General features: G+C 37.4%; 4 protein-coding genes and 1 long non-coding RNA gene across 11 annotated transcripts; 2 read left to right on the top strand and 3 right to left on the bottom strand.

The window, feature by feature from the left end:
• Positions 1 to 18,834: 18,834 nt before the first annotated feature.
• LOC120461723 (uncharacterized) lies at positions 18,835 to 23,072 on the bottom strand. Its single transcript, XR_016168312.1, has 3 exons — positions 22,773 to 23,072; positions 20,666 to 20,815; positions 18,835 to 18,897 (listed from the first exon to the last, which is right to left on the bottom strand). It is a non-coding gene; the product is annotated as an uncharacterized LOC120461723 (long non-coding RNA).
• Positions 21,735 to 33,769, top strand: nos2a (nitric oxide synthase 2a, inducible). Of its 3 annotated transcripts, none has more exons than XM_039649924.2 (26): positions 21,735 to 21,828; positions 22,024 to 22,087; positions 22,169 to 22,270; positions 22,466 to 22,599; positions 23,144 to 23,306; positions 23,396 to 23,487; positions 24,875 to 25,016; positions 25,170 to 25,309; positions 25,454 to 25,628; positions 25,718 to 25,819; positions 25,985 to 26,179; positions 26,454 to 26,536; positions 26,641 to 26,785; positions 26,904 to 27,008; positions 28,282 to 28,331; positions 28,420 to 28,594; positions 28,707 to 28,827; positions 28,907 to 28,985; positions 29,322 to 29,512; positions 29,614 to 29,780; positions 30,143 to 30,353; positions 30,465 to 30,552; positions 31,528 to 31,649; positions 32,264 to 32,412; positions 32,629 to 32,823; positions 32,912 to 33,769. In XM_039649924.2, the coding sequence occupies exons 2-26, from the start codon at positions 22,028 to 22,030 to the stop codon at positions 32,948 to 32,950; spliced, it is 3,225 nt and encodes a 1,074-aa protein (XP_039505858.2). In that variant the 5' UTR covers positions 21,735 to 21,828; positions 22,024 to 22,027; the 3' UTR covers positions 32,951 to 33,769. The 3 variants fall into 3 exon arrangements, with proteins under 3 accessions (XP_039505858.2, XP_039505855.2, XP_039505856.2); XM_039649921.2 differs by having other exon boundaries at positions 22,166 to 22,270; XM_039649922.2 differs by having other exon boundaries at positions 21,808 to 21,828; positions 22,027 to 22,087; positions 22,166 to 22,270.
• smn1 (survival of motor neuron 1, telomeric) lies at positions 29,415 to 43,236 on the bottom strand. 5 transcript variants are annotated; one of them, XR_016168310.1, is made up of 10 exons: positions 43,073 to 43,236; positions 42,723 to 42,794; positions 42,494 to 42,613; positions 42,214 to 42,423; positions 41,965 to 42,126; positions 40,377 to 40,451; positions 40,153 to 40,263; positions 39,980 to 40,043; positions 37,545 to 37,668; positions 29,415 to 30,361 (listed from the first exon to the last, which is right to left on the bottom strand). XR_016168310.1 is itself a non-coding variant. In XM_089130156.1 (9 exons), exons 1-8 carry the CDS (start codon positions 43,118 to 43,120, stop codon positions 39,990 to 39,992), a joined length of 852 nt encoding a protein of 283 aa, XP_088986282.1. In that variant the 5' UTR covers positions 43,121 to 43,236; the 3' UTR covers positions 29,415 to 30,361; positions 39,980 to 39,989. The 5 variants fall into 5 exon arrangements, 3 of the variants coding, with proteins under 3 accessions (XP_088986282.1, XP_039505894.1, XP_039505893.1); XR_016168311.1 differs by having other exon boundaries at positions 37,565 to 37,668; XM_089130156.1 differs by lacking the exon at positions 37,545 to 37,668.
• Positions 43,237 to 43,325: 89 nt separating this feature from the next.
• hspb11 (heat shock protein, alpha-crystallin-related, b11) lies at positions 43,326 to 44,573 on the top strand. Its single transcript, XM_039649965.2, has 5 exons — positions 43,326 to 43,731; positions 43,843 to 43,949; positions 44,070 to 44,138; positions 44,218 to 44,261; positions 44,352 to 44,573. The coding sequence occupies exons 1-5, from the start codon at positions 43,535 to 43,537 to the stop codon at positions 44,442 to 44,444; spliced, it is 510 nt and encodes a 169-aa protein (XP_039505899.2). The 5' UTR covers positions 43,326 to 43,534; the 3' UTR covers positions 44,445 to 44,573.
• A 1,779-nt stretch (positions 44,574 to 46,352) lies between these two features.
• mccc2 (methylcrotonyl-CoA carboxylase subunit 2) lies at positions 46,353 to 53,734 on the bottom strand. Its single transcript, XM_039649942.2, has 17 exons — positions 53,506 to 53,734; positions 53,032 to 53,098; positions 52,830 to 52,914; positions 52,583 to 52,684; positions 51,765 to 51,892; positions 51,543 to 51,655; positions 50,564 to 50,677; positions 50,416 to 50,480; positions 50,231 to 50,330; positions 50,042 to 50,137; positions 49,885 to 49,957; positions 49,713 to 49,789; positions 49,309 to 49,375; positions 48,107 to 48,263; positions 47,856 to 47,970; positions 47,607 to 47,692; positions 46,353 to 46,598 (listed from the first exon to the last, which is right to left on the bottom strand). Exons 1-17 carry the CDS (start codon positions 53,641 to 53,643, stop codon positions 46,481 to 46,483), a joined length of 1,701 nt encoding a protein of 566 aa, XP_039505876.2. The 5' UTR covers positions 53,644 to 53,734; the 3' UTR covers positions 46,353 to 46,480.
• Positions 53,735 to 53,987: the final 253 nt, after the last annotated feature.

The raw sequence follows: 53,987 nt of genomic DNA, 5'->3' as shown, positions 1-53,987 counted from the left end.
ACTGAAAAAAATGATTTTTGCTGCTTGTTCAAATCGCTTAATTAAAATTAGCTTAAGCAACATAATTGCTTTACATTTTGTCCAAACTTAATTTGATTGTGTCCAATCTGCTTAAATATATGTACAATTTAAGTTTACTTAATCCGTTTGTGTTGGATAACATGAATGATTTGTGTTGCATTAACTGAAATTGGGCGGTGCATGTTAATTCCCAGCATGCTTTGCATATGTCTGAATTACGAGAGAATAAATGTTGAAATGAAGTGTTATTTTATATGTTTTTGAGAAAATAAGAAAAGGTTAGTGTGTAATTGTGTTTAATGTTCAATTACATTGGAATTATTAGAACCATTTAAATTACAGTTGGTTACCATTGTGGAGAAGAGTGGATGATTTGGTTAGGCTGTGGACCGATTCAACTATGTTTATAGCAACTGCTGTTTGCTGATGGTGTATGTATACCTTAACATACAGTGTGCCACCAAGTACTATTGGTAGGTAACTGCATGCTATAGACTAGATATTAAGATGTGTGACAAATACATTCAATCTTAATTGGATAAGTGAATATATGAATTTGAATACCTGAAACAATCAATCAGGGAGCCTTTTAAAATTACTTTGAGACTACTTAATTGGTTAACTTAAAATGACTTAATTCCATGACATTGAAGATACATGTTTAAAGTATGTTTGTGTAACTTAATTGGTTCATGTGGGACCGATGTACACACTATCAAATCATGTAAATCCAACAGACTTTTTTTTTCAGTGTAGTGGATTTTCCCCAAGATATATTCTGAGATGATAAACAAGATTTTATAGAATAAAAATTTATTGAAAACACAAATTTGACAATAAACTGACATTCAATCTATTTTTAGACTTTACTGAAAATGTACAGGCGCGACATCCGACGGTTTTTCCCAGATCGTATCACAAATGGAGTATTTCCCTTTTTCAACTGTAAGGTTTCTGTCTCAGTACCTAAACAGCAGTAGTAATCTGTTTCACATTCTGGTCTTCTGTTTTAACATTCTATTATTACAGTCAAGTTAAGGATGCCACACTGGGCAGAGCCTTGCCTCCCATGACTATAGGGATCTTCGCCCGTGACGTCACGACGCGGTTACATGCGCTCTGGTTGGCAGAAAAGTAATGGCCGTTTGCCGCATTTAGTATTATAAAGACAAAAGTTAACCCAAAGATTGGGTACTGTACGGTGTATCATCTGTTTACACATACCCTTATAGATTAAGGGCAAATTATTGTATTTTCTTTGATACATTTTTACGTATATGTTGACCAATGTTAAGATAAATCAGAGGTAAGATAAATTTGATTCAAAATATAGCCCATGGACAAATTACATCTCTATTTTACTCTAGTTGTAACAAATTGACCAGTTATCCTTAGTTAACACAAGTAATATTCGTAATTATGACTTATAGGCATCTAAAGATCTGTACGCCTTCATTGACTCTCTGGTAAACATAGATGGCATGTCGATGAGATACAGGTAGATGTCGCCGAATGTCAAATCTGGCCATGTGTTTGGGCTTTTGCTCCATTTCTCACTCAGGTGATATGGACCAGGCAGAGAACATGAACACTGGTTGCATAAAAGCTTATATATCATTGTAGCTTCTTCGTACAAAGAATTATCATTTTGCTGGCAGAACACATAGACTGCTGCGTATGTTTTGGTTCTTTCTGCCAACCAGTTCGCGCCCACAAACCATTTCATGACGTCACATATGACGCCGTCGAACATCCCTATAGGGTGTGAGCTGTGATGGTGAACATAATGTCACCAAGTACAACATGTTCCTGGATCAACATCTTTGTTGATCCTACAACAATATATCCGATTTGTAGCTCCTGTTTACAATTTATGTCAAGTTTAGGCTTGTTAACTGTCAGATTTGTGTGACAAGTTTACAGCTCAAGTTTAGGCTTACAACCAGGGTCAGGTGGTTCTGCACCATTTTTATTCACCTACCATTTCTACCATGGAACAAGGCAGAAACGAAAATAGTATGATGTGACTGACAATAACAGGACATTGTGGAATTGTCTAATTGTAGGTAATATGTATGTAATGTTCGGTATGTTCAGTTTTGTAGTGCCATTCCCAGTTCCTTCTCATTAGTCAACTTCCATCTGACAAAGATTTCTGATGTTTCAATCACATTGTCTTGAAGCTCCCTCCCTAACTTCAAATTGGAACACAAAGTTCAATTTCACACCCGCAGACTGCTTGACAATAATTCGTGAAATAGGCATGCCCCATTTCATGCTCATGAGTTGTGTAACTAATTACAAGTATTATTTTTATTTTATTCTGCCTGGCAAAATAAATGTTAATTCTGGATTTTCTGGATTTTTATGAAGTTGTTATTTCTAGTAGATTAAAGTGAAGTCTGGTATTGCCACAAACATTGTGTCCAGGATGAACTGAAGGCTCATAATTGAATGGAGAATGGGGCACATCATCTGGGAAATTATCAAATTATACTTTTTGTTATGGGAAAGCATGTGGCGGTCGACTTTAAGGTAAAAAGTTAACCCTGCATCCTCTGTCTAGATCAAGTTAACCCTGCATCCTCTTGTCTAAGATCATGAATGGGGATTTTGTGTGATGGATGTCTGAGGCTGGGATCGAACCCTGGTCTTCTAGACAACTGAGCTGCTTCATTACCTCTGAGCTATTGTGGATAATAAAAAAAAAAAATAAATAAAAAAAAACAGCAGATGAACCCAAGGGCAGAAGAACAACTTGAATACTTAAATGATTGAACAAAATGTGTCTTTACTGAAGAATCCAAGTTTAAAAGGTACAACAAAAAGGAATCCGAGCTTCCAGAGAATAAATCAAAGAAACAAAAATGTTAGGCAAATACTACAGACTTAGCTTTCTTGCCAAGGAAAATACAGGTATGGTAGGCTCAAGACTGAACACAACGAGACATGCTTAAATAGGCCAATGCAAACAATCTAATAAACCCCACAGGTGGGATAAATAAAATAGTAATAATTTACAGAAGCTGGGCCACCTAGTGGCTGGGAGAGTCATTACAGCTCAGCACCAACTAGAGGCAGGGAGAGTCATTACAAGCTGGAGCCCACATTTTGTGTATGTGAGGTCACAGCAATTTCTGAGCTCGGAGCCCTCCATTCAGACAGTACACCAAATACGCATTGTCTTTTCTATATCTGATTATTTGTAAGTGTGAACTTGCGAATCTAAACAAAAGCTTTTGAAATGGCTTGACATATAAACCAAAAATCCATGTAGCTCTGGCACATTTCTGCTTGCAACATGCCAGTAACTCTATAAGGGTCTGAAATCAATCTTATGTCACTGAAAATTGTCATTAAAGATAACTAAAACATGAAGGTCACTGCTGAAAGCAATTTAATCTTAGTAAAAAATAACTAAAAACCATGGACCCATGTCGAGTATTTCATGTGTGTATTTATTTTTCATTTGTCATTACAGTCCCTTCCGGCAGTCTCTCAGCCCTCTGCTCATATAGATCGATTTCTGTTATAAAGCTCCTTTTGAGGAAAAATTTGGTTGTAGCTCGTTGTCTATATTCTGATTGTAAATGGGTGTCGTTTGTGTTTTAATGATGTTTATCTCACCAGTTATTGAACCAGGAAGTTTAAATCTGATTATATTGCCAACTTTACTGAACTCCTTGAAATTAAGCACTTACTGACCACATTTCTTTATATTCCAAGTTCAAACTATTATTCACTTCACTGTTCCGAAGCAGCCTGAAACACTGCCAGCGAGACATTAAACAGGAAATGTTTGTCCGAGCAGTGTAAAAGTCAATGATAGTTATCAAAGGGTCCCAGATAATGTGCCCCATTCTCCATTCAATTATGAGCCTTCAGTTCATCCTGGACACGATGTCTGTGGTAATACCAGACTTCACTTTAATCTACTAGAAATAACAACTTCAAAAAATCCAGAAAATCCAGAATTAACATTGGAAACATTTTAGAATACTGTATCTTGTAACTAATAAGGTCACTAGTGCTAACTACTAAGGGAGATGTGTTAGCTAATCAGTATGTAATGTAATTTTGTGATTGTGTTAAGTATCAGTTAGTTAGTCATACCTCCTGAAGATACTACTAATTATCTTTAAGGTTCAAGAAAAATAACTATGAAGTAACTACTAATTAAGAGTCATACACAGTAGTCAGTTTGTCAGTCTTCAGCAATAATAAGAAAGATAATTGCAGACATTTACCTATGATCTGCAAATAAGCAAAAACATACCATGTATATTACACCTTATTTTTATACTTCTTATACATTTTAAACTTCTTTTCTTTTGCACCATTCAAGTTCTGGCAATATCGCGGTAGCCACATACACTGAGCCTGGGTTCTCCCAAGGTTTTTTTCTCCATTCTGTCACCTGATGGAGTTTTGGTTCCTTGCCACTGTTGCCTTTTTCACCTCTCTTCGCCTTTGTCGCCATTGGCTTTTGGCTTGTTTAGTTGGGGACATTTAACATTTAATTTTGAATTTAACAATACTATTACAACATTGTTTTCCTGTTATCTATGTGAAGCTGCTTTGAAACAATTTGTATTGTAAAAAGCGCTATATAAATAAAGGTGACTTGACTTGACTTGACAGTGATTTGGTGACGCAAGAGCGCGGGCATTTGCATCCTCCTCTGGAGAGTTCTCAGCACCACCGATTTGGTGCATTTCTTTAGCGAAAAACAGATTTATTTAATCCATAAAATCATTACTGTGCTGTAAATCATTTTGTTTTATGCAAGGCAATATACAAGGACACGATGTCAGTTACCCTATAGCTAGCTAAATTTATATCAGATGTTAAAATCTGTTCTCAGAGCTGTGCACTGGGCAGGTTATGAAGTCAAGTATTTTTTTTATTCTAAAATGTTTGTTAAATGAGTTTAAATGTGAACAGTATTATACATGTTAAAACTAAATACATTTTTTTGCTGTATTAAAAAATGTTCTCATCTGAAATAAAGGAAGATATCATGTAAACAAGTAATTGTCGTGTATTTTACAAAGGTTTAGATGATTATGTTAATACATATAGGCTATATATATATATATATATATATATATATATTTTTTTTACAGTAAGTTTGATTTGAGTCAGAAGTATGTGGTAATTCTTTATTAATTACTAATGGGTTCCCTATATTGTCACTTTGGAATACTGTTTCAGGTTCTAAGTAATTCCTGAAGGACTATCTAATAATTATTTATTAATTACTAATAAGTTCCTTATATTTTTACTTTAGAAGACTGTTTCAGGTTATAAGTAGCCTAATTCCTAGAATAATTATTTGATAATTATTTATTAATTACTAATGTGTTCCATATATTGTCACTTTAGAATACTGTTTCAGGTTCTAAGTAATTCCTGAATAACTATTTAAAAGTTATTTATTAATTACTAATAGGTTCCTTATATTTTCACTTTAGAAGACTGTTTCAGCTTATAATTAGCCCAATTCCTGATAATTCTTTATTAATTACTAATGGGTTCCCTATATTTTCACTATAGAATACTGTTCCAGCTTCTAAGTAATTCCTGCAGAATTATTTTATACTTATTAATTACTAATAAGTTCTCTATATTTCCCTCAGTCATTGCCTCAAATACATGAATTTACTCATTGGCATTCTATGCTGAGGAAAACAGACACACACAGTACTGTATATAAAATATACAAATAGCCTAATCTGAGGTTAGTTTTGTATGAGTGTTCAGTAGTTACTTCTTAGTTATTTTTCTTGAACCTTAATTAGTAGATAATTAGTAGTAGTTCTTCAGGAGGTATGACAGAATTCATTAGTTATTGAATGACAATATTGTATGACAGAATTCATTAGTTAATTCATTAGTTATCTAACTGATACTTAACACAATCATAAAATTATATTACATACTGATTAGTTAACACATCTTCCTTAGTAGTTAACAGTAGTGAAGAAGTAGATAATGAAGAATTACCTATTGGTTTGTCAATAATTCCTTATTAATTTTATTCTAAAGTGTTACCTTAACATTTATTTTGCAAGGGAGAATAAAAAAAAAATAATACTTGTAAATTAGTTACACAAATCATGAGCATGAATTGGGGCATGCCTATTTCACGAATTGTTGTCTATCAGTCTGCGGGTGTGAAATGGAACTTTGTGTTCCAATTTGAAGTTAGATCCCCAAACTGGGAATGGCACTGCAAAACTGAACATACCGAACATTACACACTTATTACATACAATTACATAATTCCACAATGTTATTGTCATTGCCTGTTATTGTCATAGTCACATCATAATATTTTCGTTTTTGCCTCGTTTCATTTAGTTCCTGTTAGAATTAAAGTCTTCCAAACACAAAGTTCCTTTTCTCTTTTATTGAGCATAATGAATGAATAAAACAAAAAGAAGAAAGATCAGCACTGAGGAGATAAAGAGCAAACATATTAAAGAGCATTATTTACAAACCAGTTATTCAAAAATGAATGGCACGATATCTCTGAAGATATGGAAAGCATTCTATGAAGGCTAGAATGCTTTCCAGACACGAGAAGTAATTTGGGTACCATGGCCAGAGACCATGTGCTCAGGAAGGCTGTAGAAACGAAACACAGAATACAGTAGGTGTTCGGCAGTCTCTAAGGCTGTGGGAAGCTTTGGTAATGGGATCAGTCGACATAGCTTAGAGAAGCGATCAACCCTATAGCCCTGTGATATTGGGAAGTCAGTAATAAGTTCAATGTGAGACCATGGTTATCGGGGATTAGATAATGGTTGAAAGAGGCCAACGGTAAGTTGTCTAGAAGGCTTGGTTAAGGCGCAGGTGTGACGATTATTGGTATAGGTGATGGTGTCTGCCTGCATAGTTCTCCACTAGCATCTATTTTGTAGAAGTTGCAGAGTGGCCGTAATACGTGGGTGACCCGAACTGAGGGAGGAATGAAACCAATGAAGAGCCTTCTTCTGCATTGTCTGTGGTGTGCAGATCTTATCTGGCAGGCAGTCTGGGAGATACGGTTCTTGTGTGATTTCAGTGAGGGTGTCCCACTGAACAGGAGCCTGAATTAGGGATAGGAATAATGGAGTGGAGTTAGATGGAGTTATTTTGGAGAGGAATTGCAGATCAAAAAGGATTCAGGGAGTGAATTTGCACACTCAGCTCAGCTTATCGTATCGTCAGTGAAAATCGCTTGGGTATGAACACAAAGACACTGCGAAAAATGTCTAGAAAAATGCTGCCAATAAGTCTGCGCTATAATCGCCCTGGTGTGCTCGGACCTTAATTTGTTCAGTGAGGAAGTTGGAATAAATTATAATTCCATAAATGTTAACAATTACCCATCGATTTAGCATGTTTTTGAATAGGTCATTGATGAAGGATTGGAAGACCAATCTGAATGGACCAAATATTCATTATGCCCACTGCTGGTGGAGAACACCGTCTTCCATTCGGCCCCCTCTCGGATTCGAATGAGATAATAGGCAGAGCAAAGTTTGAGTTTGGTCAAATATTTTGTGGTTTTTAGTTGTTCCAGGGCTGCAGGAACCAAAGGCCTCTACAAGGTCTGAATATTCGATGGGCAGGTTGGGTACTGTGGTTGATTTGACTTGAACTTTGGTGGCTCCATTGGCAATCGGTGAGATTTACTGTAAGTAGAGGGAAGGGCTGGGGTTGTCCCAACATGAAATCTGTTGCTCCCTCCATGATATCAGTGGGTTGGGTTGTAGCACCGGCAGACCAAGAATGACAGGATTGTGAGGTGAATGGGTGAGGTCAGTATGCAGGGCTCCCAATTGAAGAGTGATGTCCATAGTGGTGTCATGGATGTGTCCAGTCCATAGGGTGTATCAAAAAAAAAGTTCAATATAATTGCCTGCTACTCCTGAATCTAACATTACTGTGGTGGTTGAACGGGGCAGTTGGCTTGTACTGTCGATGCCCGGCTTGGCTGCAGTACAAGAATAAGCGCTGTCTCCAGTCTGGATTGCAGTTCAGTTCATATCAAGGTTTAAGCACTTGTAAAATAACAGCGTTAAAGTGTCATCTACCCACACAATCTGAGGGGATAGCTTGTGGAAGGAGAGAGCATTCTCAGCTGCCATGTTTCTTCCCTGCCGAACAGACAACAGTTGATCCCCAGCATCTTTACTCCCTTCAGGAATTCCAAAAACTTCACAAAAGCACTGAAGGAAATCATTAAACATGGAAAAGGCTGAACCATTGTTATTCCAAATAGCAGTTGCCCAGTCTAAAGCCTTTCCAGTGAGCAATGAACAAACAAAATAAATTCGACTCACATCAGTCGGATGGAGCTGTGATTGGTGAATTTCAAACATAGAGCACTGCGTGCTCATCGAATATCACTGGAATATCACTGAATGCCAGTCGAGGGTTAGCGGACACAGTGCTAGTGGATGTAAAGCTTGTTAGCAGGTTCATCTGTGGTGCAGGTGGGTCCGGTTTGGTAAGATGAAGACTTTGTAGTGTCTTGATTAGTTCCTCTGTTACTGACGTTAAAACGATTAAGTTGTTGCTGAGCTGCAGGTACAGTATGCTGGCATGGGCTAAGACTTCTGAAGAGCCGCTGAATCAATTGATCAATTTATGTCTTCTGTAACATAGACTCTGACGAGCTTGGGTCTTTATTATAGAAAACAATAGAATCAACCAAACAGGCAAGGGTTGGAAACTGGCAGAAGACATCCATTAGTGTAAAGGACGTAGGCCAGTGAGAGCTGCGTGTGATGAATGTTAGATGAACATTAGCGACTGACTCAAGCGGTTGTAGTGTTTAGCGCTATTGACAGCGTAGTCTAGCTATAGGGGTATGGGAAATCTAGACTGCTGCATCCCAATTCGCCAACTTATACTATGCCCTAAAAGTATGTACTCTTTTTGTCAAACAAAAATGTATATAATTTTGAGTGTAGAAAAAGAGTAGGCAAGCTTTGGGACATACTAGTTCGTCATCTTTAACAGACAGATCTGTCGCGTGCATCCTGTCACGCGCTGCCCTGTCAATCATCTTGATTCAATCTAATTAAATTTCCTACCGTTTCGGATAGAACTGTAGTGGGTCTTTCAAGCGGAGACTCTCCTAATGTTTTTCAATTTTATTGTAATTATGCATTTAATTAAAAGTTAATGGCTATACGTATCTTTACAAAAGTTCACAAAGCTGCTGCAGATGCAAAATATAATATATTTTCGTCAGGTCAGACTGATAATTAATCACTCAAAACCTTTTATCTAAACCTCTCTATATAACCGCCCGACTCGCACGTCCTACATGTCTGTTTTTTTTTTAACACTGTGATGGCACTGTAATGATGACAGGCAGCAGCAGTGTGCAAAGTACAGAGTGAGTTTTAGAGTGGGTTTTAGTTTCTATATTTAAAGTTGTTTTTAAGTGATCTGAGTGTGACGGTGATAATAATGACTCACCTCAATTTGACGGGTTGTTTCATCCTCTTTACACTGTTATGTAAACTTTTGGGCATACTCTGTGAACACAAGTCCCTCCCATACACCCGTGAGTTTCTCCTGTTCCTGTGCAACTCTGATACGGGCATCGTGGACCCCTCGACGGCTTTTTCACCAGAGATCATCCAGTCAGCAGCCGCCCCTCACGCAGAGCAGCAGAGTGGGGCACCCAAGACAGGAGTGAGGAAAAGGGGTAGCCGCGGTGGCGTACGGCAGAGACTGAAGCGACAAGGCTATCGTCGGATAGCTCTTCCTTCAATCATCCTTGCATGCAATCCAGTCCCTTCGTAATAAAGTGGACGAGCTCCAGGCAAAAGTAAAGTTCCTTTCGGAATATAGAAACACCTGTCTCCTCGCCTTGACAGAGACGTGGCTCAAAGAACAGGATCCACTCTCTGATCTCGACTGTGATGGGTTTGGAGAATCTGTCCGTCTTGACAGAGACTCCACAGTGACGGGAAAATCACTCGGTGGAGGCTTATGCCTTTACATAAACAAAAAATGGTGCAATACGGTGATTGTCAGAGAAACACTGTGTCCTTTGATATTGAACTTCCAGAGAGGAAGTTGGAATAAATTATAATTCCATAGATGTTAACAATTACCCATCGATTGAGCATGTTTTTGAATAGGTCATTGTCATTGATGAAGGATTGGAAGACCAATCTGAACGGACCAAATATTCATTATGCCCACTGCTGGTGGAGAACGAATGAGATAATAGACACAGCAAAGTTTGGTGAAATATTTTGTGGTTTTTAGTTGTTCCAGGGCTGCAGGAACCAAAGGCCTCTACAAGGTCTGAATATTCGATGGGCAGGTTGGGTACTGTGGTTGATTTGACTTGAACTTTGGTGGCTCCATTGGCAATCGGTGAGATTTACTGTAAGTAGAGGGAAGGGCAGGGGTTGTCCCAACATGAAATCTGTTGCTCCCTCCATGATATCAGTGGGTTGGGTTGTAGCACCGGCAGACCAAGAATGACAGGATTGTGAGGTGAATGGGTGAGGTCAGTATGCAGGGCTCCCAATTGAAGAGTGATGTCCATAGTGGTGTAATGGATGTGTCCAGTCCATAGGGTGTATCAAAAAAAAAGGTTCAATATAATTGCCTGCTACTCCTGAATCTAACATTACTGTGGTGGTTGAACGGGGCAGTTGGCTTGTACTGTAGATGCCCGGCTTGGCTGCAGTACAAGTATAAGCGCTGTCTCCAGTCTGGATTGCAGTTCAGTTCATATCAAGGTTCAAGCACTTGTAAAATGACAGCTTTAAAGTGTCATCTAGCCACACAGTCTGAGCGGCTAGCTTGTGGAAGAGTGGAGAGAGCATTCTCAGCTGCCATGTTTCTTCCCTGCCGAACAGACAACAGTTGATCCCCAGCATCTTTGCTGCCTTCAGGATTTTCAAAGACTTCACAAAAGCACTGAAGGAAATCATTAAACATGGAAAAGGCTGAACCATCGTTATTCCAAATAGCAGTTGCCCAGTTTTAGATGCAGAGAACCAGAGTGGGGCACCCAAGACAGGAGTAAGGAAAAGGGATAGCCGCGGCGGCGTACGGCAAAGACTGAAGCGACAAGGCTATCATCGGATAGCTCTTCCTTCAATCATCCTCGCATGCAATCCAGTCCCTTCGTAATAAAGTGGACGAGCTCCAGGGAAAAGTAAAGTTCCTTTCGGAATATAGAAACACCTGTCTCCTCGCCTTGACAGAGACGTGGCTCAAAGAACAGGATCCACTCTCTGATCTCGAGTGTGACGGGTTTGGGGAACCTGTCCATCTTGACAAAGACTCCACAGTGACGGGATGTCCGTCTTGACAAAGACTCCACATTTTACTTTTGCAAATGATACATTATTATAAGGAAAAATATATAGCTGTGAACCGATTGAAGCGCGTCTGGTAAATGCGCTGTTATTATAGTATTGCGCCATGGAACAAGCACACCTCGTTCATCATGCTCTTAAAGGATTAGTTCACTTTTGAAAAAACTTTTGCTGATAATTTACTCACCCCCATGTCATCCAAGATGTCCATGTCTTTCTTTCCTCAGTCGAAAAGAAATTAAGGTTTTTGATGAAAACATTCCAGGATTTTTCTCCCTATAATGGACTTCAATGGGAACCAGGTCCAACCGAGGTCCAAACGACAGTTAATAACAGTTTCAGATGCAGCTTCAAATGTCTTTAAACGACGGATGTCTTGAGGGAGCAGCTATCTGAAAAAGCCTTGGAGGTTCTACACAACAATGCAGGTCATCTGCATGTCTGTGGTGGCATGAACATGGCCCGTGATGTTGCTAGCACTTATCTTGGCGAATAAAACAGGCATGACCATCAAACAAGTTGGAGAATTGATTGAGAGGTTGATGGTGTAATTCACTGTTTCAATCCTCATGTCATTGTATGAACTGCTTTGTGACCATTGAACTCACGCCATCATGATCTTTTTGTTGGCAGGTGGAGAAGAAATACCATGAAAACATTTTTGGAGCCTAATAGCAGAGACATGCTGCGTCATGTAAAGTAAAATCACAGTTTTACCACAAGCTGGGGTACTGGGAACAAAATTTAAAGGTCCCATGTGTCATACGTGTGGTGCTGGCAGAAGAAGGCATACAGAGTCAAAGGCTCCAACTCAAAACATGTACTAAATTCCACACTATGTTTTTGGCTGCAAAATTGGATAGTGACTGGCACTAAGGGGTAACCCACCACCTCACCATGCACACAGTGATCCTTAACAGCTATGTCGAACTGATCTGAATCAGATGTCCAACTGAACCGAACTAAACTATGTCCAACGTTGCGCCTGAAGTGATCTCTCGCGCGTCTACGTCACGCATTGTTTACACAGAGATTTCGGAAGTTTTACCTTTCACTAAACATATTTAGATATATCGAAATCGTCTGCGATTAATTGTAATTGTCTCTCTGTGATTTCCTGAAACAAAGAGAGAGGAATTGTCCTCCTCTGTATCCGAGGGAGAGAACTGCCATCTAGATTGAAAAGGGGGGTGGAGTCTCTTAAGTCTGTGAGAGGAATACCTTGTTGTAAACCCACGCCTCATCGATGTAATACCCCTTCGCAACAAGTCAATCAAGGCAGTACCGATAACCGAAGACTCGGACCAATGAAGGGAAATGGGAAGGGTGGTACAAGACCCCGACGAAGAGTTCCGAGAAAATGCGCTCGCCAGTAACCCTCCATCTACTGGTGAGCATTGGCTCTTACTGGACATGAAAGAACGTAGTGATTAGGTGAGGCACAGTACATGCATAAACGGTTGCTAATCCTTCGTTCATGCTCTCTTGTAGATATGCGAAGACCTCCGAGCTCCATAGCCTCAGGCTCAGGTGCAAAAGAAGTCACAAGAGAAGGAGAGGGTTGCTTTGAAGAATCCAGCTAGCATGCCCAGCAATCCAGATCAAAATGTCTCTCAATACAGATGGCCAAGTTGATGAGCGCGTACAAACGAGATGGAACTTCTCGAGCAAAGATCTCATCCTTTACCTCAGGACTGAGCCCCTCCAGGAATCGGGCAACTAACGCCGGTTCGTTCCATCCGCTTGTGGTTGCGAGAGTGCGAAACTCAGTGGAGAAATCCGCCACTGAGCATTTGCCTTGACGAAGCGCGGAAAGTCTAACTGAAGCCTCCTCTCCAAAGGCAAAATGGTCAAATACGCGGATCATCTCGGCCTTGAAAAAAGAAAAACTGAACACAGTCATCTTCAACCTCCTAGTTTGCAGCTCCCCATTTGCGAGCCAGTAAGGAGGGAAATTACATAGGCGACCCAGGCTCGATCAGTGACATACGTTGATGGCTGGAGAGAAAAGACTTCACTTTGTGTCAGAAAAGCTTGGCACTGAGTGGGCTCACCCGAGTAACAGAGTGAATTATTGACCCGAGCCTCGGGTGTCTCTCGATGATCCTGGGTGGTATGCGCCTCCTGATGTTGGTGATGAAACCTTGAGAAGAGCGAAGAAACCTGAGACACTAAAGACTCAACAGCTTGTCGAGCAGCAGAAAGTTCTTTCTCATGCCGTCCCATAGCACCCTGGAGTTCAACAGCCAAAAATGTTTACCACTCGCTGCATCTATCGTGGCCAGATTATTTTGTTAAGGTTTGAAGAAAGGACTCAATAGCGAAGTGGCAGCAAATAGTCTTTAATTAACAGAAAGAGTGCTCTCCAGGTGAGCTGGACTCAAATGAGCAAACACAAAAGCCTCTTCATGGCAACAAATAGTCAGTAGAAACTTCAACAGGTCTAAATTATGATAAATGTTCAGAGAGGATTTAGCACAGGACAGGACTCAGACAGGATAGGATAGGAAGGCTAATTCACGCAGCACTGGCATGCAAAACGCATCGAATAATCTGGCGACAAAACAGGAGAAAAGCGGAGATGAAATATTATAGACAATTAGGAGAAAGGGGAAACCGGTGTGAAGAGGATAAAGGATAATGAACGGGGAGTAGGACCAGCTGGAGGCGATAAGGTAGAAGAAGAAGGAATGACAGGTGTAGTAATCAGTGAGTAGAGAAATCAGAGAGAGGGAAAAGCGAAACCGAAAGAAAGAACCAGGATCATGACAGCCTCATATAAGAGTTCCTCAGGAAACCTTTGTGGTTCCACAGAGAACCGCCCCCTTTTAAAGAGTGCCTAGAGGAGCAAAGTGAAGAACCCCAAATGGTTCCTCCAGGCACCTTATATTTTTATAGTGGCACCATCTCAGTATACTATCATTTGAAAAAAATATTGCAAGAATTAGATTAGATTAGCTTTGTTTGCAATCAAGACTTTGAGAAACTTTTGCATGCTTTCATCACCAGCAGGGTGGATTATTGTAATGGACTCCTTACCAGCCTTCCTAAAAAGACCACAATGCAGTTGTTGCTCATACAGAACGCAGCTGCCAGGATTCTGAGCAGAACCATAAAATATGAACACATCAAACCAGTCATCAGGTCTTTACACTGGCTCCCAGTTACATTTCGTGAGCTTAGAATTATAAGGCTATCTCTGTTTAGGGTAGTTCTCAGATATTAAGCATCAAAGTTTTTACATCTCAGCTGGCAAAACTGTTATGTAGTATAATCTTCTATTATAGCTTTATCTATTCATCTTTTTTTTTTTTTTTTACAAAAAAAAAAAATAACACCACACAGGCATTAATAAACACCTAATGGATCAGATTATGTCAAAAACTCAATTTCGACCAAAAGTGGAGATAGAACCTTATAATTCTAAGCTCACAATTTAGGATTGATTTTAAAGTATCATTACTGAAATATTAAATCATTCAATGGGCTAGGACCTCAATATATTGCAGATATGCTCACTGAATATAAACAGATCACTCAGATCATTAGGATCACATTAGCTAAATACCAAGGGTTCACTCTAAGCATTGCAAGTCCACTTTTATGCCAGCCACAGCTGGAACCAGCTTCCAGAGGAGATCTGGGGAGCGTTTCCCGAAAGCATCGTTTGCCAATAATGGTCGCAAGTTCAGCATAGTTCAACGAGTCGGTGTTTCCCGAAACAATCGTTCCAACGAACATTCGCAAACAGCATCTCAAAGTTGTGTGGTTTGAATGACAGCTCTCGACCTGTGGTTAGAGGCATCGTTTCTATATTGCATCACATTTGGACGTAATAAATCCTTATCTTGAGCAAGATAAGCAAGCTGAAATTCAGTACAATCGGTGCCTTTTATTTAGAAAACATACAAATGTAATTTACGTCTTTAATTGATTACCGATTTTGAAGAGTGGGCATGTGCGAACGTCATCTACTACGTAAGAACGGGCCAAACATTGAGTCTGGTAATAAAGCAAAATAACTGAGAACAATCAGAAATAGTCCTCAGATGACATGTCTGTAATTTATATTAAAAATCTACCGTTAATTGGATCTCAAACAGTTTCATTAAAAGTATAGTTATTACTCCACCACGTGTGAAACCAACGTGGTTTAACCATACTTTGCGAAAATGGGTTCGTGACTAGCTAGTTGATTTTTCCTGCGATGCATCGTACTATGGTAGTGAAGCAGTGTACAACATATTTGTACGGGAAACACACCCCAGAACATGTGCTCTTACAGTAGTCATATTCAAACCTAGACTCAAAACACATCTGTTTAGCTATATGCATTTACTGAATGAGCACTGTGCCACTGTTTGTCCGACTGTTTTTACTGTATTTTTTTTTTAATTTATTCTAAACTGTTTTAATTATTATTATTATTATTAATTATTTTTAAGTAAAGTACTTTGAATTACCATTGTGTATGGAATGTGCTATGTAAATAAACTTGCCTTGCCTTTACAGTAAAAGGAAATGATTCTTGTAAAAAGAAAGAAAAGTTTATATGTGGTTTTTCAGAAGCCAATGTGCAAAAACAGGTTATTTCCCACTGTGAAAGTATAGTGTGATGTGTATAGTGGATGATTAACATTAAACACCACACAATGGTAGCAATGGTTCAATAATAATAAGGAAGTAGGATATTACTCATGAGGTATTTTGTTGTGATTCAGGATTATTATTAGACGCAAAAGCATTCTTTATTTTATGAAATGTTTCCAATAAAATAGTTTTAATGCAAAATTAATGATAGGACAGTTTGTCTTTTTGCCATTGTGTTTCATAACATATTAGTTACAGCTAACCACTGGCAGTCCAAACCCTGCAATTAGTTATAATAATCTACCACAAGAATGACATTCCTGCCTGTAAACAAATTATTTCAAAGAAAGACAAAAGCTCCTCAAGAAGACAATCAGTTTTCCTTTGTGTATTTCTGAACATTGAACGTTTTCTTAACCTGTTATTTGTTTATACAACCTGAATTTGTTGTGATGCAATGCATAAAACACAAACAAACTATTTAATTGTATAATGTTACTACACATTTTGTTTTTCTTTTTTCAGTGACTGTAGAGTTAGTACACACCCAGTAGAGACTTAATTACAGTATCATCACACATTTTGGAGGACAACAATTTGTTAACACAAATTGACCCTAGTGTCAGTTTTAATTATAGTTTAACTTTCTATTGTATACTTTCTATAATCTATTGTATGAATTGACTTTAAAAAGGACAACAGAGGACAATCAGCAGATAGCAGATCTTATTCACCACATTTAATCCCTGTTAATGAAAAAAAAAAAAAAAAAATTCCCACAAGGTTCCCACACCTGAACAATCAATGGGCCAGACATTATAACATTCAAGGAACCAGAACTCATCTATTAAATCAAAGAGAAACTAAAACTGAGGAGATTGTTTTTTTTTTTTACCATGTGCCACGAACTGGCTTGACTCGATTATCCACCACAATGAGGCTTGATGGGGATAAATGATGAAATGCCATTTAATAAACACTAGGAACCAAACAGAGATATAGGTACATACCAGCACAAAAAGTTAACACAAGACGAAGAACAGACATAGATTAAACATTTAAATACATAGGATTACCAGGGGCTAAAGACAGGTGTAGGTGAATAGTTGTGAAAAAAGGTCACTATGGAAAAAATAATAATAGAATCAGGAACTAAATCGCAGGAACTGAAACTTCAAACCAAAAGAACGCCAAAATAAAAAGTCATTGAACACAGACACACAGGGAATAGTGACAGAATACCCCCCTTATGGAGCGGATTCCAGATTCCTCCTCCTAAAACTGACTGGTGCCTAAAATTTCATAATTTAATATTGTTTTTAGTAGTTTTATTAATTTTATAATCATTTGTAATCATTGTATTTTATTGATAATACTGTTCACATACTGTTCTGAATACATATGTGGGAGAGAGAGATTTGGGGTGACTTTGAGTGTATGCGGGAAGAGTTAGAGACTGAAAGTATATGCAGTGTATAGTTAGTTTCCACCGGCATTGGATATACATTCCAATGTTAATGATCTCTTGGCAAAATAACTGGTGTCTGGTCAAATTAATTAACAGCAAGGGGAAAGCAAGATTTTTAAATCTACAGTGCTGCGATCACCGGACTTTACAGCTCTGAGACACCTGGATTTGGTGGAGAGAAACTATTTTAGTATTTTAATATATTTTTCTGTTCTAATTATATTATTGTGTCAAAAACAGTATGTTGTTTATAACTTTTTTTTTTTTAATTATGTGCTCATGAAAGGTGCTCCTGAGAGCTGAGTAAGTGATTAAAGGGACCTTCTTTAATGCAATAGCACTGTTTAAAAATGTATAAATTATTCAAATATAATATATGCATTCTTGTGAAATATTAAAAGGAAAGTTTATTAAAAGTAATTTACTCACTTTCAAGTCTGAATGAATCTCTTAAATGGAAATAAAAAAATTCTCCATACAATGGAAGTCAATGGTGCCACATCCAGTGTAGACAGCATCACTGATTATAATGGGTTTTATTTGCATTTTGGCTTTGTGTCACGGTAAGACAAAAAGAAACCTTTGGCATCTGAAATCAGTATCAATATTCTAGATTTCCTGGAAAGTCCATTGGGCCCATCACATAGTTATTATGCCACCAAAGAGCTGCATTCCACAATCATGTTGCATTAATTGCTCTATTTCATCATAACCAGGCCTAGATCACTTGATGAATTTCATTTGAAATTATGTTTTATTAACAAAGTTTGGGATAAGCACGTTCAAATGATCTCCCCAATCAGGCCTATATAGCCAACTAACCTATGTTCAGTTTTTATTCTGCATCCCTCTGCCACTCAGCCTCCTCGCCCTTGGCTGGTTCCTATCGCAGCCAGGGATACGGAGGAGTACTCTTGGTTTGGACCACATTCCAAGCTCGGAGCCCTTACCTGATTATTTGTAAGTGTGAACGCGTGAAACAAACTTCATGCATTACACAACATCTTTTTTGGGCATGTACAAGGAAATAGTCAAAAGATTACATAGTTTGTTCTAAAAGTAGATTACGATTCGGAAAAGCCATATAAATAACTTGAGGAAACCATTTCACCCATTCACAAGCTATCTATTAACATCAGTTCTCAGAAACAATGGTTCTTCAGAATCCTAGCCGCACCATCACACATGCAGTATTAGGCAGATTATCAGTTCATGACATCTCACGACATTATTGTCTGCAATCTTGGTTATTTGCGGCTCACTGTGAAATGTTTAAATAAACACGGAGGTTAGAAGAAGTGAACAAAGGTCAGCATCAAAATGTTCAAAATCATCAAAATCTAAAATATATGATTATTAGACTAATTAAAGAAGATCAAGATAAGTAAAACAAAAAAAGATACTTGCTTTCATTTGCTTTCATTTTCCATGGCAGCTTTTTCAAGGAATCCTTTGAACAATTTCACACTTCTTGACAGCAATCCATCATACGACAAAGGAAAAATACACATTTGAAATACTTGACTTGAGTCCATGGTTTTTTATTAGTTTTACCAAGATAAAACTGCTTTCAGCAGTGACGTTCATGTTTTAGTTATCTAATGACAACTTGCAGATTAAGTTTAGGCCCTTAAAACAGTTACTGGGAAATGTGCCAAAGCTATATGGCTTATTGATTTAAATATGTCAAGCCATTTCAAAAGCTTTTATTTAAGGTATAAAAATACCCTTTTGTTTTTCTTGAGAAAACACACCTTTGTCTGGTATCACTGATGGAAATCAAGGAAGTCAGTGGTGAGATGCATTTTTTAATGTTGTCATCAGATTGCATTGTCTGCTTTTTTTGAGCATGGAAAAATTATGCAACTCAAATTCACAAGACTGCAAAATGAGGAAATCCCATTTACATAAATGTCTCTTAAATTCATCTGCCATCAATCCAGCTGGAATGGACATGATTATTTAAAGCTACTCGGTGTAATTTTTTTAGATTATTATTAGCTAAAAACACTTAGTTCTTTCAAAAATATATGTGCTCATTAATGTATATTTACATCGTTCAAGTAATAAAGTATTCTCGTGAGTGTATAATATGCCTTGGTGGATGTCTACGCAATTCACTGGCATCGGCCCTGTTTTTATCTTTTCCTTTCCCACTACCTCAACCTCTCCCTAGCACCCCCGTCACATCAGCTGATCTCTGCTCACGGAGAAAAAAATGATATAGCCTACAATGTAAACTTTGCCTTACGCTATTGATGTCGTACAACATACAGAATAACGATAGCACTGATAAAAGTTACTTAACTAAGATTAGCTTGCATTCGTCTGGGAACCTGATAACTGATGATAGCAATGATATGGTAAAAAAATAACAAAAACATAAAACTATTATTCATTTTACATAACTTATGTTACCTGCAAATTCTAATAGTTTTCTAAAGTAACCTCATCACTTGAAGGAACACTCATGGATGAGGTCGAACAGGAAGCCATATTAATCTTGGACAACATTGGCCACCGTAGGAGTTAAAACGAAATCGGAATTGAGAGGAACAGAAACTAACATTCACTGGATGGTCATATACCTTTTCACTGCTAGATGGGGGTAAAAATCACACAGTGTAGCTTTAACAAATTCTTGTCCATCAGTTATGCTAAATGTGACAATAGGCAGCTGTAGTGCCCTTGAGAGCCTCAGGAGGACACTCCTTCCCTGTTTATTATTTTCATCTTTTCTCTCATTCTCCACCCGGTCTCATCACCTTTGATTTTGTGCACCTGTGTTTAGACATCATACAACTGACGCTTTTGACCATAAGTCAACATCCGCCGTTTTAGGGTACCTTTAACGTCGTTAGATGACTCTATGTAATCCTTACCCTACCCCAGACCTAAACCTACCCGCGTTATCTAACTGACGGCAGAGCGTCAGTTGGATGACGCCCCAGGATTGTCATCTAACTGACGTTAAAGGGTACCCTAAAACGGCGGATGTTGACGTATTGTCAAAAGCGTCAAGACTGTGTTATGTTTGATTATCTTGTTTAGTGCACCTGTCTTAAGCCCTTTGTACCATTGCTGAGTTTTGTAAGTGTGATACAGCACGCTGAGCGTTTTCATAGTTTCTTGTTTCTTAGTGTTTTCAAGTTTCACAGTTCCTGGACTCCCTGCCTGTATCTGATTTTCCCGTTTGCCGTATCCTTGCATTGTATGTTTGCTGATCTGGACTGCTAACCTGGTTTCTCTCGTACCTGTTCCTTGATCTTCCTCTCAATAAAGCCTGCATTTGGATCACCACTGTCTGTTTCCATCGAGCAGTTCATGACACTAAATATGCATTGGCTAAAAGCCAATCTGAAGTTACAGAAGAGAAGAAGCTTCAAGACTGGTGATAAACAGATAAGATTTAGAAATGTCAGGAATCTGTCAAACTGTATTGATTGATGAGAAACTACGTTGATTTAAAAAGAAACCTGAAAATGGCACTGCAAAACTGATGCAAAATTCAACACACATAACAACATGGAACATTCATTTCAAAAATTGGTAACACTTTAAAATAATGGTCCGTAGTTTACAAGTAGCTATGCAGGATGTAATTGGTAGTACTGCATTAACACCGAACTTAATACTATAATATGTAAGCAATATTAACTAAGCATTAAGTAATGGGTAATTTAGTACAAAGGTAGTTCCTTGGTAGGCATTTGATTATTACTAAAGAAATATATCCTCATTGAGAACTACTTGTGAACTAAGAAATAATAACCAATTAATTACTGATCACAAAAGTAACATGTCTAAAAAGTGAACAATTGTGGGGGGGGGGGGGGGTTAAAGTTATTATTTTAAAGTGTTACCCAATAATTCCACATTGTCCTGCAATTGTCATTTGGTCACACCCTGAAATGTTACGTCTGCCTGTTTCTAATCTATTTAATAGTCTAATATGTCTATTTTCCAGTGAAAGGTTTTCTGTTGCCTGCAGTGCTGGAAGCCAAATCATATACGGTTCAAGTGTTCTAGATTGTTCTTGTTGTTTTTTACATAGTCTCCCATTTTTGGAGTTTTAAAGTGCAGAGCTACATTTAAGCAACTTAGTTAGGGCAAGTGATCATGTACTATTTATATTACTGAGGAAAAAGGAAATCAATTTTAATTAATCTTGCTTTCCATCAAGGAATGTTTCTTTGTGGTCCTTCCCTTTTCACATCAAGGAATGCAGTTTTGATTGGAATCCATTACAGCTCACACCCTTAACAGTCATTGGAGGCAAGGATCCACCCAGTGTGGCATCCTTAACTGGACTATATAATAGGATGTGAAAACAGAAGACCAGAATGTGAAACAGATTTTTTACTGCTGTTTAGGAACTGAGACAGAAACCATTTGAAAAAGGTAAATACTCCATTTGTGTTTCTTTCTCCATTAATTTAATGAAAACTTTCATTAACTTGTATTCACTGTTTTATTGCTCTTTATCGTAATTATTCTTAATCTTTTTCGATGTCAGGTTATAGCAACACTGTAACTGAAAATGATACAATAAATCCCATAGACATTATTAAGATTTGGTTGCAATAACATTTTCAGCAGGATGGGAAAACAAGTCCAAACCTCAACCATTGTAAAAGACAACCCGACTTTGCAGTCTAAGGTTAGTAAAGCATCTCGTATTTCACAAACTATTTGTTGTGTCCTTCTGCTTAAATAATATATTCATTTTTCACTCTAGCAGGTAGCAGTCGACCGCACAGTTCGATGTCCATTTGCTGTTCATTTGCAAAACTATAAAGATGGCTCGACCCACCAAGATACACTGCATCACAAAGCAACAAAGGTCTCTTTAAATTGTAATCAAAATAACTTCATGTTTACAGCAGATTTGTGGTGTAGCAGCAATGAAGGATTGATGAGTTTTTATCAACAATTTTCTTAAGCTTAACATGATAGGAATTATGTTGTGCAGAAGTTAAAAATCTAAATGTGAATGAGGTTTTATATTACTCATTCTTATTCTTATATCTTATTCCAGAATACGCCATGCGAATCAAAAACTTGCAAGGGCTCCATAATGAATCCCAAATCTCTGATACGCGGTCATTCCTCAGATGACATCCTCCCACAGGCAGTGGATTTCATCAACCAGTACTACAAATCATTCAAAATGTAGGAGCAATGCATTCTCCAATAAATAGATTAATGAATATTGTAGGCCACGCATGTGTAGGCTATAGACATACGCACCAGAGAAACGTGGGCGCCGTCATCTTTAGAATATTGCCTTTGAACTTCCGTTTGTTGTAATGTTTATCATAAGCATTGTAAAGCAGATGTCTTACCAAATGTCGACCAGGAAAATGTTTTACGAGCAGTTCATTCACACCTATGCAAGATCGCTGTGAAAATACAGACCGGAAGTCATAAGACAACGAGCGCAGCGTTGAAAAGGGGCGGGGCTACATAAGGTCTATTAAGATGTGATTGTGTGGGAGGCGAGGTAGAGATCCTTTCAACTGCCTTACTTTCATTTTTACCCTGATAGACTTTCCTTATGTGAGAGGTTTCAGGAAACTGACAAAGTAGAATCATTTATTTATTTTTTCTTTTTATTAGTTACTGAAAATAGTAAAACTATACGCTATATATTTCTTTCAAATTGACAAACAGGAATGTAAATGTAATGAATAACTCAGTCCTACCTTTTGTGCAGCCCCAATCCAAGGGAGCACCAGGCTCGGATTGAAACTGTCACACTGGAGATCACCCTGACCGGGTCCTATTCACTCACTACAGATGAACTCGCTTTTGGGGCCAAGCAGGCGTGGAGAAATGCGCCACGGTGCATTGGCAGGATCCAGTGGACTAATTTACAGGTTTGAGATTTTTTTCTTTTCTTTTTATGTAGATCAGCTAGAACTTCCAAAGCCATGTTGTGCTTTAATATTAGCCTACTCTTCTGCAGCTTTTCGATGCGCGTAAGTGCAAGACCGCCGAGGAAATGTTTCATGCCTTGTGTACTCATCTTAAATATGCCACCAATGGAGGAAACTTGAGGTGAGTTGAATGTATTTGTTGCAGTACAGTAATTATCATCAGATTTACCAAGGCAGAAAGAGAACAATGCAAGTAATACCTGGACCAAAGCAAAAATGTAATGGATACAAATAAATAAAGAAATAAATTAATCAAATTCCGAAAATGAAGTTGGCCTACCTGTAATTACTATATTACCTTAATAATCAGACTGCAGTTCTTTTTATTGATTACACGATTACATGTTATTCTCTCAATGGCTGTAAAATATTTATAATTTACTGATTCTGATTTACTGAACTACTTTTTATCTTTTAAATGTTCTTTTCTTAAAAAGCCTACTTTTACATTCAAAAGTCTCCAGGGATTGCAAACACAGACCAGCCAATAATGTGCCTATCACTGAAAACTGAGACCCACACAGCATTTGATCACAAATCACTTTTAAGAAGTGTTTTCTCAACATTGCATAGGCCTATCTAATGACTACGAACACGTTCATTATTGTTTGAATTATCGCTCACTGAGTCATTTCAGTTAATTCCACCATATACAGTCTTTGGAAGGCTTTTGTCTTTCACTCACATTAAAATGTCCACGTTCACGTCACTGCAGGGATTCCCCAACTTTGTTTTATGAGCTGAGCCTCTTTGAATTAATATTTACTTGAAGTAGGCTACCACCTGAGATTTTAAGTTAATAAGTTAGCAGATATTAAAATTAAGTCAGTACTACTACTACTACTACTACTACTACTACTAAAATAAAGTTCTCTGATGTCAGTTGATGGTCAACTGCATGGGGAAGCCCATTCTCGCCACATCAGGGAAAAAAATCGAGCATAAAAAATGAAATGAATGAAATTATGACACCCTTAAGTTAATAATGATGTCATAATTATGTGATAAAAAAATATAAAAATGATTGAAATGATAACTTTGCCTATAGCCTACTAAGTCGAAATCAAAATTTAAAAAGTGGAAGTTGCTTTTTCTTTCCATGCTTTTTCAAAATATTCTGAGGGTGGCAATGTTCTGAAGATGATATTTCCATAAAAACACACCAGAATAGGTTCAATGAATTTGACTTTTTATGCTAGATTTTTTTTTTGTCTAATGTGGCGGGAATGGGCTTCCATAAATAAGACACATTTAATCCTTTATATATAAAGTAACAAATAAAACGTTTTATCTACCTAAAAATGCATCTTTATTTATCGAACTGAATCATATAGCCATACGACTATTTTACATATAGCCATACGACTATTTTAGACCAGTTAACAACATAATTTTAAAATGTCAGATAATGTGAAAACACTTTTGAAAGTGTGTGAAGAAACTGGATTTTGTTTTATACCTTGACTTTGGTTAACTGTGGAACTCCTCTTACCCTTTGGTTTTGGCAGGTCTGCCATCACTGTGTTTCCTCAAAGAATGGATGGAGATCATGATTTCCGTGTCTGGAACGGTCAGCTTCTAAAGTATGCTGGCTATCGGATGGAAGATGGCAGTGTGATCGGGGACCCAGCAGGTGTGGAGCTTACACAGGTAATTAAAATAGAAGCTTTGAGGAGGACAAATATATGTCCTCTGCTTTATATGATCTCTTACCCTTTTTTTAAATGGCATCTGCCAACCATTTGCTATATGTTAAGAAATAATCTCCTGATAACTGATGGAAATTGTGCACTATTTTTATAGGTGTGTATTCAGCTAGGATGGAAACCAAAGTATGGTCACTTTGATGTGCTGCCACTAATCCTGCAGGCGAATGGAGAGGATCCTGAACTTTTTGATATCCCTTCAGAACTGATTCTGGAGGTCCCAATAGAGCATCCAGAGTAAGTCATTTGAGTCATTTCAGAGAAAAAGGAGATACATTTGATTTCTAAATTTGAAGAATTAAAGTTTGAATAAAATTATAGTTTGAGAATTTTCTTCACAGCTTATTCTCTGATTAAACAGTGTGCTTTTCTTTTGTCCAGGTATGAATGGTTCAAAGATCTAAACCTCAAGTGGTATGCAGTTCCTGCAGTCTCCAACATGCTAATGGAAATCGGTGGTCTGGAATTCCCCGCATGTCCTTTTAACGGCTGGTACATGGGCACAGAGATTGGAGTGCGGGATTTCTGTGACAACCAACGCTACAACGTTTTGGAGGTAATTAATGTTCACTGTCTCTTGGTGGTATGGCACGCCTTGATCATTTTGATATTCAAGTTTTGCTTTTACTGCTTTATGTGCTGTAGCGCGTTGGAAAGCTAATGGGCTTAGAAACACGCAAGCTGTCTTCACTGTGGAAAGACCAGGCACTCGTGGCTATTAATGTTGCAGTTATTCATAGTTTCCAGGTAAAGTGTCCTTCTACTTTTGTAGTGTTGAAATACTGATATGCAAATTGATTTAAGGTCATCTCACTTTCATTGTATCAGAAATAATACGTTTTAAAAACTACAGTAAGGAAAGAAAGCCATATAGAAATTTATTGGACTCAATGTTGCTAAATTACTGTGCAGAAAAATAAGGTCACCATCACGGACCACCATTCAGCAAGCGAGTCCTTCATGCAGCACATGGAGACAGAAGTTCGTGTGCGTGGAGGCTGTCCAGCTGATTGGGTGTGGCTGGTTCCACCCATGTCTGGCTCCCTCACCCCTGTGTACCATCAGGAGATGCTCAACTACATCCTTTCTCCCTTTTTCTATTATCAGGTATCAAACTTTCTAATTATAAATCAAAGATATTTTTAGAAGGAGTGGAACGTATTGTGCACTTATGACCACAACTGTTTTCAACATTGATAAAAATAAGAAATGTTTCTTGAGCACCAAATCAGCATATTATAATGATTTCTGAAGGATCATGTGACATAAAGGCATTAGAAAATCTTAACAACCCCCAAGTTTTGAATAGCAGTGTTTCTAAAGAAAACTTTGACATTAGCGGGGTAAATAGTGTCTATGTGCTGTTTTTGTGTTTTCGAAGACTGATGCATGGTTAACACACAAGTGGAAAGATGAGAAGAAAGGACTTCGGAGATGTAAAGTCAGCTTCAAGGGACTGTCAAGGTACTAACAGACCAGCAGGTTCTCCAAACAAAACAACACTGTACTTCATTAATGCCACTGACCAATGCCATTTATATGAAAATGTCTGTGATCTTTCTTCTTAGGGCAGTGCTTTTTGCTCAAGTGCTCATCAATACAGTCATGGCCAAGAGAGTGCGCTGCACTGTTCTCTATGCCACCGAAACAGGGAAGTCACTGAGCTTTGCCAAAAAACTGAAAACCATCCTCAACCGTGCCTTTGACACCAGGGTAAGAAATGCTGTCTTTGAAAAATGCTTTCAAATATTTTATTATTAACAGTGCAGTATATGAATAGCAACAAAACATGTGATCTAAATCTAATATTCATTCTTGTTTTCTAATACAGCTGGTGTGCATGGAGGACTATGATTTCAGTGAGCTTGAGACAGAGAGCCTTCTGATGGTGGTCACCAGTACTTTCGGCAATGGAGAAAGTCCGGGAAATGGAGTGGTATGGGCATATTTTTTTTGAAGAATTACATTAAAACGATAATATATAGAAATATATAATATTTAAATGTTTGGGGTCATTACGATTTTTTTAATCTTTTTGAAAAAGTCTCTTATGGCTGCATTTGTTTGATCAAATATAAAGTAAAACAATTAAAATTGTGAAATATTATCATGTTAACTGTTTTCCATTTTGATATATTAAAATGTGATATTCAGAAACTGGGTCATTCCTTAAAATCAGTCCCTTTTCAACTTAAAAAAATAAATAAATTTGATCTATTTTCATTCTTATTTTTTTATTTATTTTTTAAAATATCCATGAAATGAAGACATCTTAAAATGAAAATGTGCCAAGACATCTTCCTTATGTTTTGATATTTTTTTCATCCGTTACAGAAGCATTAAACTATGAATTCACATGAGCAGTAATTTTACTCCCTCTTTTAACCGGGATTGTTGAAAAAATAATTTTTTTCAATCTCATATTTGTCATTCAGATGACTAAGGACACATTTGGGGGTGATCACATGTCAATTAAGAAAAAATTGGAAAGCCATTTCAAATATAGCTTTTATACTTTTTATGAAAATAATGACAGAAATGGGATTGACATCATATGACAGGACCACTGATCTATATAATGACATTCTATATAGATCAGTGGACAGGACACAATATTCTTCAGCATATAGGCAACTTCACATATTTCTTTACATAGGCTTAATATTGTAAAGTTTTACCTTTTAAAATGACATTATATTGTTTTGCACTCACTATAGTTGTATTAGTGAAGAACATTACTTGTTTTCCAATTGCCTTGATATTATTATTCTTGTTTTCATTTGAAATAAGATCATCATTTTACCGCTTGGCAGAGACTTTTGCTTGTTTTAAGCAAAAATAAATCAAACCTCATAAATCATCAAAATTAGAGCATTATAGAAGAGAGTGACATAAACTTGTATTTTAACTGTTGAATCATGATTGAGAGATACTGGAATTTAACATTATTTTACAAGGGTTTTTGGTGACGGTAACAGGGCTGACATGAAATCAGGGGACATAGATTAAATGAAAAATTATTTTTATAAAACAATAATGTATGTTTGCCAAAAGGCTACTTAGAACAATATGAAAATGTGCTTTTTGTATTTTTTTTTTCTGTGATACATTATAGAACGTTCTAAAGAAGAGCATTTACTTAACTTAGAAATCTTTTGTTAAAGGAATTCAAAATTTGATGTTTGACATTAATATTTTCTTTCCCTCAGAGCTTCAGAAAGCAGCTTTTCAACTTGCAAAACCTAAAAAACAATGTCAGGTTTGTATGCTAAGATTTTCACTTTTATCACCTGTCAATATGCTCTTGTAAAACAGACAGGAGCCCTGATATCCTCTTCTCAATACAGGTACAGTGTGTTTGGCCTTGGCTCACGTGTGTACCCACAATTCTGTGCTTTTGCCCATGCTGTGGATGTCAAGCTTGCTGAGCTGGGGGCCAAGCGTCTTACTGCCACAGGGGAGGGAGATGAACTTAATGGGCAGGACGAGGCCTTCTCTGCATGGGCTTGCACTGCTTTTAAGGTTGGTGAGGTTTCTATAATTCCCTCTGTGCTTGAATGATTCAGTGATTCAAATAAATATTTTACTACTAATATATTGTGCAACAAATGAATGGCATCTCTCTGTTTTTAAGGATGCGTGTGAGGAGTTTAACATTAAAAAACAGCTGAAGGGTGTTGAGCAACAGTTGGATACCTGGGACCCACAGAGATACAGAGTACAGCATGACAGTTGTGCTCTGGACCGAATAACAGGTAAACCTCTACTTAAAACACTGACAAAAAAAGTTTGTTTCCATAATACAGTATTTACACAAATCTTCTGTTTCTACAGCACTGTCTGCTCTACACTCCAAAACTGTGTTTCCTATGACACTGAAAAGAAGGCAGAAACTGCAGAGCACTCAGTCAAGGTTTGAATCTACAATTTCACTAACTCCCAGCTAACAAAAAAAATATGTTCTTTTGAATTTTTGCTAACATTGCCATTTACCTTAGTAATGACATTTTCGAATTCACATTCGACATTGACATTGTCATTGACACAATTACATTTTCGAATTGTCATTTCGTAAAAATGACATTTTCGAATTCACATTCTCTTAATGTTACTGGAATAACATTTGTTTATAACTTTGAGAGAACCTTGCCAGAATGTTAGCTACATTTATGAGAAGAACATTCACCGTCAGCTGAGCTTGTACACGTTTCTGAAAGTGCTGTTTTACAAGTATATACTCTATTTTCAGTCGTTCTACAATCCTGGTTGAGCTGAAGATGGGTGGAAACACAGAGGTCTTGAACTTTGCCCCTGGAGATCACGTGGGGATTTTTCCAGAGAATTCAGCAGAATTGGTAGATGGTATTGTGAAGCATCTCCCAGATGCCCCTCCTATTGACCAGAGCCTTCACCTGGAGTCCCTCTCTGGTTCTAGCCCTGGTAACAATCACTAATGGCTGTAAAAATAAACTATATGCAATTTGAGAAGAGGCCCAAAATCCAAGCTTATCGTTATGACTCTTTCCTGTGTTGTCTTTCAGTGGAAATGAGATGGCAGAAAGATGACTGTATCCCTGCTTGCACACTGGTCCAGGCTCTTACATACTTCCTTGATGTGACAACTCCACCTTCACAAAGCCTCCTGCGCAAACTCTCTACAGTGGCTGGTCAGGAAGAGGATCGCAAACGTCTTGAGGCACTTGCATCGGTAATTGCGTTACACTTTTTCTTTAGAAGAATTTAAAGGGACATTTCGTGAGCTTAGAATTATAAGGCTATCTCCGTTTAGGGTAGTTCTGAGATATTGAGCATCAAAGTTTTTACATCCCAGCTGGCAAAACTGTTATGTAGTATAATCTTCTATTATGGCTTTATCTATTAATCTTTTTGTTTTACAAAAATAACACCACACAGGCATTAATAAACACCCAATGGATCAGATTATGTCAAAAACTCAATTTCGACCAAAAGTGGAGATAGAACCTTGTAATTCTAAGCTCACGATTTGTTTACGATTTTATTCTAAATTACACATATTACCATTTAGAGAATTCTACCATTTCTCCATAGGATTACCAGGAATATTCTACATGGAAAGATTTCTACAGGCCCACCTTCTTGGAGGTGCTTGTAGAATTTCCTTCTCTAAAAGTCCCAACCGCCTTCCTTCTCAGCCAGCTTCCTCTGCTCAAGCCCCGCCTGTACTCTGTCAGCTCCTCATTGGACCGTCATCCAAACGAGCTGCACCTCACAGTGTCTGTGGTGGAGTACCACACCCAAGGTATTATACTAAACATGTAGAAAACATACAAAACAAAGACATTGGATAATTCTTCTATAATCAAACACCACATACGATGTAAGGATAACGTTGTGTTCTGTTGTATCGTAGATGGACAGGGCCCAATGCATTATGGCACCTGCAGCACATGGCTTAACACCATCAAACGAGGATACACAGTTCCCTGCTTCATTCACCGGTACTGATTATTCTGTAGATAGTTAAATGCTGAATATGAATATCTCATTTAAATACTTATAAAGGCATTTTAACATTCTGTTTTCCATATCCTAATAATATCAAAGAACGTATATTGACAAGAAGTGAAAGCCAATAAAACGTTCCAGCAACACCAGCGCCCAGCAGCAGCCCTACGTATCCGCCATTTTGGGGTGAAAGCGACTCGGCAGTCATATATTATACATATATTTAGTCCAGTGCAGAGGTCGTTTTTAGGTTAATAATTAGGCGATTATTTTAACTCACAACAGTTAACGTTATAGCAGTTAAAAAGAAGTTTCTGCTTAACCAGTTTTTTCCCCCACATAACTTGAGACAGGGAAGTTAAAGGATTTAATTAATTATATTACTCTCCACATTAAGTGTGACAGGTAAGAATAAAGTGATATATCAGTTCATAAAGTTATAATAACGTTAGACCGTTTCCAGGAGGTACACATACCGTTATGTATATGAAAATAAGTTATCAATGAAATTAATGAACTCATCAGTATTTTGCAGTATTATCTTATATGAATGACCGTTAAAGCAAGACTATGTAAACAAAAAACACAGCCACTGTCCAAAGTGCGGCAATTAAAGCTAAAGGAGAACGGACACAGCATCATGTTCTATAAAATCATGTTTGTAGCATGATCCAGGGTATTAAAACGTACAAAATATATTACAGGCCTAGTGGAGTTGGTAACTAATAATAGTAGTACAGGTGAAAAGTTGCGTAAAATGGAAATACTCAATAATGCAAGAAAAAAACTACCTAAAAAAATTGCTATCTGTGCTGTTGTCCAGTAACTCCAGTTGGAATTTTCACCCCAAAATGGCGGCCACGCCACCTAGTAGCTGTTACCAAAAAAGCATCAGAGTTTTGCCTCTTGTTCTTCTATACTCTTTGATAATATAGAAAGCTTGACTTGTTTACTGCTCATTATTTCAGCTCAGGTGGGTTCCATCTCCCAGAAGACCCCATCACTCCAGTTATTCTGATAGGGGCTGGCAGTGGTATTGCTCCTTTCCGCAGCTTCTGGCAGCAGCGCATTCATGACATGAACAAGACAGGTACTATATGTGAGCTCTGAATTCATGGTCAGGAAGTTTAGACAAAAAAAGCTTTCCATGACTCTTGCTTTGAAGAAGTAATAGAAGTTATATCGATCCAAACCAGTTATCACCATATCCAACTTTTTTTTTTAACCAGTAATGCACTACTGTTTAAAGGTTTGGTGTCAGTAAATTTTACATTTATATATATATATATATATATATATATATTCACCATGGGTGCATTTAATTGATCGGAAGTGACAGTAAAGACATTTACAATTCAATTTCACATTTATAAATATCACATTTTCACAATTAAAATAAGCATCATAACTTAGCATGATTTATGATGCTGAAAATTCAGCTCTTCCATCACGGCAAAACAAATTTAATTCCAAACATGTATTCAAAGACAAAACAGTTAGTACAATATTATTGTTGTTGCTGTATTTTCTATTAATAAATACAGCCTTGGTGAGCATACGATTTCTTACTGACCCCAAACGATTAAAAAGTATTGTTTTATTTTGTAATTATTTAAGTTAAAATAAGTATGTATTTATTTGTATTTTAAATCCTCAAAGTTTTTACTCCTAAATTAATTGTTTCATTTAATGGACACATTTTAGGTCTGCAAATGACTCCTATGACGCTGCTATTTGGATGTCGTGATTCACAAACAGACCATCTATATAAAGTAGAAACTCTTAAGTTGAGACTTGATGGCATTCTGGACAATGTCAATACAGCCTATTCTCGCCAACCTGGTAAACCAAAGGTACATCTCTAAAGTTCTGTTCATGCTGTACTGTCTACGTATTCTCAAAAACAAAAAAAACAACAAAAAAACAACAACAACAAAACTATATAGATTTACTTTGTGTGTCAAAATTCAGTAATGTTATCTGTCTGTTCTCACTGTTCATCAAATACCCTTACACTGGTATCAGTTTGTGTCTTCTGTCTGTAACCAAGCTTGTGTTGTTTGTAACAGATGTATGTGCAGGATGTCTTGAGGGAACAACTATCTGAAAAAGCCTTGGAGGTTCTACACAACAATGGAGGTCATCTGTACGTCTGTGGTGGCATGAACATGGCCCGTGATGTTGCTAGCACTTTGCAAGATATGTTGGCAAATAAAATGGGCATGACGATCAAAGAAACTGGAGAATTTCTAGAGAAGTTGAAGGTGTGATTCACTATTTCAATCCTCATGTCATTGTATGAACTGCTTTGTGACCAGTGAACTGACTACATTATGATCATTTTGTTGGCAGGTGGAGAAGAGATACCATGAAGACATTTTTGGAGCCTAATAACAGAGATCTGTTTTACCACAAACTTGGGGACTGGGAACTAAATTTAACTAATGTGATTCTAATGTTTTTTCCACTATTTATGTTTTTTTTTTAAACTGATGTAAATATAGCTTTTTTTCTTTATTTACATCAAACAGGATTGATTATTCATGCATCTCTATTTTAAGAGGAAATTGTATGGCTTTAGTTTATTGAGTGCATTTGTTAAGAAAAATACTGAAGTATCGTTCAGAAACAATTTTTTTTAATGTCTTCAATGTGCTGTATGACTTTCTTCTGTCAACAGCATTTGATAATTTACACTCTTTTGTATTAAAGCAGATAAGCAGAAAGAGAGTTTAGAGTAAAACTCTGCAAGATAAACTTGCAAAATGGAGACTATGATGTATGTTTTAATTAATCATAAGTGACATTTATCTTTCTTGCAGGAATAACATTCATATGCTTTTGAATCCTAAATGTTTCAAAACCCTTTGGTCAAAAACATTCAGTCAGGGTGCGTGTGTCTAAATCATGTCTAAATATAACAAAAGGGGAAATTAAACTAGACGGAAGTCTAGGTTTATAAACTTGTGTGACTGAGTAACAAAGTAAAGCAATCAAGAAAACAGAGTTTGCTTCTAGCTATACAGAATACCTAGAAACAGGGGTTTGCATATGAAAAACCTATCAAATTGTAAGGAAATGATGTAATGTATCATGTCTGCTTTGCTATGCTCCTTTTTATATAAAAACTGTTGTATTTTCTTTCCTGGGGGATTCTCTCAGAAATTTGTCTGTGATCCTCCGGCTGGGATTAAAGCATATTCAAAGTCATTTTCTGGAGTCTGTTTAGTTATTGCTGCGCAGCAGGTCGTTAAACAATTGAGACTTTATTACCAAGTAATAAAGTGTTCAAAAAGGAATGAGACGGCATTCGCCTCAGTATGAGACTCTTAGGTGGGGTTAGATTGCGGTCAGATAACATCTCGGTTACATATGGTAACCCTCGTTCCCTGAAGGAGAGAATGGAGTTGTACGTAATGACCGACAAATAGGAATCTTGCTAGAGAGACTTGCTAGCTAATCTTGCTAGCTAATCTTTGAGTGAAACAAAACAGTTAAATGCACATTGGCGTACAGTCATTTACATCAGCTGCTCAGACGGCCTGTGTCGAGGAAGAATCTAGACATGAAAGTACGCATCCTTCAGGTCGATCACTACAAACCAATTTTGGGGATGGATGCATTCGAAAATGCGTTTCTGCATGAGCATATTGAACGGTAGCTTGTGAAGACTCCGATTCAAAACTCGCAGGTCCAAGATCGGTCATAACCCAGCTCCTTGAGTACAATGAAGTGAGGACTGTTGTAGCCTGACCTCATATCGGCAGGAGGGACCGGCTCTATTGCGATCTCCGTGCAAAAGACATGGGCATAGGCTGCTCTCACTGTAGTGGAGTGGATGGCCTGAAACTTGGGGGCCCTAAACTATTAACCAGTACAAGAGAACCTCTTGTAAGATAACGTACTCAGGTACTAATGTAACCTCGGATCTCTCTTGAAGAGGGAACGAGTACTGCTTATCTTTGCCGTGCCTGCAACACGCTCTGGTTCGCCTCAGAGAAGAAATTTTTAGGCCATATTTATAGGCCCAGGCCACGCCCATCTCAACAGGAAGTGACGTATTGGATATGACATCACCAAGGGCCTCTCTTGATAGGGTGCTGCAGTTGCCGCAGGACAGCCAATAGGCATGCGAGCAGTCTTGCCTATGTCTGCATGCTGCAGCAACGCATTTTACATTAAAGGGGGGGGGGGGGGGGGGGGGGGGTTTGACTGCGATTTCACTTTTTTGATTTTAAATAGCTTGTAATGTTGCTGTTGGTGCATGAACAGAATTCTGTAAAGTTGCAGCGCTGAAAGTTCAGTGTAAGCAGAGATATCGTCTTTTAAAAATCAGGAAGAATAATTGCCTACAAAAACGACTCGATTGGGACTACAGCTGGGTTTTAGACTTCACTAACCCACACATTTGCATCAACCCTCCCTCCGGAATAAGCAGAAAAGGGCATGCATATTTAAGTGGCTCGTCGAGTGTGTGGTCTTCTGTGTTTGAGCTTTCCACAGACGCTGTTCTTTGTCAACAATGGATACACTTTATGTTTGTCAGCTGTCAGGTCTTATGTCTTCGAACTTCCCACGGACGCTGTACTTCATCAACAATGGATACAATTTATGTTTGATTATGTTCCTGAAAACGACGATCGTAATTTAGCTCTCTGTGCTGTGCATTTTACGAGAGACAGCTTCCAGAATCTCCACGAATTCAATGCCGGATTCAACAAGAAACTGTTACTAAAACATGAAGCAGTTCCAACTTTAAAACCAGAGGCAGCAGTTGTTGGGCCACAACATGTAAGTAGGCTAAGACTTAACCATTTTAAATGTATTTACATGTATAATTCCAGACGTAGCCTTGTGTTTTTTTTTTTTTTTTAAATGCCAGCACTGGCTTTATAGCCACTCGGCTACTAGTTATGCTATTTTGTGTCTACGGCAAACGCGTACAAACATTATGGACCTGAATTTTGTACAAGTACTAATGTTTCAAATGTATTTTTCATGTATATATGCTTTATGACGTTATTTTCGATTTGATCAAGAACGTAAACTAATGCCACGCTGTTTGAGTATAACGTTAGTAGCCAGTCAGTTGCTATTGTTGACAATCAGATGCTACGGTGTAAAAAAAAACATGTATAAAGTTAAAAAAATGTAGCAAATTAGCATTCAGAAATGTTTAGTAAGAGCCGTATGTGGCGAGTTTCTGCTTGACTCTCTTTATTGCCGCTTTCTCTGTCTGATTCTGCCTCAAACTGATACTACAGGATCGACCATAGTATCGTCACCTTTATTTACATGGTTGGACCTTTGGCATGCACGTTTCGCCCGTAAAGGCAATGGGTGTTAACCTTCCGGACAACGTGAGCGACAGTTAAGCCAATCACAACACACCGGCCCAAACTAACCAATCTGAGCCCACTGCGTGTTTCTGAGGGAGTGTTTTCATAGAATCAGGAAGTCAACCGCTCAATCGTGGAACAGAGGAGAGCGCGGCTTACAATAAAGGTGAAATTTATGAAAAATAAGACTTTTAAAAAAAGAAAAACCATGAATACATGTTATATTGCACCCCATAAACACAATCAAGCAAAGAAAAAAAAGCAGTCAACCCCCCCCTTTAATTCAAAATTAAGGACAATTATTGGCTTCAATATCTTGTGGAAAAGAGGTTTTCCCCCTAGCATAAGATATTACGCAGTACTCGTTCCCTATTCTAGAGCGAACTGAGGTTACGTTAGTAACCAAGTACGTTTTCACCCTAAAAAAGAATTTACCTTAGAAGCTGAGGTGATCAATTAATTTTTAAACCAGTTTGATTTACAAAACTGAGTTATATAATGATAGGGTGGGAATCATCTAACAATGCGCTTTTAGCCTGGTTAAAACCATAGCATCTCAGTTTGTAACTGTGTTATGGTCTGGCAAAGCTTCATAGACAAATCATTTCCAGAGGGGCATCACCAACGGACGTAGCTCAAATGCGCAATTGGATAGACCTAAAACCAATCAATCTGATAGCAGTTTGGCACTGGCTCTCTCTCTCTCTCTCACACACACACACACATTCAAATTTGCCGCTCCTGTTATCGCTATTGTCCGGGTGCACACGAGACACATAGCATTTGATCATGCAAACTCAAAGTACTCATCATCCTGTTACAATAAATTCACATCGCATATACACGTATACATATGTTCAAATGGATTTACCTGTTCAGGATGAGTTGATGTTAGTTGTGAAAGAGACCGAGTGAACGTGATTGTTGGTATCGTGGGCTATTTATAGCGCACTGTCGCGTCTCCGCAATAATGGCGTCACCCGGAACAGAGGGTACTATGTGTCATGTGATGTGGGAAATGTTTTTGTGTCCATAGTTAAATTATGTTTTTAAAATAATATTACTTGATGTTGGTATGTATTTTATGGGTATATATTGATGTTTAATGTTTATTAGTGCAAGTTTATGTAGTACTTAAGCACTATGAAATTTCATATTTCCCCTGGTTTTTGGTAAATGGTTGGCTCCAATAGGGGGAGGAGCCAACAGTATAAAAGAGTGGCTGAATATGTGTTCAGGGTCTCTTGGTAGGCTGATGCGTGAGTGTACAGTTGTGGTGCCACGAACAAATCAAATAATGAAGTGATGTGTGAAACCGTGTTTTGTGCATACGTGTTTACCTGATTTTGTTTATTTTTATTTTTGTTTAAGTTATCCTATTTTTGCCGGTGGAATAGTTGATTATTTTTGTACAAGTTCGGGACTCACTTGTAAATAAGTTTCACCTCAATGTAAATAAACCATCATTTTGCACCATAGTGCATTTGCGAGTTGGGCCATCATTTTTATCTTGGACCATACCACGTCCAGGGAGTGGAGCACCAAAACCCACTTCCCTACAACAACCTTAACAAAAAAAAAAAAACTTTGCTATGAACATTGCAATTTAGACATGCAAACTGCGTGCCGGTATAGTGAGCCCTTACTGTCTATGGGTGAGACGTACATGCTCGGGCAGATTCGGCTTGAAGTCGTTCTTCCTCGGACGCGGCACCGCTACAAAAGAGCGGTGTGGGAAGTCTATCATAAATGCTTCTGGTCATTGCGTTCCTAGAAATTAACACATATGTCTGTGATTGGCTGTATCACTCAATGCTGCAAACATGTTACAAATAGAAACTCTGGCCTGTGAATCATTTCCATTTTGTTTTAGTTGTTCTTGTTGCTTTTCTGCAACAGATGAATAAAAATGTATTAGTTTTTCATAGATATTTCTAGTTTGCGGATTGTTTTATTCTCCCCCAACCAGAACACAGAGTGAGTGCATTACCGCCCGCGCTCCCTCTTATGACATCACCCAGTTCCTGTAAAAAACATGCTACCTTGAAAGAAACCCCAGTAAATGTTCTTTTACTAAATTTTAAGATTGACATTTTTGAATATATACACATTGATCACTTTCATTTAAACATTAAATGGTTGTGGTGGTTAACATGTAATTTACACTTTAAATTTATGCAACTTCATTTATACAGTGGGAAGCCTGGTTCCTCAAAGAATAGTTTTTTTTTTAACATTAATATAATAAATAGCTTGATTTTTAATTGCATTCAATATATAGCTTGTTTTCGTTTAATTTTAAATCATTTTAAGTCATCTAAAGCCCCAAGGCTGAGAACAACCACATTAAACATTACAGGTTGTCACATTTACAATTTAAATGGGCTGGTTGAAATAATAAAGACACGCTTTTATGACCTTGAATTTAAGAATTATGTAATTAAATGATTTTACAAATTGGAGGTGACATAAGCCACATAAATCACATTCAGCAAAAAAAATAAAATAAAAAAATAATAATTAAAAAATAAATAAAGGGATGGTTCACCCAAAAAGGAAAATAACTTTTTTGTAGGGCTGAAACGATTCCTCGAGTTAGTCGATTACAAAAATTCCTCGAGGCAAAACATCTGCCTCGAAGCCTCGTTAAATTCCTATGACGCGCACTTTACACGCACGCAGGGATCTGATTGTTTCACACGGACAGTTATTCAGGAAGCACACCATAGCACATGATACATTTGACTTCATAAATGGCAGAGAATGTCTAAAGTTTGGGATCATTATATGTTTATAAAGGGAGAGAACAAGATGCAATGTGTCTGCAAAGCATACCTGGCAGGGCTGCCAACTCTCACGCATTCAGCGTGAGACTCGCGCAATTCGATTTCTCACGCTTAAGTGTCAATCCCTTCTGTCAAATGCCTGAAAGATGAGTTCGTCTATCTACCTGTTGAGCCACTCCTGATCGACTAGTTTTACCGCCGCATATGTAGCCACGCAACAAAAATTTCAGCATACATTCACCGGGACGTGATGGAGGAACAAATATTGTGAGACACACAGACACACACACTCTGATGTTTGTCTTGAGATTACAGTTGAAAAAGTCTGCTTCTTATTTATAATTGTTTTATTTCCATTTATTTATTTTTTATAATTTATACACATTTGTGTACCTGTTTGGGTTGATATTTTATATTAATTTATATTTGTTTCCAGGTGGGTAATTTGCAGAAGGTGCAAAGCCTTTTTTTTGTAATGTTGTATTAAGAAGACAAAATGGGCTTTACTATTTAAGTTTGTATTCAAAGTTTTACATGTTATGGGCTACATGTAACAGGTTTTACAGTAAATTGTTTTAACTGTATTGTTATATAATTGTTGGCACTGGCACTTATAAACACTAAATGGGTAAAAATTGCAATAATTAGTTGTGGAGCCAAAATGTTGCAGTTGGAATAAATACCTCTATTTTTTTTAAAAAATAAATAAAAGCCAAACACCTTATCATTTTCGTAATACATTATTTGTTTTGGTTGCTTAAAAACACACATAAACAAATTATCCGATTACTCGATTAATCGATCGATTAAGTGCTAGATTAATTGATTACAAAAAGAATCGATAGCTGCAGCCCTACTTTTTTGTATAATAATAATAATAATAATAATAAAATAATAATAATAATAATAATAAATAGATTCATCCAGGTTAGGAACTACAAGAAAGTTAGTAAATTACATAATTTTCATTTTTGAAAATATAATTTTACCAAACACACTTTGGAAAAGAACACAATTACTTTAATTCATTTATTTATTTACAAACAATACAAAAAATGAAAAGTGAATTAAATCTGCTGCAGCATGTTCATATTTCGCTCTATATGGTGAAAAAAAAAATATTCAGTAAAAGTCATAAAATACAGAAACACTAAAATGTTAACATATTGGGTTTATTATTTATACAACGTAGAATGTTTACCCAACCCAATTCCACCATAAGGTAGGTAAAAGGTAAGGTAAAATTTTAGCAACAATCTGTGAAATTATAGGGCTAAAAAAAAATTATAACTAACCGCTGTCTCTTCATTTCCGATGTGACTTCTTAGATGTTGCTCTCTCTCGACCTTGTTTTAAACCCTTAGTAAGAGACAAAAGAGTTTTTGAGAGAGAGATTTTTCTGATAATAATAAGAAAACAACCAGGTGCACAAAAAGATGTTTGTGAACAGCAAGAATAATAACTGTACCAAATAGTATCCTGTGTGATAGCCGCTCATGTACCAGGAAATAAGCATACTGCCCAAAGCCTCGTCGTCCTCTGGAGAATCTGGACTCATAGGTGGAGGTGGTGGGATCATCTGGACCAACAATAAAAAATAAATCAATAATTTGCCCCGTGAACAGCTGTCAATATTTTAACTCGATCACTTTTCATGAAAGAAAAAGTTAATAGATCTGAAAGGTCTCTTACCGGGGGACCGGGTGGAATCATGGGAGGCCATCCAGGGAAGAAATGTCCAGGACCTTCTGATCGTCTGCCATCGGTCTAGAGAAAGAACTGAGTTTTAAGGCCAACTATAAAGTTTTAATAATCATTTGAATTATAGACACGCATAGGGAAGTCTGCACTGCAACAATAACACAACACAGAGGACTGTGATATGTTGGGATCACTTTAGTTCCAGAATGTTTTTTTTTCCAGCTCATGAATGACAAAAAACATTGACAGCCAAACATAATCACCCTGACTTTAAAGAGCTTGAGTATTTAAAGTGGCAGACAACAACTGCGGTGCATACTTGGTGTGGATGCTAATATAGTTCTTTTATAGCTATAGTTCTTGGTGTGAATGGATCTTTAATCTTTTGTGAAAAGGCTACTTATCTAACAAGATGAGAGAAGCCCTTTGCAATGCTGAATATAACAAGTTATAATATTATAGCAAGGAAAGATGGCTGTCACCGATGTTTAATTAGGCCTGTCACTATCATGAATTTTTCACTGATGATTAACTGCCATACATATAATTGAGAGTAAATAAATTTAAGCCTAATACATTATTTCTTTTTTCAATTCTGGAAATGTATAAAATGCTAATAAAATGTATAATAAAATAGGCCCATTTGATTTACTTTAATATGATCATACAACATAATGCAGTCTGATTAAACACACAAGCCTTCATTTTGCATGAATGAAGAAAATGTTTTTTTTTTTTTTTTTTAATTATGATTTATTTTTTACTCCAGATTGTGATCGGCTGCTTCTCCCTACCACACCAGAAATAGACACACATCACACATTTGCATTTCTTTAAAGCAACACCAAATAACTTGTCCTCTGTGGTCACCCTACAGGCTGGAAGCGGAATTGTCCATTACCGCTGTCGTAAATAATTTAGCCTACCGCAGCCTACTGTCGCACACGCACGCACGTGGTTTATCCAGCACCGGTTTTGGAATGAACGATGTCCACAGACAAGGTAGAGTATGCTGCAATATTTCTTGAAAATATGATGTGTTGCGACAAAAACGAAGAAAAATCAAATAATGACTATTGTAATGCTTGACATAAAGCAAGTCAAATGTAGTTTTCTTATGTCTCATTAGAACTACAGAAACTCGACCTGATCTAGCAATCTTATATAGCGTGGTTATAGCAGATATAGGACCGCAAAGTGTTTTTTTTTCTCCATTTCTGCACTGCACAATGCATTGACACTATTGAATTAGAGCTGAGCTGGATGATGACAACTTTTTTATCCAGAGCTGCTTTATTGATGAATTGAACAATCATTTCCATAATTGACTAACTTTCCACAGTTAATAAACCAAACTGAATCAACACTGATCTGATTTCAACTGAATAATAACTTTTTACTATTATCTTCTTAGAGCTACTATACAGCCGAACTGGATTCTGTTTGGATCATTGAATAATTATTTTCCTGTTTATCACTGTAAAGTTGCTAAGAAACAATCTGTATTGTACAAAGCACTATATAAATAAATGTGAATTAACTAATCAATAATCACGACAGACCTATTTTTAATATTCACCTTTTGGAAGTTAAGTCCAGGTGGGGGTACAGGAGGGAAACCAGGAATCCACGATGGAGGTCCCATGGGAGATCTGCCTTTAGATTTGTGCTTCCCATGAGCGGACTGCTGTGGGGTAAAAGATCGATCACTTTCCTCTGTCGAAGACTCATCCTCCTTGACCTGCATTAAGGCAAGTAATATAAGATTAGACATCTGAATCAATCTCTTAAACAACTACAGTGTCTAACTGATATAGCAATGACATACTCCACATGATCCATCTGCAGTTTTCTGAGTGTCTTCATCCAAATCTGATGCCTCTGTCAGAAGGTCACTGAGGTTCTGCTCCTCCTCATTACCATAATCAGTATAGAGGACCACACAGGTGCCCTTCTCCTGATCGATTGAGGAAATCGTAGCAGAGTACAAGTTCCCATCTTCAGACCAGAAAGAATAACAGGAGTCCCCAACCTGCCACTGTACAACATATTTCAGTTCACCTGTATTTGGAACTCCAAATCAACTCAAGTACTGAGATTAAGATTACCTCTTTATCAGGTGCTGCGTTATATCTTTTTCTGCTTTTGCTCTTTTTGTTGTTTTTACGCTTCTTTCCAGGGTTATCTTTTTTGTGCGGTGTCACACTGTCCTCTCCTTTCAGTGCATTCTGGTAAGTTGAGGAGGAACGGAAGCAAAACAACAGCAGGGTTACTGAAGAAGCAAAGTAAACGGCATTGTATCAGCTGAACAGTCGCACCTCTTTTAATCGTCATTACCTTGAACGACGCAACCGCTTTATCATAAGCTTTAATCAAAGCTGTATCATCCCAGATGTCAGAATCATCACTCTGAAAAAAAGAGAAGATAACATGAACCACTGAACTCTTCTGTGACTTTATGCTACATCTTTGTTGGACAGTGTGTTACGTGATTGTAAGACCGAAACCACAAAGTCAAAGAAAGCAAAAACCGCAAACTAGAACTATTGAACTAAATGTGCAGCCAACAAAATGATAACTAACGAGCAAAATAATCGGGTAACTTAATGTAATACGAATCTAAAATACATGCAAGTGTAGCTAAATCTTACATCGTAAATTCTCTTTTAAAATGGTTCAATACTCACATTACCCGTCCCACGACAAAATATGACATCTTCCGCACCATTTGCCATGAGTATTTTGAATATAAAACCGTATAGCAAAATATTTCACAAGTGCAACGTGCGCCACTGATGTATGTATGCAGCAGCTGATGACGCTCAAATCAGGCGACACGTGAACGACGTTCGATAATGAACCGAGCAGCTGCAGTGAACCGCGGACTTGGCTGGTGTGTTCTGTGCAAAAAAAAAAAAAAAAAAAAACTTGTTAAATGCTTTTCTAAATTACTTGTTTATGATCCGAATCACGGCTGAAACGAACTGGGATACAGGATGCATTGCTTCTGTCACAGACAATACGTTGAACACTAAGTAAAAAAATACCTCATGAAAAAAAAATCTATTTGAACCGGTTCTTTAGAACAAACTGTTCATATGAACCGACTAGCGGAAATGAGTCAAGAGACACATCGGGCTTAACGTTACATGTTGCTTGGCAACTCGGATTGCCTCACAGTGAAATCTCTTGCCTCGAACATATTTCCATATATATCTAACGTTAACTTACATATAAATAATCTAAAGTTCACAATGCTCGATGCTGCTTTAAGTTCATACGGAGCCCAGGTTGTGCTGGCTGTATCAGGCGATGAGAATCATCCACCGGAGAACATTATCGACGGGTATGTAGATTGATGGAAGAAAAGCCAGCTCATTTTTACTTAGCTAATGCTACAGCAACACTTAATAAATTATATTCTGATGTAACCGATGCATTTTATTTATTTCTATAGAAAAACAGAGACGTTCTGGATTTCAACTGGCATGTTTCCACAAGAGTTTATCATCCGCTTTCCAGATAACATGAACATTTTTACTGTCTCCATTCACAGCTACAACAGTAAATAACGTTACATCTTATAAACGCACGCATCTTTATCCTATATATCCTTATGCTATCTGTCTTTAATATGGTTATGATAGCAAATTGTAATGTCTTCACATTTATATTTAATTTCAGTTAAAAGGCTGAGAATAGAAAAGAGCACATCAGAGGACACTGATAAATTTGAAGCGGTTGCAGACACAGGTAGGTCTGAAAAACATGTTATTTATTTCCCTTCCTCGAATCTTTTGAGTTTCGTTCACGCAAATATTGTTTGTTTCAGAGTTTGAGCAAACTGAGAGCAGCCTACAGGCTAATGATATTTCTGTGAGTTACATCTCAAAGATTTGAATCTCCAAATACAGTAAGACACTCAACCAAAATCTCACCATTTTCCCCCCTTTCTTTTCTCTCCAGGTAAATGTATCAAATACAACACATTTGCGGTTCCTCATATTGTCTGGGTATGACCATTTTGTCTCTGTAAACAAAGTTAGTGTACAATCATGAGATGATTCATCTGTTATGTCATTTTGTAAACTCACATGAAGTAACTTACATGTTTATTTTAAAATTAATGAAACTGTATCACTGTATATTTTTTTCAAGAAATAAATCTTTTCATAATTTCTGTTTTTTTAATAATTCACCTACAGTGCTGTTAACAAACCATTAAAACTCGTTTTTGTTAATTGAAATAAAATATAGTGCATTAAAACAAACAACTTGAAATGTTGCTTTAGCAACTAGCTGAAATAATTTGAAGAACTAAATTACTAAAATAAAAAAATATGTAGAAATATTTAAACAAACAGAGAAAAGCACATACAAGATTTACATTAACATTTATTTAATATTTAGCTGACGCTTTGATCCAAAACGATTTACAATTGCTATGTATGAGTATGACAGAGGTTGCACGCCTCTGTCTTGCGCAGAGACATATTGGTGTCTCGCAGTGGATTCGAACTGCGAACCAACTCTCACACCAAAGGCATGTGTCTTATCCACTGCACCATCACCACACCCATTTACTGAAACCCAAATTAAAAATTGAATCAAAATATTAATAAAAACTTTACTAGCATATACATAATACTAAAACTACACTGAAAGTGATGTTCACACTGCTGTATGGTGATTTTGATTTCCAGAGAGAACAATTTGTCAACTTAATTATAAAAAAAATCTATGATTGATTTTGTAATAGTTTTGTTATACATAAACAATACATTTGACGTCAAACTATCAACAGTATACTCAGGGTAAATTTACACAACAATTATGTACTAAAGACAGAAAAGTTTTTCCTTCGCATTTTTCGCGTTGTCAACATGATCCTGTTCACATGGAGCTGCAAAAACTAAAAAAACTGTATCATGCATGCCAGGCCAGTAGATGGCAAGGTCACTTTGTAAAGAAAAACTACACATCACTGTTTTCACAGACAGTAACGGTATTATTTTCAAACACAACGCATAAAAAGTTCAGTTTTAGTTAAAACGTATGTATTGTTAACGGCCCATTAAAGATATATGGAACTATGTACTTCTAGAACCAGATAATTGTTAAAAGAAAACCCAATACAAGCACACTTATGCTTAGTTCAGATTACACGATTTTGGCACGATCCGTTTGACGTATGGTGTCGCAGGGATTCGTTTCTGATTTAAACTTTGGATCCATTGAAATATCTGAACTTCTGCGTATGTGCCGGCCGGCCAGGTGCGATGTAAAATATACAGTTTTGTAATCAAAACTGTGAGCACAAGGCTAAAACTAATACAATATTTCAACTTTTTAATGTTATTCTGAAAACGCTATTCCCGTGAAATGTCGTTTATTAATAATTATGGCAGAAAAAAATATTTTATAATTATTAAATCAATATTTATATTGATTAGCTCTATAAAATCTATCATGTTTTTTATTTTAGATATATTCATTTGTTTTGCGTGGATATATTCTTGCATGCATTACATTCATTAATTTTTGGTGAATAGCCAAAGGGAACGGTTGCTTCAAAACCAATTTCAAAGTTCCTTGCGACTGACACTAGGGGGTGAAATGCGACAATCTTATGTGAATGTTGTGTACGGTGGAAAGACAGCTTGAGCGAGAGTGTGTGAGCGCGAATGTGTGAAAAGAGTATGATCGTGTGTGAGTTTATGTATGCATGCATGTGTGTGTGTGCATGAGACGGCGTCTGACATGTTTCTTGTCAAAGACAAGATTTTAGGAGTCAAAAATCGCAGAATCTGAACCAGGCATTAATGCCTCTACCTTAGAAAACCCATACAGAACATATGCTTACTTTTCTGCTCTTAGACCAGCCAGTATTATGTGATGTACTGTTCTAAATATCAAGAGTACAAAACAACAAGAAAATCTTAGAGCATACAAGACAATACTCATTGGTTGGCTTTACAGATTTTACTGTTGTCAAACATACAAAGACAAAACAAGTTTATAAAGTTAGTGTGTACTGCCCAAAAGACAGAGGAAATAGATTTAATTCTAAATGTCTGATCTTTACAAAAACAGATTTACATTCTGAAGACACCAAATCGGGTTTTCTGTGTGGGGGCGTTGAGAGCAGCACTCAGACTCAAGCCCAGGACAAGGCGAGTGTCAGCAGGGTCAATGATTCCATCATCCCACAATCTAGATACATAGAGGAAGTGCAACAAAAATTTAAAATAGACATTACACAGGGATACACACAATACACACTCTACCATTACAATTTTGGGACCAGTTAAGATTTTTTTGTTTTAGTTTTTGAAAGAAATAGATACTTTTATTCAACAATGATGCAATAAGTTGCTTAAAAAAACTATTTAAAACAGGAATGAGCGCAATTGACAATGAAAGCTGAGGAGACTTACAAACTTAATGAGTTGATTTATCCATGATTTAATATGCTCTCGTTCATAGAGATTTTTAGATGGATATTTAGTAGTGCTGTCAAACGATTAAAATATTTAATCACGATTAATCGCAGTGATGTCGTAGTTAACTCGTGATTAATCGCACGTTTTTATCTATTCTTAATGTCTCTTGTTTTCTTTTTCCTCACATTATTTTTTTCTCATTTTAATGCTCTTATCAACATGGAAAAGTGGATCGGCTTGCTTTGTGCAAATGTTTTTTTATTGAAAACAACATTGGCATATACTGTGTTCAATTTCACACTAACATTCTCACTTGGAGCAAATAATCTCTCAATGTAACACTGTCCATCAATAAAAGGGTGAAAGAAATACTGACGAGGGGGTGGGGAATATCGCATCATCTGTGTGTGTGTGTGTGTGTGTGCTTGGCAATCAAGTGGTATTTCAGACTGGACGTGCTGCGATGATGATAGCTCAGTTCACAACGACAAAAACACACAGATCACTTTCTTGTCAATTGAACCATTTGGCAACTTTTTTAGTAAAGTAAAGTTTCCTTTTAGAATCTTATTTTATATCTTTATCTTCATTGCGATTAATTGTGCAGCCCTACTACACACTGCAAAATGAATCTCTTATTTACATTGTGAGTACATTGGATCCCTACGAATCACACAAATGACCTATTTTGGATTCAAAATGCAGAATTTCACTGAAAAATTACAAGTTAGCATCCCTAGCAATTCAAACATGCATATCTACATGTCTATTTAGTTACCTGGCACTGGAATAATATGGGTTTCCCTCCTCCTCAAAGCGTTTGATAATTGGCTCTTTCATTGCAGCTTCCTGCTCTGGGGTAAACTGGAACATAAACAAAGATTATTTACTTGAGATACATAATCTATATGCTTTTCTTTTTTTAGAACTCTCAGAAAAAATAAACCGTAAAAGAAAGAAAACAAGTCCTAGATGTATCAAGATTGATCAAATATGAAATGAAATAAATTTGCTGTTTGTTTCTTACCTCTTTTCCTTCCCTGGCTCTTTGATCCTTAGTTATGGTTGCCAGCACAGTGGCTGCCTGCTCTCCTCCCATCACAGAGATCCGGGAATTAGGCCACAAGTACAGGAACCTGGGGCTGCGAGGTACACATAGGGTCAAATTTAATAAATGAGACATTCTGATGTCAAATGGATGCCTTGAACATGTTTTTTAGTGCTGTACCTTTGAGCAGGGAAGTGTAGGAAATAATGTTCACTATTAATAACACTTACCTATAAGCTCTGCCACACATGCCATAGTTTCCCGCACCATACGATCCTCCGATGATGACGGTAATCTTAGGCACATTGGCACAGGCTACAGCGGTGACCATTTTAGCTCCATCTTTAGCAATACCTCCAGCTTCATACTCCCTGCCAACCATGAAGCCTGATAAAAAGAGTAACAGAACACATCCTGAGTGTATGGCAGTAACAATTTCACTAGGCATACATATGTTTAGGGATGCACTGAATGTTTGCCAACCGAAATTATTCGGCCGAAAATAGCAAAAAAAAAAAAAAAAAGCACATTCGATGTTCGACCGAATAAGTGAGAAGGCCTAATCAATTTAAACGAAAAAATGGCATTTTTTATGATGTGATCAAATGGCAACCAGCATAGAGTGGGAGCCTGAGGCACACACGCTTTATGAATGCAGCAAACACGTCGTCAGTGTGGAAGCATTTTAAAGTGTCCGAGAAAGAAGCAAAAATTGCAGTTTGCAGACACTGTTCTGTTGAATTGTCATGCATCTGCTAAAACTTACAGCACTTCAGGTTTAATTCAAGTCAGCGCGGAGATCAAGTCAGATACGAAGATGTCAAAGAAACGCGTGTATATTTAACAAGGATCTTCAAAAAGAGTTTATCAAGTTATCATGCACAGTAAGTTGTTAAAATATTTTATTGTGGTATCACGCACCAAGACAGCCCACGGTTCCGAATTTACTTTTCTTTACGCCTGAATGGTCAAATACAGACACAGTTGTCAAAATGCCTATTGTGTAGTATCTTGCAGAAATACAGTCGGTTATGGCTTAACCTTTCTGTGAAAAAGGGATGTGTATCTGTATACTGTATTACAGATAGATCCAAGCATTCGGTCTTAAAGTGACAGCAGCCTTAAAAACCTGTCTGTCAATGTTAACAATCACTAATCAAGCAAAAAATATGTTAAATAAATGTTTACATGTTAAATTTACAATTTAACATGTTACATTTTTTAAATAGTAGTTTTATAATTTATTTTTCTTTGAAAAGCAGGACAAAATAGTACAAATCACATTTTGACTATTTAATTTATGCAATAGTGAAAATTGAAAATTTAAGAATTTGCATTTCATTGCATCCCTAATATACGTTTCTATGCTGACTCAGAGCACTGTTTTAGAAACATTAAATTTATATTCAGATGAAGTATGCATACAACTCACCTGTAATATTTTGAAGAAAGAGGAGTGGAATGTTTCTTTGACAGCAAAGCTCAATGAAATGAGTAGCCTATTTATATATATAAAAAAAAAAACAATTAAAAAAAATCCAGAAATTCCTAGTAATCATTACAAAATATATAGTCTATCCACTTTCATTATATGGAAAATAGAGCAACCTGGAAAATGCTGCTACTTGTGCTTCCACAGAAAAATCATGCATGATTCAAGAGGCTTAGTAAATTATGAATTTTAATTTCTTAATTTCCATACACAGTGCGCTGCACCAGAAGTTGCGTTGGTCACAGAGGTTAAATGCGGAAGTGATCGTGCACAGAGTCTACAGTGCAGAAGACATTATTCACTTTATGCATGGAAAGTCAGAACAATGATCAAGAGATGCACACCTTCTTTGCAGATTCTGAGAACAGCACACCATTATTGCCAATAATTCCCACAGGGTAGCCAAATATCCGTGCAAAACCTAAAAAGCAAATGAAGACATCCAGTACAAAGGAAGAAATCAATGCCGAAATTCAAAAACAAAGATGATTAATGAAAAAAAACAACAACATCTACCTGTGACGAGTGTGTCTCCATAGAATGCCTTGAATTCATCAAATTTACTGCCATCAACAATACGGGCGATAACCTGAAATTCATAATTGCCTTTTAGTTTTATCTATTGAGGCAACATTTTAAAAGGCTTGTATTCCAGTGATACAGTGACCAATACCTCTCGAATATCAAAGTTGCGTTTGAGGTTGTCCCCCACAATACCATATAGCTCATCGGCAGGAAACAGAGGAGCCTCAGGAGGTTCCACAGTAACCTTATGAACAGTAGGCAAGTTCAAGATCAGCATCAAGTCATAAAAAAAGTCTGACAGATTTAACATCCATCAGGAGTGCAGTTGTGTCCTCACATCAAGATTCTTCTTGTAGTTCAAGCTCCGTATAGCTTTTCGAGCAAGATGAAGGGCATGATTATCATCCAGGGCATAGTGATCAGTTACACCTGACTTTCTGAAAAGACACAAATGTTGAAAAACCCATAGCCTCATCCAGCTCAAAAGAAGTGTTTGTGTGAAAATACAAGTGTTTCTCTAACCTGCAGTGAAGGTCTGCGCCTCCCAGGTCTTCAGCAGACACCTCTTCACCTGTAGCAGCTTTTACCTGTTAAATACACAGATGAACTTTTACCATTGCTAAACATTAGCAGCCAGTCATATTGCACTCCTTGGGACATTAACACATACCAGTGGTGGTCCACCCAGAAAAATGGTCCCTTGTTTGCGCACTATGATGCTCTCATCAGCCATAGCAGGCACATAGGCGCCGCCTGCAGTACAGGAGCCCATCACAACAGCAATCTGAAATATAACAAGTAAAATTTATGCATCGGCTCCCATTGAGATAGACGTATAAAAACAGTAAACTGCCATATGTCATGTCAGTTATAATTTTATATTCGTTTATGGTTATACATATACACAAATGGTGTTTAAGCATCAATGGTTCTCTGCCCTTTTTGTCTCAAAAGCGTCACTTTGGGTGCTTCTCATTTCTTATTTGTGCATCCTCGTTTCCTTTCATCGCGTCCAATAGGGGGTGGAGCTGAGACGCGAGAGAAGGAAACGAGGACGGAGGAATCAAATAAAAGCTTTTTTAAATACATTGAAATACTTGATCACTCGAGCGTCACTCCACAGTGTCATCAGCAGCGCTAAAAAGATCTGCCCTTTTGTTGTTGATGTTTGGTTATTTAAGAAATTCATAAAATAATAATAAAGATAGGATACACTGTTGAAATATGTGAGATGTGTGGTTTATATAAACTGCAAAGGCAAAGAATAAATTAAAATGATTGTGACCAATGTGAAGGGGGAGGAAATTTGATACATACTGTACATCACATTTAGTAAATAAAAATAACAGATATAGTATACTATGGTAGTCAATGGGGATTGAGATCTGTTTGATTAAAACTTTCTTCCAAATATCTTCCTTTGTGTTCAGCAGAACAAATAAACACATAGAGGTTTGGAACAACATGAGGGTGAGTAAATACTGACAGAATTTTCATTTTTGGGTGAACTAACCCTTTAAATTAAACTACTGATTCTTGAAGATCCAAGATTCTGATCCTGTATGTTCTTCAATAAAAACAATAGTTACTGAGGGTTGACTACCACAGGCTAATATGTAAATAGAAATTTCACGTAAAAAAAAAAAGACCTGTGCAGTTCCCTCTGAGGAAAGGCGGGCCTGGTTGAAGAAGATGCGTCCAAAGTGATCTCTGTCTGGGAACACATCGGCCTGTCTGGGTAAATTGGCTCCTCCAGAATCCACTATAGAAAAACAGATCAGAGTACATCTCAACACCTAACATAAAACAATGAAAGCATTCATAGAAAAATGTTGTTCTGTACAGAATTTGAAACCTCTGAAAGAACTCACCCAGGTATATGCATGGTAGATGGTTTTGCTGTGCGATCTCTTGGGCACGCAGGTGCTTCTTCACAGTAACCGGATAATAGGTTCCACCTTTGACAGTAGCATCATTCGCAACGACAATACACTCCACCCTGTGAGGTACATAGGCATGATGTATGAACCAATAACTATTGCACAGCATTATCAATACTAGCCCCTTTCCCACATGCAGTCTTTACTGGTAAATTACCATTTACAGATCATGTGTGTGAACAGGACCTTTTCAAAAATACAAATAAATCTGTTAGGGTTTGTTTTTCTGCTATGAGAAGCTGTAACATGACCAGTAAATTCCCAGTATAATGGTGTGTTTGAACAAACAATAGGATTACCAGTATGAGCACATCCATGCAAACGTGCTAGATGGACATCTGACCACTGCGCTACGTAGAACACTTGAGACCCTGCATTCTTTTCAATTCATGTGGCTCTGCAGCTGCTGTAGTCCACTATAGCCTAGTAACTACATTATTAAACGGCATGTGTTTTTAAGAGCAAAAACATTCTATGTGATCATCCCCCTATGCATATCACTCAGAAGTAAGATGTCAAATTGGACAGAAAGTGAACTAAAACACTTCTCATCCAGGCGGATAAAGAAAACATTAAAGTTTAGAGTCAACCGATATTTTGGTGCTGATGTGTAAATGGTATCTACTAGTAAAAAATGGAACAAAGTCATTTGTGTGAACACTGAACAGCACATTTGTGTATTCGCCAGAAAAGTAAATCTGGACATTAATGTGTGAAAGGGGCTGTTGATTTAATTGCATGTTCCTCACCCTGAGACTCGCCCAATACCAGTGATTATGCCTCCTGCAGGAACTTCCTCCTTACCATACAACTGATAACCAGCAAACTGGGAAAACTCAAGAAAGGGAGATCTGCATTCAGAAAAAAAAAAGAAAAAAAAAAACTTCAACATGAAAATAGTCTGAATGGACAACATTGTACATTGACATTGACAACATTGAATGGACAACATGATGACATTTTAGAAGTTTTTTATGACAGTAAGTTTGTTTTTACCCAGGATCCAACAGTCTGTCGATGCGTTCCCGAGGCAGGAGCTTTCCTCTGGATGTATGTAGGTTTCTCGCTTTTTCTCCTCCACCTTTGAAAATGGCAATGTTTTGTAAACATTGGTGCAAAGAAATGTGCTAAAGCCACTACCCCTATGTAATGGCTTCATAGGCTGTGTTTAGTGATATCAAAGTTTCAACTTGCTCACCAAGTTTGATCCTCTCTGCTCTGTCCTTCAACTCCTTCACCAGTGCTTGCATTCGCTCATAATTTTCCTACAATGTGAAAGATTTCTACTTAGTAAATTACCATATAAAACGTTTTATATAACGTTAAATAATCAGAACGTGACTGAAATCTTATGGTTTAATACAGTGTCACCAGACTCATCATCATCATCATCAGACAGTCCACAGTGGTAACAAAATAACAATATTTTAGCGTACTGTAGTATCACAAGTAGAAACATACAACTTAGTTACAGAAGTATATAGTAAAATATCTGACCGGTTAGTGCAAGGTGCAAATAAAAGTTTACTCGTCTATTGTATATGTATTATACGAACTATGTCATGGTCTCTTTGAATAAGTGCACAAGGACATGCACAACTGCCGCCGCAGATGAATCCCCATTGCCGGCTGGATGCAGCAACTTGAGTACGAGGCTTCATATTTGGCCTACCTGAAAAACCGTAGACTGTGAGTCGGGCTGCGAGCCCACTGTTGCAACTTTATCCGCATGATATATCCTGGAAATGGCAACATTTACACTCCTGCTCCGAATGACTGAAACCACCGGTCTAGCATAGTGCAGAATCATGATTCATCCTCTAACTGACCGGTCTAAGGACGAACTAAGCACGCAACGTCCTCTGACAGCAAACGGTTAACGCTGGCTGAAAGCTTGAGATGGTCCTCACTGCGGAACATGAAATCCATGGGGAGGAGTCGGATCCAGATCCAACTCCTCCCACCTTACATACACCTAAACCTAACCAACTCCGCCCCCTGATCCCTAAACCCACCCCTAATCCCTAAACCCAACCCTAATCTTACCCATCTCCACCCCTTGGATCGTGATCCGACTCCTCCCCGTGGATCTTATGTTCTGCATTGAGGTGCTACTGGAAAGCTTTGCTACCCTCCCCTTTGCACAGCCAATGA

This window comes from Pimephales promelas, chromosome 4, assembly GCF_988280905.1.
Source record: "Pimephales promelas chromosome 4, fPimPro1.hap1.1, whole genome shotgun sequence".
NCBI lineage: Eukaryota > Metazoa > Chordata > Actinopteri > Cypriniformes > Leuciscidae > Pimephales > Pimephales promelas.
This window is presented reverse-complemented; position numbering and strand designations above follow the sequence as displayed.

Bases quoted from the DNA above. Each gene is read 5' to 3' on its own strand.
- mccc2 (XM_039649942.2), bottom strand. From the start codon at position 53,643: ATGATTCTGCACTATGCTAGACCGGTGGTTTCAGTCATTCGGAGCAGG. The intron at 51,893-52,582 runs GTGAGGAACATG...TGTACCTCACAG, and splicing joins GGTATTGGGCGAGTCTCAGG to GGTGGAGTGTATTGTCGTTG. The intron at 50,678-51,542 runs GTCTTTTTTTTT...GTTATATTTCAG, and splicing joins CCTCAGAGGGAACTGCACAG to ATTGCTGTTGTGATGGGCTC.
- smn1 (XM_089130156.1), bottom strand. From the start codon at position 43,120: ATGGCAAATGGTGCGGAAGATGTCATATTTTGTCGTGGGACGGGTAAT. The intron at 40,264-40,376 runs GTAAGAGACCTT...TTGTTGGTCCAG, and splicing joins TGATTCCACCCGGTCCCCCG to ATGATCCCACCACCTCCACC. The intron at 40,044-40,152 runs GTACAGTTATTA...TCTCTTACTAAG, and splicing joins ATCACACAGGATACTATTTG to GGTTTAAAACAAGGTCGAGA.
- nos2a (XM_039649921.2), top strand. From the start codon at position 22,028: ATGGGAAAACAAGTCCAAACCTCAACCATTGTAAAAGACAACCCGACT. The intron at 25,820-25,984 runs GTAAAGTGTCCT...ATTACTGTGCAG, and splicing joins CAGTTATTCATAGTTTCCAG to AAAAATAAGGTCACCATCAC. The intron at 28,828-28,906 runs GTAAACCTCTAC...CTGTTTCTACAG, and splicing joins TGCTCTGGACCGAATAACAG to CACTGTCTGCTCTACACTCC.
- hspb11 (XM_039649965.2), top strand. From the start codon at position 43,535: ATGTTGCTTGGCAACTCGGATTGCCTCACAGTGAAATCTCTTGCCTCG. The intron at 43,732-43,842 runs GTATGTAGATTG...TTATTTCTATAG, and splicing joins CCGGAGAACATTATCGACGG to AAAAACAGAGACGTTCTGGA. The intron at 44,139-44,217 runs GTAGGTCTGAAA...TGTTTGTTTCAG, and splicing joins TGAAGCGGTTGCAGACACAG to AGTTTGAGCAAACTGAGAGC.